Source organism: Anastrepha obliqua, chromosome 3, assembly GCF_027943255.1.
Source record: "Anastrepha obliqua isolate idAnaObli1 chromosome 3, idAnaObli1_1.0, whole genome shotgun sequence".
Taxonomy (NCBI): domain Eukaryota; kingdom Metazoa; phylum Arthropoda; class Insecta; order Diptera; family Tephritidae; genus Anastrepha; species Anastrepha obliqua.
This window is the reverse complement of record NC_072894.1, coordinates 139362114-139434202: the sequence shown is the minus strand read 5'-3', so window position 1 is coordinate 139434202 and position 72089 is coordinate 139362114. Positions and strand designations below refer to the sequence as shown.

The 72089-nt window shown below is 36.6% G+C and overlaps 3 pseudogenes; all 3 read left to right on the top strand.

Moving 5' to 3' along the window:
* Positions 1–35358: 35358 nt before the first annotated feature.
* LOC129243183 (U2 spliceosomal RNA) lies at positions 35359–35545 on the top strand (annotated as a pseudogene).
* A 243-nt stretch (positions 35546–35788) lies between these two features.
* LOC129243261 (U2 spliceosomal RNA) lies at positions 35789–35974 on the top strand (annotated as a pseudogene).
* Positions 35975–36678: 704 nt separating this feature from the next.
* On the top strand, positions 36679–36817 carry LOC129243255 (U2 spliceosomal RNA; annotated as a pseudogene).
* The last annotated feature ends 35272 nt before the right edge of the window (positions 36818–72089 follow it).

Genomic DNA, 72089 nt, shown 5'->3' with positions numbered 1-72089 from the left:
CCCTCTATATTAAATCAAAATGGACGAATTTTGATTCTTTTTCATCTACCCCATTTGTATAATTTCTATTTTGAGCACTTTAGCCCCAGTTTTAGGCCTTCAATTTATTTTCGAAAGAAAAGCTCTAACAATTTGTTCTAATTTGTTTGCTCTCCATCTGGATTCTCCAGTTACCTTACAAAGTGTGGCCTATATTAGAATTCTACTATGCACATTTGCTCTTATTATTGTTTAACTACCAAAAAAATCGTTGCTTCTACTCCCGAAAGTATGTTACAAGGCGTGTGAGTGGTGCATTGTTCAGGTTGCGCCCGGCTTACTTGCTTTCTTACTAATGGCTTAGCGTGCTTTGTTTATTTCCAAGCCTTTATCGCTTAGTTCGAGTTCCATTTGCTTTTGTTTGTTTTTGTTACTTTATCGCCCATTTTCTTATGCTTCCATTCACCGACACATCAGGTGAGTTGAGAGAAATTTGCATTTACTTGCACGCCACCGACAAAAGGCGAATACAAAGAGTTGCACTTAGGCGGTGGCCATTATGGCAAACAACAGATAAAAACTAAAAGAAAAACCTTAATAAAAGCAAAGAAAAAATGGTTGTCCATTCAACGATAGTTTTCATGCTCATTTGGCATTTGAAACCACAAAGGCGGGGGATGGGTGGGCATAGGAATTCTTAAGCTCAGAGTTGGCAGTTGCATTAGACGGTTTCCGGTTTGCTTGAATGCAAGAAAAAAGCAAAAAAAAAAAATCAAATGTCGATGGCAGAATATTTTTAGGCACTACAATTGTGATTGCCCACATGGCCAAATATCTGTATATATAATTATAACGGGTGATTTTTTAGCTATTATCTTTTTAAACAGTTGGTTTAAACAGCTGACGCACGTTTCGTGTTTTTTTCAACTTCAGTTTGGTTTATAATTTAACCATGAATCGTCTTACAAATGAACAACGCTTGCAAATCATTGAATTTTATTATGAAAATGCGTGTTGTGTTAAAAAAGTTTAAAGTCGAAAAATTGTGGTCAGTGACGACGCTCATTTTTGGATCAATGGATACGTAAATAAGCAGAATTGTCGATTTTGGAGTGAAGATCAGCCAGAAGAATTGCAAGAGTTACCAATGTATCCAGAAAAGGTCACAGTTTGGTGCGGTTTATGGGCTGGAGGTATCATTGGACCGTACTTCTTCAAAGATGCTGCGAATCGTTACGTAACTGTGAATGGTGAGCCTCTACCGTGAAATGATATCCAACTTGTTTTTGCCCAAAATGCAAGAGCTTGACTTGCATGACATGTGGTTTCAGCAAGACGGTGCCACATGCCACATAGCACGCGTAACAATGGTTTTGTTGAGAAGCGAATTCGGTGAACATTTTATTTCACGTTCGGGACCTGTCAGTTGGCCACCCAGATCGTGCGATATAACGCCTTCAGATTATTTTTTGTGGGGCTATGTTAAAGCTCATGTCTACTCAGACAAGCCTGCTTCAATTAACGCATTGGAAGACAACATTAAAGAATTTATATGTGAGATACCGGCCGAAACATTGCCAAGAAAGGAAAGAGTATGCCAAAATTGGACTAAGCGGATGGACTATTTGAAGCGCAGTCGCGGTCAACATTTGCCTGAAATAATCTTCAAACATTAAATTACATGGACTGTACTATCGATTTAAATAAACATTTCTGAATTTTACGTGTGCTTTTTTGAAAAAATTTCCTAAAGCTCTTAAAAAAGAGCATTTCAGATATTCGTAGTTTCGATATTCCTAAAATAAGCTCCGTAAAGTCGAGGTATCACTGAAACATGTAGCACTGCAACTCAAATAAAATAAGTAAAACTTGAAAATGTTAAATGCACATACACATACGCACATATATTTTCGTACCTATACACCCATACATGTGCATGCATGGCACTGTCGCAAGTATGGTAGCATTACTAATTATTTGATTGCATGAAGTGATTTTGGTAAATCCTTTTATTTATTGCAATACTTTTTTGATATGCACGCAATTTGCACCACTTCCGTGTTAATTTAGGTCAAGCAGGATTTGCATATATTATATTTAGAAAACCAAGCATTAATGTTGTGTATAGTAGAATTCATGCAACAAAATATTCTAAATATCACACGCAACCAGAGTGGGCCTAAGTGCTGAACTGGTTAGAAGTTATTAATATAATAAAATATATACATTTTGTAAGTACGAAATTTCGTACGGTAGTAGCACAAGCAAGAAAAAATGTGATTATTTTTAATTTTAAAATTTTTTTAAATTCAGTGCTCCTACAAAAAATAGTTGAATTTTTCTCTTCAATAAAGCGTAGGATATGATTTTCTGGACATTTGTGAGTAAAAGAGCAGAGTGTCGATATGTAAACATTTTATATTAAAGTTATGGGAAGCTGCATTTGCATGGAAATTTAAGTGTAATTTTTAAAGCATTAACGGCACGGGTAAATATTAAAAAAGAAAACAAAAACAAAGCAACAAAAAAAGATAAAATAAAAATTAAATAAAAAAACAGGTGTCTACTTTTGGCCCTAGACATTTAGGGGTTAACAAAAAAAAAAATGCTTTGAGCCAACCTAAGGTACGGCGGTCGCCGTTGCCGAATGAGTTGGTGCGTGACTACCATTTGGAGTTCAGAGAAAACGTAAGTTCGAATCTCGCTAAAATACCAAAATGAAGAAAAAGTTTTTTCTAATAGCGGTCGCCTCTCGGCAGGCAATGGCAAACCTCAGAGTGTATTTCTGCCATGAGAAATCTCCTCATGAAAAATATCTGACTCTCGGAGTCGGCTGTAGATCTTTCCATTTTTGGAGCAACATAAAGACGCACACCACAAATAGGAGGAGGAGCTCGTCCAAAAAGGGTGTACGCGCCAATTATATATATGTATAATGTATAAAGAGTGATCTCATTGCAGGCACTTCGGCTAATACGTTTTTTTTACTGTCAAAAGAATTACATAACTTTTTTCAGTATTCAATGACATTTCATCATGGAAAGACTTACGTCTCCCTAACGCTTACAAATCGTACAATTCTATTACGAAAATCGATGCTCTGTGAAATGAAAGTCGCGCGCTCAGGCCAACTTATAGTTTTCAGAGATGAGGCACATTTTAGGCTTAATGGCTGCTTCAATAAGCAAAATTGCCGTATTTGAGCTGGGAACCCGAAGCATTTCAAGAACAGCCATTACATCCATTGCAAACAACCGTTTGGTGCGGCCTATGGGTTGGAGGAATCATCGGCTCATATTTCTTTAAAGACGAGGCTGGCGTCAATTTAACAGTGAATGGTGAACGCCATCGTGCCTTGATAAACGCAACTTTGATGCCGGAAATTCAAGCCCGTGATCTCCACAACATTTGGTTCCAACAAGATTTGCCATATAGCCCGTAAAACAGTAGATTTACTGCTTCTTCATTTCGGTGAGCCATTTGTCTCTCGTCTCGGACCAGTGGAATGGCCACCAAGATCGCGTGATATCACACCATTGCACTTTTATTTGTGGGGCTATGCAAGAGATACCGACCGAAGTCATCCAGCGAGTCACGAGTCAATGAAAATTGGTGTTTGCGGATGGCCGGTGGATTACGGCGCAGTTGCGGGTTTATCTTCAAAAAATAAGTACCAGGAATGGGTCAACACAAAAATAATAGAGATTGCCCAATCAATTGAATTTTTGGTGTTTTATTTCAATCTAAAATACGATAACTCAAAACTTATCACCATTTATATATTCATGCATGAAATATAATGATGCAACCTCCATATAACTCTTTTCTTGATTGGCGCTATAGCCGCTTACGCTTTCACCGAGTTTAACTAAGCGCGCCAGTCGTTTCTTTCTCGTGCTAACCGGCGCCAGTTGGACACATCAAGTGAAGTCAAGTCCTTCTCCACCTGATTTTTCCAACGCAGAGAAGACCTTCCTGTCCCTCTGCTACCACCAGCTGGCGCCGTATCGAATACTTTCAGAGCCGGAGCCTTTGTATCTATTCGAACGACATGACCTAGCCAACGTAGTCGCTGGGTAATGGGTCGTAAATCGCCGCACTAATATAAAAGAATTTTTCTATCAACTGTCACCTCCACTTTTTTCCACCTACCATTTTATAGTCAATGCGTTATGGAACTTTGCGAAGCCCACTCGGACTCAAACCATTTTGTCGTCATAAGAAGCTTTAGCAAAGCTTTTATTTTTATATGGAATATACTTCCAAAGGCTCAGCTCAGTAAGTGCCGGGCAGTGAGGTAGAGTTTTCGAAAACTTGCTTCTTTTTCTGAGTTTCTACAGCTTTGATAGTAGTTTGGAGCATTCACTCTCAATACGAAGGCATCCATGCCAGATAATTACCTATAAGAGTTCTTGCTTGGAAGGAGGCTTCATTTAGCGGTCGTTTTTGACAAAGGAGAGCCTTGTAAGCATAGTGGGTTCAAAAAGAACATACTACGTATACCAGCGCTTCATTAGTTTATCGAAATATGATTTATGATTCCTAGCACTTAGTGTTAGAGCGATCTATGGTATATTACAATGATGAGCTGATCCTATCTATACATACTTCCCATTTCATGTGCTTTTCAGCAATGTTTTATATCTCTTTCGATTCCCAAGTCTATGGAAAATAGTCTGCCTCTGATTTTCTTGCCTCTTGCCACCTGTGCATGTGTTTACAGCTTTGTGTATAAAAATGGTGTTTTTTCTTCGGCTAGTCGGTCCAGGTGGCATTAGTATTTTTAAGTAAAAATCACGGCTGGCATGCAGTAATCGGTTCTAATAGGTAAGTGTTCCACTAACGTAAGAACCAGCTGCTCTAAGCTTTAAGACTGAAATTCGAGCAACTTCCCGCGCAACTAAAATCAGCATCATCAACATAGCAATTACAGCTCTGGGTGAGCCAGTGCTTTCTTTACAAATGGGTCCAAAGGAACTTCGGGGAAATGAACTATGATACTTCTTAACTCAGTTCCTCTTGGGCCACGGATACTTCCGGAGATATCTATACCGCATGGGCAAGGTAACCGATTCTAAGTGCATATACTGCGAAGCGCCGAGCGATGACGCTGAACAGACTTTCTTAGTTGTAATAGATGGCTCGCGGAAAGAAATGAGCAGAGGGAGAGAGCAGATTGGCGACATCGCGCCGAGCAATATAATCAGCAAAATGCTCGAACGCGAGGAAAGCTGGAATGCGGTAAAGAAATATATCTAGAACGTAGTTAAAAAAAATGATTAACACAGTGCAACAAAGCGAAGCCGCACAGCCGACACAGAAGACAAGCCTATAGTATGAAAGCTGGCTACAAATATGGTGGACTCAGACATGGGTGAATAGAATTGGTCCTTTATGCATGCCGTCCCGAAGTAATATAGAAAGCAATTCCGGCAAGGGTGTCTCCCCAGAAGGAGAGGAGGGATCGTTTTAGCGGCCACACCACACGACGGAGTAGACGACAGTCGCTGTAAGTGCGAAGTCATTTTGAACCCTACCTAACCCACCAAAACAAAACAAAAAATCGTCTGCCCGTCTTCTTGGCGGCCTTCAACGCTTTTTACTGCTCATAACAAGAGAGTTTTCGTCCAAACGCACAATGTTTTGACCTCACATCAGCTGTTCGATCTCATCAGTGTATCTGATTCTGTAAGATACATTAGCTTTTCCCTGAGTGGTCCAAATATCCTTCTTAGGAAATAGCTGAAATATATTTCATAATTTTTTATAAAATCCAAATAAAATACTTTGCAACCCGAGTCTCGCTATTCAACAGCCGCACCTCTTTTTTTCTACCACCAACTGTTTGTGGTTATATTTTAAAAATAGGTTTTTTTTTATTCGTTTCACTTCCGGTAGCATTTCTTTGGTATCGTTCTTTCATTTTCAGCGTAGTGCAATTTGTGTTATTTGTTATTCTCGTTTATGCGGAGTGTTGAAAACAAATGCATTTTTACGCCACAAATCGTCTGATTTCGTGCAATTTGCAAAACCTCTCCTATATCTGCTCGCGACTTCATGCCGCTTTCCGTTTTCTACCTTCGCCAAATGCATGCAAATTACGCGTTTATTGGACCGGCAACTGTCAAAACGCCAACTCTCGCAAGTCTCGTCGAAATTGTGATTAATTTGCTTTTCTGGGTGTGGATTCCGGCAGAGGGCGGGACAAGCGTTAGCGGTAAGTGACAGTTCGCGTGCCGTTCAACTGTTGATTTTGGTGTGAAATAGGCGTGTCGGTAGTTAGGAGGGTCCGGGTTGAATATGGTAGTGTAAAAATAAGCCAGTCAAAATAAAAAAATTTAAATCGTGAAATAGATTATGGCGAATAATTGACGAATGGGTTGGTTTGCACGGCTCATTAAGGCATTCATATGGATGAAACTTAGCAGATGAAGGAAACGCAACTGCGATAACTATGACAAAAATGAACTGGTTTTAGCGATTATTTTTCAAAAATAGTTTTATGAGAGGAAAATGATTGTAAAATGAATGTGTGAAGAATTTTAATTTCAGGTGTAATTTTTGCGCAAATATTTTAAACCATTATTCCCTCTTGTCTCTTCCAGTTGGCCTTTCTGACTCGTTGTTTTACAAATACCTGAAATCTCTTGCTAAAAAGGGTAGACAAGTGCAAGGGTAAACAAGTTTTACAAATATATTTCTGGGAAATATTCACTTTGGATCTTCCTTCACAAAAAATTCAATAAAAATTCTCCAAAAATTTAATTCCTGATTGAGATTTTGATATACATACATACATATGTACTTCCTGTCATCATCGTTTTGCAAACTAATTTTCTACCACAGCTTGACCTTAAATTTTTTGCACAATGTTTTCAGTAAAATTTTGTCTTAATATCATTATCCGGTATCTTAAACCGTTACTAGAAAGACATGGAATACTGGTTTGGTGGGAAGCTCTGCGGAAGGGCTATAATATCACTAAACTGGGGAGGGTACAAAGGACTGCTTGTATTGACATCAGTGGAGCATGAAAAACTTGTCCCAGTGCTGCCCTTAATGCCGCTTTGCACTTTTCTCTTTGTCGGGACAGACTAGCAAGTGCAGCACTCAGACACAATTAAATCCATTGTACTGCATTCGGATTCCCTTTTTAATTTTCTTTAAATCTACTCGACCTCCGAAAGTGCACTGTCTGAGATGCCCCCCTTTTCCATGTGCTTTGCCTATAAAAAGTGGCGCGTCATCAGTCCAACCAGCCTCCTACAGTCCCCTCTACTTAGGGACGGGAGGAACTGCGACAGTCGGTCGGACATGACAGGTAACATCAGTTTTGTCCACCTTACTTTTTGTACTTACTTCTCATTGACTTTTACGTTTCTTTCCATAGCAAGTAAGTAGGATTGGAGCGATACCTCTGTCTTCACTGACGGCTCGAGGGGTTTTCTCTAAATCAGTAAATTTATCTATTGCATTTCCTTAAAACTGCCAAATACTGCTGGAGTTCTTCAGGGTGAAACCTTTGCGGTCCTGCAGGGACCAAAAAGCTAAGGAAACGTGGGAGCGAGGGAAATATGAACATATTTTCCGATGGTCAAGCGGCGATTAAGGCTCTGACGACGCCGTGGTGCAGATCCAAATTGGTCAACTACTGTAAGGAGGAGATCAAATCTTTTGGGTGTGCAGGTACATTTCATTGATCTGGCAGGACGTAGGAACATAGAGGCAAATGAAATTGCTGATGAGTTTGCCCAGGAAGAGGTTGTTGTTGTTGTGGCTGTATAAACATTCCCCATACATGTACGGGGAATGTTACTGAAATCCAGTCCTTGGCCACATATAAATCCGGGTCGTTCCGGTTACGTAGAACCAACTGTGGTGGGAACGGCCGGGAAGGGGTCGACTGAATTGGTTTCAGAGCTCTCCCATCCGGTTATCGGCCTCTTCCTGACTGTTATTATGAGGGAATTCCACAACTTTTTTCTCAGGAAAGCGCAGATCAGATGGAGCTCCATTTCTTCGTATGGTATTTCTTTCACTACGCCCAGGACGCAGATAATCCTGGAGGGTATCAATTTCCAAACTTGTAGCTGTGCTTCCCCGTCATTGTACGATCGGGACTCACTTTAAAAAGCTGCGTTTACCATTTAATCAACATTACAGAAGCTGTGTGGACCTTTCAGAGAAGGAGACTCTTGAGCACTTTCTCTGTAAATGTCCGGGTTTGGCATTTATACGATTAAGGTTACTGGGTGCTCCTTTCTTCGACAGCCTGGGGCAATGAGCCAATCTAAATCCCATCAATTTTTTTCGTCACATCAACAGTTCTGGTTGGAAGTAGATATCTGCCTGTTGGAGGTCTCAAAATGGTATCAGAATGACGTTTTAGTGCTACTTGGGTAGAGCCAGAGTGGTACATCAACCATTTCATCTACCTACCTATCTAGAAAATACGACAAATCGAATTTTCACTTAATTTAAGAATGTTAAATTCCGGGACGAGTTCGACAATTCACTAATTTTAGCCACCCTAATCCACTTATAGTCGCAGTTTTTAGGGATTACATTAAAAATATCACGAAATTTCTTGATCAACAATTTCCACTAATATTAGCCTCCCTAATGCACATAAAGTCCCGTGTAGTTGTAACATGAAACCACGCACTGCAACATCTCACATTTTGCCGATGACTATTTGATGAGCAACATAAACTAACTTGGGACTGTTCCCACCCCTTTTAAATTTAAATTGAGTGATGTGTCAATAATTTTCTATTTTTAAATCCGCGCTGCATTCAAAATCTTTTGCTGTCCAAGTGTTAATGTGCGTTGAGGTGGAAAAGTTTCCCACAACTCATTCACAATATGAAGCAATCAAAAAGAAAGGAAATGCGAGAAGTGCATCCCAGTTGTCAGGCTATGAAAATAAACATAAGATTTCTGCAAGATAAAAATATTTCCCGACACCCACTGACATTTAAATAGTGCTTAGTTGTGTATTGATGCTCCCCTGAAGCTAAAAGTGCGCAGAGGAAAAGAAAGGCAAAATGTGTAAGCAAGAAAATTTACTTCTACTTTGGTGCGGTAATTCATAACGAATTGTGAGCCTCTCGGGAGACATACTTACATACAGACATAAATGCAGACCGGGATATTTGAGCCGAAGAATGTAGGGGAGCGTAGGAGAGCGCGCGAAGTGGCGTAAGTAATTTGAATTATTGTTAGAATTACTCGCACTTTGAGCAGTTTGCTTGCTATGCCTGCATGAATCCGGAGGTGGCAGGATGCTAAAGGGGAGCTTAATTTAGTTGATGCGAGGCGGCGAAAATTCCCACAGTTGATTTGTGTTCATATTTAAAAAGTTTATTCAGTAACAGTTTATGTTAAAATTTTATGATAGAGTCCTTCAGAGAGTTTGTCATTCAAAAGGCCTCTGATTGCTGACGCTTATGTAATTGAAAATTGAAAAGGAAGTGGATAAAAGAAATTACTGTTTTGAAACTAGAATTTTTCAAACTATCATAGAAAAAATGATATTGAAGTTGCCATTGGAGAGATAAGTGCCGAAACTGTATAAAATGCGCTTTCTACGAATTGTCTGGCAAATGAGGCTCAACTTGAGTTGTTTGCTAATTGGCTATTGATATAAAGCAAACAACAAAGGTGAGAATTTCATCAACTGAAGACTTGCTGATGGGTGGTTACAAACTCGTGAACGAGAGCCGCAAAAAGCATTTGGAAGATGCGCGTGAGATGGGTACTAGAAAATAGAAATAAGAGTTTTTAACCTGTGAAAAAAATTACTTGCAGAATTAAGATTTAGTTCAAAAATTTATTGTTCACTTGCTTTATTTAACCCGGGTTCAAAAAACTTAGTTTATTGCTAACTGCAAGCAAAACATATAATGGTTGACGGGTGTCCGTTGGAATTTGTCGAAAGCTTCTGCTATCTCGGCTGCACTACAATGACATACACCGGAGCAGATGAAGATGTCAACTGCAGGCTAAAAAAAGCAAGGGCGGTGTTCGGGCGAATGCATACAGTACGGGCGAGTTGGCAAATCTCCAGGCGCTCTAAACTGCAAATATTCCGCTCAGGTGTGAAGTCTGTATTGTTGTACGAAAGCGAAATATGACTGGTCTCTAACACCAAAACAGAGATTACAATCTTACGTTAACAAACAAACAACCCTGCAAGGGAGCAGAGGTCGCAGTCGCCCAAAGAATACGTGGAGAAGGTCGATGATGCGCGAGCTAGTAGATGCCGACAACACATTGGACTATGCAAAAACAAAGCCCAGAACTGTGTACGATGGAAGAATATTGTCGAGGTCTTATGATCCCGAGCGGAGTGAACAAGGAAAAAAAAACTGAAAGACAGAATGGACTACTGTTAAGCTAGTCGTGGAAGCCTTTGATTGAATTTTTTTCGATGTTTAATGCCAAAGAAGATAGTAAATTCATTGAAAATATTAATGTGTATTTTTTTATGAGTGAACCATCAAATTTATAGGTAGGTAGGTGAAATGGTTGAAGTGCCAGTGTAGCACTACCCAAGTAGCACTAAAGCGTCTTTTTGATACCATTATGAGACCTCCGACAGGAAGATATCTACAGTCAGCCAGAGCTGTTGATATAATGGAGAAGATTGACGGGATTTAGGTTGGTGCACTGCTGCAGGCTGTCAAAGAAATGAGCACTTAGTGACCACAATCGCCTAGCTGCCACACCCGGACATTTACAGAGAAAGTGCTCAGCAGTCTTCTTCTCTGAAAGGTCCACACAGCTTCTGCAATGGGGATTAAATTATAAGGTTTTCTGCGTGAGTGCCGATCGTCCAGTGACCGGTAAACTCAGCCACGAGTTAGGAAATTGAATTGCGAGGAGTCCAAAGGACTTTCTGAGTCCTTCGTATATTGCGCTGGGGCCAAAGGGTTTTCGAAATAGCACATGAAGAAATGAAGCTACATCTTTTCTGCGCTTTCCTGAGAAATACAACTTTAACAACTGTCAGGGAGAGGCCGATGACCGGGTGGGAGGTCTCTGAAGTGAATTCAGGCCCCTTCCTGGCAGATGCATTTGAAATTTCATTTCCCTCTATGTTCCTATGTCCTGGAACCCAGATCAGAGAAATGTTACCTGCACACCCAAGAGATTTGATCTCAAGCTTACAGGAGTTTACTAGTCTCGTTCTGCACTAAATTATTGCGTTAAATTACCTTCGAAAAAAGCTAATCATAAACACTGATTTTTTCATGCCTCTGAGTGTCACTAAACTTGTGAAAGAAGCTTCAATCGACACGACACACCTCAATGACCCTCAATAACTCCCAGTTGGGTTTGTAATAGGCTTGTTGCTTTTACACATTCTTATGTAGATGTATCATATACATACAGGGTGGCTGATGAAAGCCGCTACCAAAAAAAAATTGAATAACTTTTTTTCTTCTTAAGTTATCTGTTCCATTTTTGTTTTAATTTGCAGATTGATCTTTAAAATTTATTAAAATGGATAACTGGGACACGCAAACAAGAATTTGGATAGTCCGCCGCTATCACGCACTGGAGTCCGTAGTTTTGGTACAGAGAGAGTACAGGCGGATGTTTGGCGGCGATCCCCCGAGCAGATGGACCATAATGAGACTGGTGAATAATTTTGCTGAGCAAGGAACAGTCACAAGAAGGCCTTATCATCGAAACCCACCAGTTCGGACGGAGGAAACGATCGCTGCTGTAGCTGCAGCTATACAAAGCAATCCAAGGGTTTCAACAAGAAGCTTATCTGCTCAACTTGGTGTTAGCCGACAGTCTTTGCAAACAATAATGCACAAAGATTTAGACTTATTTCCCTACAAAATTCAAATGGTTAACAAACTGAATGCAGCAGACTTGCCGATTCGCTTGGAATTTTGCCAGAAGATCCTGCAAATGGTGGAAGAAGACCAAAACATGTTAAACTGCCTTTTCATGTCTGATGAGGCCCATTTCGATTTAAACGGCAATGTGAACAAACAAAATTGTCGAATATGGAGTACTTCTAACCCACAGATACTCCACGAGACGGAATTGCATCCTCTTCGCGTGACAGTGTGGTGTGCGGTTTCTTCACGCTGTATTGTCGGGCCTTATTTTTTTGAAGAAAATGGTCACACCGTTACGGTTACTGGAGACCGTTATTTGAAAATGCTGAAAGAATTTTTCTATCCAGAACTACGCCGAAAGAGAATTCCTTTCAACTCTGTGTGGTTTCAACAAGATGGGGCAACGTCTCACATAGCCCAGACTGCTATGACAGAGTTGCGACGAAAATTTCCCAATAAACTGATTTCAAGAAACTCCGAATTTCGTTGGCCCCCCAGGTCGCCTGACCTTACTGCACCTGACTTTTTCTTGTGGGGTTTATGTAAACAAGAAGTTTATAAAACAAAGCCAACAAATTTGGATGAACTAAAACAATCCATTCGGGCAACAATTGCGGCTATTCCTGTCGCAACTCTCAAAGCAGCAATGAACAACTTTTTACTAAGATGCCGCACTTGTGTCAACGAGCATGGGGGCATTTAAATTCAATTATTTTTAAAACTAGTTAAGCTACATTTAATAAAATTTAATGACCTTCAACTTGAAAAAAAATAAATGAATTCCATACACTAAAAAAAAAAGTTATTTGAGTTTCTTAATGTAGCAAAATTCATCAGCCACCCTGTATTTACAATTCACGTAACTTTGAGGGTTGCATATTCTTGTCACCGAATCCTTTAATTAGTAGTAGCAGAATGTTACATACGGCGAATGATACGGAATGTGTGTCTACTCATTTTACGTTTCCGCATTTTCACGTTTTTACCATCACCGGATTTTTAATGGAATGTTATCACTTTTAATAAACAGTAGCTGCAATTGAAATATAAATGCACGCACATTTTGGAAACCCATTTTGAGCATCCGTCGATAAGGATAATCGAACCAACCACTTATGCGTGCAACCTTTGTTTGTATGTATGCAGATAGTGGAATTGGAAACGGGTGAAATGTAGAAAGGGATGTTTGAAAATACTTAGCCAAAATTATTAATAGGCGTGGGAATTATAAACAAAACAATGACAAATTTTTCTGCCTGGTTGGCCATCTCAATTATGACGGGTAGGATGAGGCGTGACTGGGGTCGCAGTTGTTCGGAATTCAAAGGGTGAGATTGGAATAAAAAATGTTTGCTCATTTAATTCAAATATGTACCTACATATAAATGTATTTTTAAATAAGTGGCGTAGGTTTGTTCTAGTGGCATAAGGTTTGACATAATTGCATCATAAGGAGATCAAAAATATTGATTCTTGCACGCCTCTGACTACTCCTAATACTTTAATAGAATTTCGTTTTTGAAAAAACTGTTATGTCTTTCTATAATACCAGATGTAATTTTAGCTGCATGAGAACTATCGATATCGATAAATGTGGTGTGACAGTTGAGAATGAGAAACTGTGTTGACATTTCCGTTCAGTAAGATTTGGCAAGGCTTCACGAATTGTTTAACGCCAGAACAACGCTTCCGAATTGTGGAAATTGACTTTGAAAAAAATCTGTTGCTGAAGAAGACCCCGAAATGTCGATTCGTCGTTATTCTCAAGCAGTTGACCCTTATCCTTCGACTATGTGGAAAATTTTACTCAAAGATCTTAGTTTACGTGCCTATGAAATACCGCTCGTGCAGAAATTTTAAGCAAATGTCAATCGTTTGCATCGCATTTTTACTGATTGAGCTAATTTAGATTTATTATTCAGATTTAAGGGGACAGATACCTGTAAACGGCCATATTTTCGATGATTTTCATTAAAATTATTTAAAATGAAGAAATCAATATATTTTTTTCAAAATTGGCATACAGTTTATTTACACAAAAAATTAAAAATTTTTTTTTTTTATTTTAATCATTTAAAATGGCGGATGCACACTCAATTCTTCCAGAAAGGTCGCAGCGGGGCTTCTCAATCGGCGGGCATTGTAGCGTCGGCGTCAGTGACGTGAATACAAAAAACCAAAAATTTTTTGTTTATTAATGTCATAATATCTATATGAATTAAAAAAAATGGAAAAGAAATTCGCGGAATAAAATGGTTAAAAAAAAAAATGAATTTTGGGGCGAATTTTCCTACTAATTTTGCTTAGAAAAAGTTTTCGAAAACTTTTAAATTCACATAGAATGTAATATCTTAAAAAATATGTGTGTAAAATTTCAGGGAGATCGGTCAATAGCTTTTCGAGTTATCATGTACACCAATTCGAAAAATATAGTTTTGAGAAAAACGCGTCTAAAGTTTGAATACAACGTAACCATACCTCTCCCAGCGCTCGAACGCAAAGAATAAAGTCGTCACGGTTGACGATCTATAATAAAGGATGGTTAAATTTCAAGGGCCGATATTGAATGTAAGCCATACCTAAACGTCAAGTTTTTTTCTGCATTTTATTTGATATTTTTCAATTTCAGACTAACTCAATTGGAACCATGGAAAGATATGTAATCGAGCAACGTGTTAAAGTTATTCAGGCTTATTATGAAAACGGGCGTTCCAATTTCGAAGGAAATCATCTTCAGTGATGAGGCACATTTTCACTTTCATTTTTCGAATGATAATCCAACAGTGATTGCCGAAAAACCAATGCACCTACAAAGAGTGACTGGCGGCCCGGCGGCATCATTGGGCCGTATTTTTCCAAAATGAGGCTGATCAACCAGTTACTGTGAATAGTGTTCGGTATCGTGAGATGATAACGAACTTTTTATGGCCCGAATTGGAAGATATGGATGTGGACGATATGTGGTTTCAACCGGACGGTGCCACTTGTCACATAGCTAACGAAACAATGGATCTTTTGCGCCAAAAATTTGATGGCCGAATAATCTCACGTCGCGGCGATGTCAATTGGCCGCCAAGATCATATGATTTGACACCGTTGGACTTCTTTCTTTGGGGTTATTTGAAAGAAAAGGTATACGTCGATAAGCCAGCAACAATTCAAGAGCTAAAGAATGAGATAATTCGGCACATTAACGGCATAGTACCTCAATTATGCCATAGCGTCATCGAAAATTTGGACCATCGGATGGAGGTGTGCCGCCGAGGTCGCGGCGGCCATTTGGCCAATATTTTGTTTCATAAGTAATTGAGCTATACCAATATTATCATAATAAAGAGAAATGACAATAATTTCTTAAAAAAATTGTATTTTATTCAAAATCAATACCGGCCCTTATAACTTAACCACCCTTTATAAGAAATACTTAAATTTGCGTTCTAAAAATTTTTTTGACATATTCTTAAAGGATTATATTAACATTTTAAGAATTTTTTTTTTCGAAATTTTACAGGTATCTGTCCCCTTAATGTGACACAAATTGAATGCTCAAATTCTTAGTGAATTTTTAACATTCCAATTCCAAGGCCATACTGAGACGAAAATAAAATAGTTTAAGTTAAATTCCAATCTATTGCAAAAAGTAAATAAATAATAAATTCATTTAATTTTTTAACTTAATTTTTTTAAGAAAAGTTTGTTATTATTATTAATTTCTATGGTTCCAGGGAGTAACAAAGAGCCACAACAAATTCCCTCCATACAGATTTCTTCTGCGCCAGTCTCTTAGCTTTATTCCAGTTGAAATTCACGGCACGCGTTTCCAAATCCAACAATCGTTTTCAAGTGTTCAGTGGACTTCCTCATCTACGGCTGCCTTCGGGATTCTACTCAATAGCAGCTCATGTTAAGTCGTCGTGGCCAAGCCAACCCCATTTTCTTCTGCAAATCTGAAGCCATTTACTATTTTTTGTTGAATAATCACAATCAGAAAAACTTTTGCCGAAAATCGAAGTAATTTTAATTCAACAGTAATAATTAACGAAAACATAAAAACTAAAATAATTAAAGATAACATTCAGAGTAAATATTCTTCATGATTTTCTTAGGTTCCTTTAGATTTTCTTTTAATTTCGGCACCAAATTTATTCTCCCAGGCATGAGCGAAATTTAAAGGCTAAGAATGGATAATCTGCTGCTTTCGATGCCCAGCACTAGAATTTATGCATTAAAATAGGAAACCAGGAAAAAAGTTTCTCGTCGACCTGTGAAATCAATCTTTAGAAAATTGTATAATTAAGTCCTGATATTCCACATAGTTTATGGTTTAATTAAATTTTCAACAGCAAAAAAGTCACAAGTTTGATTTCATCTGGCTTTTGTGGATAGATATCTTTTTCTCGGATTACCAACTACTTAAAAAGTCATGCATCATCGCCCCATAAGCATCCAAACTATTCAAATCCGATAATACATTTGTAAATTTTTCAGAATATCTCAACCATAGCGCTTCCATTTTTTCGAAGAACGTTTCGTTTTAGATAGTTAAGATGTTTTCCGAGTATGAACACAATCGATCTCGGGGAATATCTCGAACCTAGTGCCAGTTATCAGATCCTATTTTAGCTAAAACCATACAAAGACCGTCTGGTACAAAAAAAAAAAAAAGATTTATCAAAATTGGTCAAGTCGTTTAAGAGGAGAAAAATTATGAACACTGAAATTTATATATCAGAAGAAGTAAAAAAATAGTACAACTTTTTAACTTTTTTTCCAAAATTAATTAATTATTATAATTAAATGGCTCCAAAGGGTTTTTGCAGGTAATCAATTCAAGGCTCCAACTCAATGATTGGCCCACTGGAATGGAATCGTTGACATATCGACTTTTCTGTTGCATTCGATACTAAATTAGGCTCATAAGAAACTACAATTTCAGTGGTCATCTACTAAAAAGTCTTTCAAAAGTGGCGCCTAGATAACAGTAGTGAATACTTACTAGAAGGAACCATTTTTTTATGTCATCTTTGACATTTGCCAAGTAGACCATGGATACAACGCGATAATATAATTGAAATTTACTATGGAAATCGTCGATCTTTAAGAACAAACGAATTTTTAAGAACAAAATAATCTTCAAGAACAATTTTTTGGTGCAAATAATCGTCCGAATGAGTCGACAATTCAAAGGATGATGAAAAATTTCAAGAAACTGGTTCTGTTGAGGATAGAAAAAGGACTGACAGTCCAGGCTGGGGTTTTCTGGAAAGTAAAGTCTAAGTGAATACGCCAACATTGATCCCAGAGTTGAAATACAACATTCGGATAGAGGTTGCTGAACTTAATGCGATAATGTATGAGCGAGTCCTTGAAAATTTTAAATCTCGTATGACGTCCTGTAGAGTTAGGTTAGGTTAGGCTTGGCAGCCGCATCGCGCATAGACACAACGATGCCACGTAGACCACGAAATGGGTCCGTTGTGAGCCGCAGGGGCTGGGGATTCCATATTGAACCATCCTGAGCTTTTGACAAAGCGTAAAAGGTTGTTGTTTCCTAAAGTGTATAGATTATCTATATTCACTAAGAAGTAGGATCTTAAATATCGGTTCCTGCTTCTGGCTAGAGTTGGGCATGTGCAAAAAAGGTGTTAAATTGTTTCCAACTCCTCCTCCTTTCTGCAGCTACGACAGAAATCATGCGTGTAAACGCCCAATCTCCTTGCATGATTTCCTATGAGACAATGTCCTGTGAGGCCCCTACTAAGGTCTTAAGTTGAAGTCTATACTCTTGGACAGACGTACAGTTAGTAACAGAAGTAAGTATATAGTACACCGGGTACGTTTTCAATTTTCCCCCAATCGATTCCTTCAAACAACCTAAGTTATAAAAAAATTGTGTTTTATTTACATGAATGAAATACAAAAATCATATTTAATCCAAATAATGACCAAATTTTAAAAAGCAACCAAATTATAGCTTTTTATATTAAACTTTATAAAAATTCATGTCTCTAAAGGAAGTATACAGTTCAACATATTATTAATTTGTGAAATCAAAAACATAATTAAAATCAAATCCTAGCATTTGGTAAGATAACCATTGTTGTTCCTTATTTCTAATGGGATGTTAACGTATTTGCCGCTTTAAATGTTCCCATAAATGTTCGATTGGGTTGGTATCCGGGGACTGTGGGGTGTTTTCAGCTGTTTTCGGACATTGTATAACAGCCACTCTCGTACAATGTTGGATGTGTGCTTGGGGTCATTATCCTGCTGGAAGATAAACGTTGCTCCAAGGCCCAATTTCGTAGCCCTTTCTTTTAAAATATTTTTCAAAATATTTAAGTAACCATATCGGTCCATAATGTTTTCGATAAATACAAAGTTTCTAACTCCGTTCGCAGCCATACATCCCCAAACCATCACAGAGCCCCTTCATGCTTCACAGTGCCGGTCATATTGTTTGGATCCAATTCCGCGTTAACTTTTCTCCAAACTTTTTCACGGCCATCAGATCCACAGGTACTGAACTTACACTCACCAGAAAATATGACTTGGTTCCAAAAGGTTTGGTTATATTTTTCATGATCTTTTGCGAATAAAATCCGTTTACTCCGATTTGCACTACTCACGAAGGGGGTTTTCCTAACATTGCTCCCATGATAGCTAGCACTATAAAAAGCCCGGCAAATAGTTTGGGTGCTTAATTGTTTTCCAGTCTCATTTTCAACTTCAGATTTCAATTTGGGGGCACTTATTTTGGGGTTTGTCCTGATTTTCCGTACGACTAAGCTTTTTTCTCTGGGACTTAAGAGCGGCGGACGCCCACAACGCTCTTTATTAGTGGTGCTTCCCGCACTTTTATATATATTCACAAACTTTCAAACTGTAGCAAAACTCCTATCTATCAAACAACCGACTTCTCGCAATGATTTATGTTCCTTGTGATACAATATTTTATAATCAGTTTTTTTTAATCACCAGAAAGCTCTTTTCCCCTTGGTGACATTACTAAAAAGGTCGCAAAAATTAATACAAATCCTACTTCCCTAAATTTTTATACTCACTTTAATTATTTCCTTTTAATAGCTTCAACTTTTGACGTGATAACATCTTATAATTCGATTTAACAGGCTGCACGCACGAAAAAATGTGTCGTTACCTTGCTCATATTAGTGTTACCTTGCTCATATTAGTGTTACCTTGCTCTTTAGTGTTAGCTTGCTCATATTAGTGTTACCTTGCTCATATGTAGTTACCTTGCTCATATTAGTGTTACCTTGCTCATATGTAGTTACCTTGCTCATTAGTGTTACCTTGCTCATATTAGTGTCACCTTGCTCATATGTAGTTACCTTGCTCATTGCATTGCATGAACTGCAAGCGAAAGCGCGGAACGAACGACAAAGCAAACAAAGCAAACGAACGGCAACGTTCGACATCTTGCTCTCTCCTACTTAAGTGAGCGTATGTATGTATGTATATGCGCATATGTACATATATAACTTCACGTATTTGTATTTGCATATGCCTTCTTATTGATTATTATTAATTTGATTCACTTGAAGAATTTAAAATAAAACCAAGTTTGTTAATAATACCTGTTGTTTTAATGTTATTATTGTATTATTAATTTTTTTATTATATATGAAGGAAAAAATGTATTTTAATATTTACCATATACCTTATAAGATATGTTGTCTATACTAATATTATAAAGAGGAAAACTTTGTTTGTTTGTAATGAAGAGGCTCAAAAACTACTGGACCGATTTTAAAAATTCTTTCACCATTCGAAAGCTACATCCTCCACGAGTAACATGGATTATACTTTATTTTAGAAATAGGGCTCGAGATATAGGTCAAAACGTGGACCCGGGTAACCTTCGGATGTGTATGTACAATATGGGTATCAAATGGAAGCTGTTGGTGAATGCTTTAGTCCAGAGTATTTTTCATGCCGCTCCGTGACTAGGGTCTCGAGATAGAGACCAAAACGTGGACCCTAGAATGTGTTTGTACAGTATGGATATCAAATTGAAGCTGTTGGTGAATGCTTTAGTACAGAGTATTTTTCATGCCGCTCCGTGACTGGGGTCTCGAGATATAGAACAAAACGTGGACCCGGATAACCTTTGGTTGTGTATATACAATATGGGTATCAAATGAAAGCTGTTGATAAGTGCTTTAATACGGGGTAATTTTCATACCTATTGATGACTAGGGTCTGGAAATATATGCCAAAACGTGGACCCGCCGTGTCTTTGCACCGAATTAAACCAAACTTACACACATTGTTAAGGAGGTATTGAAGATGGTTTCCGTATAGTTTGGATACCTATTGGTAGATAGGGTCTCGAGATATAGGTCAAAACGTGGACCCGGGTAACCTTCGGATGTGTATGTACAATATGGGTATCCAATGGAAGCTGTTGGTGAATGCTTTATGATATGTTATGTTATGTTATGTTATGTTATGTTATGTTATGTTATGTTATGTTATGTTATGTTATGTTATGTTATGTTATGTTATGTTATGTTATGTTATGTTATGTTATGTTATGTTATGTTATGTTATGTTATGTTATGTTATGTTATGTTATGTTATGTTATGTTATGTTATGTTATGTTATGTTATGTTATGTTATGTTATGTTATGTTATGTTATGTTATGTTATGTTATGTTATGTTATGTTATGTTATGTTATGTTATGTTATGTTATGTTATGTTATGTTATGTTATGTTATGTTATGTTATGTTATGTTATGTTATGTTGTGTTGTGTTGTGTTGTGTTGTGTTGTGTTGTGTTGTGTTGTGTTGTGTTGTGTTGTGTTGTGTTGTGTTGTGTTGTGTTGTGTTGTGTTGTGTTGTGTTGTGTTGTGTTGTGTTGTGTTGTGTTGTGTTGTGTTGTGTTGTGTTGTATTGTGTTGTGTTGTGTTGTGTTGTGTTGTGTTGTGTTGTGTTGTGTTGTGTTGTGTTGTGTTGTGTTGTGTTGTGTTGTGTTGTGTTGTGTTGTGTTGTGTTGTGTTGTGTTGTGTTGTGTTGTGTTGTGTTGTGTTGTGTTGTGTTGTGTTGTGTTGTGTTGTGTTGTGTTGTGTTGTGTTGTGTTGTGTTGTGTTGTGTTGTGTTGTGTTGTGTTGTGTTGTGTTGTGTTGTGTTGTGTTGTGTTGTGTTGTGTTGTGTTGTGTTGTGTTGTGTTGTGTTGTGTTGTGTTGTGTTGTGTTGTGTTGTGTTGTGTTGTGTTGTGCTATGTTATGTTATATTATGTTATGTTATGTTAATGTTAACTCATTCTCTATATCCATACAAAATATCTATCAAACAAATAAAATTAAAATTTTTTTTTGAAAAATGAAACCATTCAATCAGTAAAAATAAATGTTATGCTAACGTGGACCCTGAAAGCTGTTGATAAGTGCTTTAATACGGGGTAATTTTCATACCTATTGATGACTAGGGTCTCGAAATATATGCCAAAACGTGGACCCGCCGTGTCTTTGAACCGAATTAAACCAAACTTACACACATTGTTATGTAGGTATGGAAGATGATTTCCGTATAGTTTGAATACCTATTGGTAGATAGGGTCTCGAGATATAGGTCAAAACGTGGACCCGGGTAACCTTCGGACGTGTATGTACAATATGAGTATCAAATAAAAGCTGTTGGTGAATGCTTTATGATATGTTATGTTATGTTATGTTATGTTGTGTTGTGTTGTGTTGTGTTGTGTTGTGTTGTGTTGTGTTGTGTTGTGTTGTGTTGTGTTGTGTTGTGTTGTGTTGTGTTGTGTTGTGTTGTGTTGTGTTGTGTTGTGTTGTGTTGTGTTGTGTTGTGTTGTGTTGTGTTGTGTTGTGTTGTGTTGTGTTGTGTTGTGTTGTGTTGTGTTGTGTTGTGTTGTGTTGTGTTGTGTTGTGTTGTGTTGTGTTGTGTTGTGTTGTGTTGTGTTGTGTTGTGTTGTGTTGTGTTGTGTTGTGTTGTGTTGTGTTGTGTTGTGTTGTGTTGTGTTGTGTTGTGTTGTGTTGTGTTGTGTTGTGTTGTGTTGTGTTGTGTTGTGTTGTGTTGTGTTGTGTTGTGTTGTGTTGTGTTGTGTTGTGTTATGTTATGTTATATTATGTTATGTTATGTTAACGTTAACTCATTCTCTATATCCATACAAAATATCTATCAAACAAATAAAATTAAAATTTTTTTTTGAAAAATGCAACCATTCAATCAGTAAAAATAAATGTTATGCTAACTGAACAATCGTTTGCTGTATACTAACTTTTGTGACATAAATTTCGCTGGCATCAAAGACAAAGCAAAGCGTGGATAACGGTACCTAAAATTTACAGCTAAATTAAGGCGCATATGAAAGCTTATCCCAGTACTCAATTACCATGTGTAAAATATTTTGATTACATATTAAGGAAAGCGTTAGCGTCAAACAATTCCATAAATCAGGCTCCTGAATACTTATTTATGTTACTAACTGTAGATTTAGCCTTGGCCATGTTTGCCTAGCAATTTCACAGGTATCAGCGCTAATACTTCTTTGATTTGCAGAACTGATTAGTACGTAGAGTTGGTCATGGTGGACTTTTAAATAATGTAATTTTTTTTCATAAAATTTTTAAGAGCCGTATTTTAAATAGAAATAGTGAATTCTGAAAGGGTCTATATTTTAATGTGTTTTATTTTAAATTGACATCGGCCTCCATTTTGGAACGGTGTAACAAAATTACCTTCACCAAATACAAAATTGTCTAATCCTTTTTTGCAGCGTAATGCCACTTTTAAATTGGCCAATACTATGAGTTGATGAAATGTTTTTATACATACATACATACATACATACATACATACTATTTAAAACTTTTTACTTCGCCTACTACGAGCGTAAAAATATGCCGCCGATTAGTTTGCGTGTCAACTTTCATATAAAAATTTCAACAAAAGCTGACATGACATTTTCACAGCAGGATAATTGCCCGCAGAGTAATCAAATCAATTAACGTAAACAAGGAATTGCTCGTGTATTTACCCTAGCACGCACTTAAGCATTTAATTACCACAAAAAACAAAAAGAACTTGCATGAAAATAGTTTTTACAATGGTAAAACATAAACAAAGTAGAATAATTATGTTAATAATCACAACATGAAAAAATCACAAATTCTTTCAGAGAGTTCAGATTCACACTAAAGTTGAACTGAATTGACTTCATAATAGCTTGGAAAAATTTAAATGCAACCAAAATCGTTTTTACTTATTAACTAACGGCAAAAGCCACCTGATACTCAGGCTAATAAGTACACCAGCCAAACAACAACAAATGATGACAAATTGCAAAAATTAAGCAAACGAATCTCACACTCAGATTGCTGCTGGCTTTTCTCTCTTGTGGCTGGGTACTTAAATTGCCTTAAATTTCAATTTGTTGCCATAGCTAAGAGCCAAAGAAACCAAGATTTCGGCATAAACAAAATTACACAACCAAGATACAAAATCTCGACTGTGTCACAAAACACCACAACAGGTGGCGGAGGGCGTAAACCCTCCCAAAATGCGTATAAATTCGGCAATTTAAGTACAGTTAAAAATGTAAATTCTCATTGCCGAGCTGAGTTGTTGCAGCAAAAAGGCGGCTGAGGGTGGAGAACATACATATGAGTATGTGGAGGAGAAAAATTGGAGTCAATGCATGTGCAGAGTATGAGAGTGAGACGTAGGGCAGCCAATGCACAACCTAATTTTCTCATTTCGCCTATGGTCGGGAAGTTGGGTGTGTTTTATATGTTTGTGAGTTTGTTTTTGTGTGCTGCTTAGGTTATGTTTTTTAAATACCGTGAAAAATTCGATGTTACTTCAAGCATAAGTGGAAGCATTTTTCTTAAGAAGCGACTGCAGCAGAACAGAAATGAAGTGGAAAATGAGTAGGGAGGAACAGGGAGCTTAGATAAATAAGTAAAATGGGGGGGAACACTTGAAAAAAGCAGTGTAGGCATTACGAAAAGCTTGAAAAATTACGGTAGGTAGTTATTAATAAAGCGTTTTTGTTTTTGTTTTGTTTGCTTGTAGATGGTAGTGGGTTGTGGAGGGTTTGCGGGTTTTCTTGCGCTCAGTAAGGCACGGAAACAAATTGAATTTTCAGCAGACATACGCACGCACATACAACACATTTGTGTAGCTGTTCACGTGCATGGGATGATTTTAGTAACCCAAATTGTAGAAATATTTGTAATTTATTACAAAAATACATAACAGGCTTTAAATTATTTAAGTAAGCACTTTTTTAATGTTTTAAAAAGCCAAACTGAGTCAGGAAATTTTTTTTAACTGAAATTCCTTGTGCAGATGCGTTTAAATTATTAAGAAATTTGTATTATTTTGAATATTTTGGTTTTAAATTTTATTTTTTGTTACGAAAATTTGTCATGAAATTTCTACTATTATGTAAAAATTTCGCCTATCCTAAAGATTGTTTCGTAAATAATAAAATAACATATAAGGAGCAATATTACGCCAAAAATAAATTTTTCAAGAAATTTGACACTATTTTTTTTGTATTAAAATTCAACCGCTAATACAAATTGATAATTTTCTATTAAACAAATTGTGCCAGAAATTGATTGAATAGTAAGATATTAACAAAATATACCTGTTTTCAATTGAGCAAATGCATTTGAGGACACTTGTTTGCAGATTAGTATGTAGTTTTAGCGAGGCATCATCTTTTCCAGTGAAGCTCGATTTGATCTCGGCAGCTATGTTAGCAAATAGAATTGTCCCATTTGAAGGTTGGCATATCCATTTGTTGTCATGAAGAAGCCGATGCATCCATAACGAGCCACTGTTTAGCACAGATTCAGGCGGCATCATTAAAGAATGCCTTCGCACTTACAGCGACCGTCGTTAACTGCGCCGAATGGTGTAGCCACTAAAACAATTCCTCCTCTCCTTCTGGGGAGACACCCTTGCCAGAAATACCTTGCATTACTTCGGGAAGGCCCAGAACGGTATCCATTAAATGGACCAATACTATTCACTCACGTCTGGGTGCACCATATTTGTAGCCAGTTTCATGCGATAGGCTCGTCATACCAGTGATTTGTGCTCTCAGGTACCTCTCACATGTGATTTGTTGTCAGTTCGTAGACAGTCCACTTCCTATCGAGGGCTGATTTGTTTTTCTCTGCGTTTAGCGCTGCCACTCCGCGCTTTGCATGTGCAGCATTATCCTCTTTGCAAAACTTTTAACTGCCTTCCAACAGTCATTTGAAGCACACATGTTATTGATTAAGCTGTCGGGACCAGCTGTTCTCTCAAGGGCTCGGCGTTCGGCGTTCTTCGTTGAAACGATGACAGAAGAAGAACGCGTGCTCTGCGTTTTTTAATGCATTGTTGCAGCTTGGACCGAACGCAGTGTTCTCCATGTGAAAACGATGGAGGTATTCCAAGAAACATCAGTGACCGCTCAATATTTGGGTTAAATAGTTGTCTACGTCTCCGTGTCTTTTGGCCACCCATTGGCTGATTTTGGGGATAAGTCTATAGGTCCAACGTCCGTTAACAGATGAGTCACATCTGCTTTGCCACTTTTCTAACGAATGCAGACGTTCTGCAACTTTCGCTTCAGTTGTCGGCTTTACACCTTGTCTGTCAGATAGTTGTCCCATTTTCTGTACAGGTATATCTATTGGGAGCTTTCCAGCGATGACGCAACCGCCGTCGTCTGTATGCGCAAGCGACTCTTAGTGCATTTCATCGTCGTGCACTTTAACTACGGGTCTAACAGTAGCATATAAGATGACTGAATCCACCACCCTTGCCAAAAGGTGCCTTCTGGCGCCTTGCGGTCTGCCTATGTTTGGAAGAATTCCTGTAAGGGCACCGTTGACTGCCGCTGCTTTGGAACCCACAAGTGTTGCTTAAAGCAGAGCCGTGCATCAATCATTACGCTTAGATACTTTATTGCCTCTTGCGACAGTATTTCATGGCGATCTATCCGTAATTTCATGAACTCTTTTTTCCTTCACGCAGTTACGAGGACCGCTTCTGTTTTTTGTACTGCCAACTTCAGCCCCACTGCAGAGAGCCATAGTTGGACTCTAGCTGTTGCATTATTACACTTCTCCTGTAAGTGGTTTAGCTTCTTGTCCGTGATCACGTGCGCGATGCAATCGGCATAGCCTACCAGTGTTGCTTTATCCGGCAATTTAAACCTGAGTACTCCCTCGTACGTGGCACTTCACAGTGAGGGTCCAAGGACAGATTCCTGAGGGACGCCACCAGTGACTGTATATGTTTTTAGAACGTCATATATGTCATACTGCAAGATTCTATCCCTAAGTAGCTTCGTATTCGGTAGTCACTCAACCTAATCTAACTCTAACCTAAGTTCACACTGTAGCGAACAAAGAACCTCTAGTGGTGTAGCCTCTTAAACATTTGAAGCGTCGAAATTGCGCCGAGAGGTTTCTGCAAAAGTAGTTCTTGGCGCCTATTTGAAAACCCTATGTATGCATATCTATGTGTGCCTTATTATAAAAACTTAGTTTATAGCCTATTGATTTTTGAGTACTTCTAATCTACTCCGAGAGTCGCAAAGTCAGCGTTTGGTGTCGTCATATTTTCTATTTCTGAATCCAAGTTAAATGCAGCGAAAACCTTTCCATTTGCCTATTTCTTCAAAAATTTAATCAGTTTAATACTGCCAGTAGATTCAATCACACAGCGCACAAAATCTGAAATAATAAACGATTTGAAGACAATTCGCTTTGGTCGGCTTTGTTCTGCTGGTTGCTCCTGAGCCCTTCACTCCGCAGCTATACAAGCAGATTATTTTTCTTTCTTTTCACCCCTCGTGTAATTTAAGGCTTGGCGGTAGTTTATTTGTTAATGTATTGCATACAAACTTATTAATATTATGCCTAGTATTGTATGTATGTATGCACGCACGTATGCCCTCCGACCGCAAAACGCTGCTTTATTCATCGCTTACCTTTGTGGCATTTGTTATGGCTTCCTTAGAATGTGTCATGGCTCAGCGGTGGCCATTGCACAGTTGCTGCCCGGTCAGCTGGCATCTGAGTGATGGACAGTCAGGCAGACAGTTTAGGCGTTTCGGCGTGTTGGCGGCTTTAAGAAGTCAAGTCAAGTTAGATGGATGATTTTCAATCAAAAATATTTTGGCCTGAGGTCGGAAGCAGAAGTCGAAGCTGCGTAGACAATTTTAATTAATGTTTTGTTTAAATGTTTAAATTTATGGTACAAAAGAAAACATGAATATTTTTCTAAGGATTCTAATGTTCAAACCTACATGTTGTGGTTATGGATTAATGCGAGTGTCATAACCTGTTTTGTAAGGAAATACAAGAGAAAATTTCAACATTGAATCAATAAAATAAATGCCTCAACGGTACAAAGTGAACAACTTGAAGTGTTTTATGAAGTGAAGAATTTTGAAAATTTTTGGACTTAGAATTTAGGAAGAATACAGACCAAATAGTACTATGCGGTGATTATCGTACCGACAACCTGACAGGTGGTATAAAATGCATTTACTTTCTATAATGTAGAGGCTAACCAAGGATATTTCTGCAAGAGGTAACCTACTTTTGGGAAATCCTCCCGTTGAACAATCGACGGTTCGGGCGTTGGATGTGCAGGCCCGAACCCCACATCCCATTATGACCGGGAATGACACCCAAGGTTCCAGAGTAAGCGCACTACTAGTGGTGAAAAATGGCACATTGGCTATGTCAATGGAGAGTCGAGTGGGTGCGAGCGAACAAGTTGTGGAGGATGTGGAGATGGCTGATAATCTCTCAGTAGACTCAGATGGATCTCTGGTACCGAGTAAGTCTTTGACAACGGTCAAACCAGGTGGGAATAAGGTAAGTACCGGTAAAAAGATTGAAGTTATTGGAGATTCGAACGCAGGTGTTGCTCTATCCGCAGGGCAGATCAAACGAAGAAAACAGAAGGCGAAGAAAGCCGAAGCATTAAGTTACAATGCTCTTTTTAGCCTGAGTGTTTTAGGAGCCACCAAATCTCTTGGTGCTCCTTGGCTCGATCTATTCAAATTTCAATTTCACACCCTTTTTGGGTGATAGGCCGAGCTCCTCTTCCTATTTGTGATGTGCGCCTTGATGTTGTTCTACAAATAGAGGTACCCACAGTTTTAAGCCGACTCCGAACTGCAAATGATTTGTATGAGGAGCTTTTTCATGGCAGAAATACACTCGGAGGTTTGCCATTGCCTGCCGAGGGCCGCTATTGGAACAAACTTTTTCTATCATTTTGCTGTTTTATGCACGGAGATTCGAACCCACGCTCTCCCGAATGGTAATCACGCACAAACCCATTATGCTGTGACGGCCGCCGTATAGAAGCTTCCAAAGCGAAGCGAATTACTGTAAAAATAACAAGGAGGTGTTAAATTTGGTCCGGTCCGAATATACCCGAGCTCATTTTAATAAAATTTAGTTCATTTTATTTTTCATTTTTTATTTATTTCATCATTATTGTTGGCGTGACGGTCCGAGTGGAACCTTGGCCTTACTCACTAACTTCAATCAAGTATCTCGATCCTTTGCAGACCTCCTCCAGTCTTTCAGTCCAAAGATCTTGCTTTGAAGCTTTTCTTCATCCCGCTTATGCATTTCCCAGGTTTCAGTATCTCACTTGCACTACGGTCTAATTATTGTTTCATAGAGTTTCAGCTTCATTCGCTTGGAAAAAAACTGGAAGCCAGAGCCTTGTATAGCGCAAAGAAGCCCATGTTCTCTGCCTGGAGCCTCGCACTTACTTCTTGCTTGGACGATGCATCCGCAGAGCTGGTAGATCCAAGGTATTTGAACAACGCCACCCGCTTAAAAGTGTAACTACCGTTTAATATGGCAGATTTATATTCATTTGGAGCTTTCCCAGTGCACAAAAATTTAGTTTTTGATTTGTTTATGCGATTGCTCAAGCTTCTGGTAGTGTTCGCAAGTTTTAGAAAATCCACTTTCAAAGCTGCTATAGTTCTGCATATTACATCGATGTCATCCGCGAAAGCTAGAGTTTGCGATGATTTTACCATTAAAGAGCCATTGAGGTTTATACCAGACGTCCGCGCCATCTTCTCCAGAGCAAACACGAATTAAGTTGAGGCAAGTGCATCAACTCGCCTTACCCTCGTGTTAGTGGCAAAGGCGGCGGATAGATGTCCAAAGAGTTTCACGCGGTTTTCGCTATTTGAAAGTGTCTTTTCAACCAGTCTTACGAGCTTAGGAGGAATATTAAAGTCATACAGTACGTTTCACAGTTTTCGTCTGCCAACAGAGTCAAATGCTTGCTTGAAATCTATAAATAGATGGTACAGAGGATCGTCGCGTTCGTTGAGTTTTTCCATACTTTGTCTCAAATTAAATATCTGGTGAACTGCTGATCTTCTTTCAAGAAACCTGTTTGATTATTATTATACTGCGCAGACATGATTTAAGCCGTTCATTTAGCAGGAAGGCGAATATTTTGTAGGCAACACATAAGGTAGTAATGCCACCGCAGTTTATGCAGGACTGGTTGTCTGTCACCTTTCTCATGCAATGACCCCTATAATGACACCTACGTGCCAGTCTGCAGGCATTTCTGCACTGTACCAGATGGTTATTATTAGGGTATGAACCGCATTGAGTAATTCTGCGCTAATGCTATAGATTCCAAATGCTTTGTAATTTATTTGCTTCATAAGTAAAGCTTCATCCAAAGTAAGTAAGTAAAGTTTTTTAACGGTAAGTTTCATCCAAAGTGGGTTCTGATGTTAAATTATATTTCTGCTATTTTAACTATCTAGGAATTTATTTTTGAGCTACATCTACCCAGTTGTAATACAGGGATGTTGGATATGATGGAACGAATGGCGCCTATTGTGGTAGCGTTACTTTGCTCTCAGCGAATTTGACAATGCGTGACGTTGTAGTAGCAGCAATATGAACAGATTACCATTTTCGTAACTTGATTTGGAATTTGTTTTGTTATTTAGTATCGGAGTTTTAGTTCTTTCTTCATGACATTTTTCTAGCCTGTTCTAATTAAAAGTAATGTTTATAATTTTGTAAAACATACATTTTCTGAAAATTAGTTCTATAATTCACTCAGTTTAGTTTAGCTTTAATTGTTTTTTAGCATCTGGTTGCACTGCCCGCGATTGCTGTTATTGTTGGTGTTGTTCTCCATTCAGCAGTCAAATCTCTCTCTCGCTACTGCAGTGTTGCCTAGCTTTGGATATACAAACGCACTAAAATGCCCATTTAAAGAAAATAAAATACCAAATATTTATTGAATTACTTAAAGAACTTTGTATGTGTGACAAATTGTCTTTAAAATGTGCGTTTCTTTCTAAATAAATGTGTTATGGGTATGCACAATTTAATTTATGAGTTTTCTGTTAAGAGGAGCACTTTTGTTAAGGGAACGACTTATTTGCTATATTTGAGGTTATGTAATAAGATAAGGTACGCTTTTTGTAAAAATGTCGTTATGGTGTTTTCAGTATTTTCTGGTATTTTTTTTGCTTAGTTTTACTATAATACACCTCTTGATGCCCTAAGTCCCACTAGGGATTGAGGACCGGAAAAACGATTACACCTCTATTGTTTTAATTCGCATTCAGTAAATTCGAACGCTTTTTAAAATGTGTAAAAGGTTTTCAATGCAAAGAAGAGTTGAGAGAACAAGATCTAATATTATAAAATAACCTTAAAAGGAGCAAAAAACTAAATTTTTACTACAAAAATTTCAAATTTTATAAAAGAACTAATAAATTTTCCTTAACACTAAAATCTTCTCAGAAGGAGCTTTTTTAACATTATTTTGTTTAATAATACAGTTTTTTTTAACTTACAGTTTCGTTAGCTTTAAATTAAAGAAAAGAAAGAAACACCAAATGTAAAAATTCTAGCATTTTGATATATAAAAAAGCACTAAATTTATTACGAAGAGCAAATGGCTGGCAACACTGCACAACTCAGCCAATGTGACGTCACGCACTCTCTGATGGTCGCAATCTTGTTTCTATCATTATTGGGTATCGGTGTGCTTTGAGTAAGCTTTATCGCCTCGATTCTCTGAGTAAAAAGGTTGTTTAAAAAGAATAAAAATTGCTTGACTCGCTATGCAACTTGGCTGTATGAGTTCAAAGTATGTAGGCCTTTGAGATCAAGTTCTCATTCAACACATCTTATACTTAAAAATTTAATACAGCTAAAGCTGATTTTTTTTTTTGCGTTTAAAACCCATTGTCTTAATCCATTTAACAGATGCCGTTTATTGGATGTGATATTTCTTAAGATTGTTTCGCATTTGCTTTTCCACCGCCGTTGCCCTCTGTGAGAACTCCTCAAGTGAAGAATGACGAAACTCGTTGTGTACGCTTCATACCTATTTTCCGTATGCAACTATGTACAAGAGAAACCGCATTAATCTCTTTGATTGTTTATTTACTGGATTTGATTGACACATTGACAGAAAAATATTAAGTAGGCACCAGAACTCAGCTTGGGCATCAATAACTGGGAATCAGAAGAAGGTAATAAGAAATTCTGAATGCATGCGGAAAGCCCAAAAGTAGTAATTGAAAGTAAACAAGAAAGTAAGCTCTTTTATTGTGCATTTATCGTAAAAATGTCAAGTGCTCCTTTCTTAAAATTAGAATAAAATTATATCACAAATCGGAAATTAAGCATAAATATATATATTATATATGTATGTATATATGCTGGCATGCTTACATAATAAATATATAAGTGAAAATTCTTGAAGTGGCCCACCCAAAAATGTTGTGGCTTTCATTTCGCTATTTCGGTAGATTTTCAGCCGCCTCATTCATATAGCAAAGGCTTTATATTACAAAATTTATTGTTGCTAATAATAACACACGAATATTTTGGCCATATTTGCTTCAGAACACTGTATCTCACGCTAAAATTTATCAATTAGGAAAACTCGGCCGGCTGTCGATTCAGGCAAGATTCTACTTGAAACGTTAGAGACGTAGTTATTAAGATTAGATTTCAAATATAGAACACATAAAAATCATATCATTCAGTAAATTGAGGAATTATTATAATGCAAAGTAAAATACTACAAATTATTGTTAATCTGGGGCGAGTATTTCGTGCCACCTGCCAAAGTAGATTATCGGACAAGAAGTAAAAAAAAGCTTGGAGAAAAATTGAGACTTGATGGCCAGCATACTGGACATTAGTAACAAATTGTACCTATATATGTTTGCAGCTGAATGTGTACGGGTGCATACCTGTAGGAAAATCTGAACCAAGAAAAGAATGGTTCAAAATTAGGATGTATTTCATGAAATGTGGACTACATTTTTATTAAACGTACTCGTAAATATTTCATTAAGAGATCTACAGTGTCAACAACTTACTTGAAAAATTTGCGAAAATAACTTAGAATAGGGAATTTTTTTTTCTCAGATTGACTAAAAAAAAATTAAAAATTTAAAATAAGTAAGACTTTGAAAAAAAATCGAGTGTGGATGGAAATGTTTTCTACAAAGCAGCAAAGCTCATGCTAAATTTAAAAATGAAATTATGGGGTGATCAATAAAATCGTATGGTAAACTAGCCAATACCTCTACTGCCGACGGCAGGAATATTAAAAAGTATGTATACTATAGGTAGGTTTTTTTCTTCTTTTTTGTTGTATTCATTTTTATTGTAACTAGTTAACAGTGTATAATACAATTAATATGATGGTGCTTTGCACAAAACTTGCAAAGGAGTTGTTTACTGCACGAGGTGGTGCAGCTTTTTGCGTTTCAGCTTTTCAAACCATTTATGTTGGTCGGTGAGGGCTGAGGCTTCGCTGTTGACATGATGAGATAGCCTATTTATATGAGATAGAGCATTTTTTTTTTTAATTACGATGGCAACTGATTCTATGCCGAGATCGCGTTCGAGATCACTGATGCGTACATACCAGGGCGCGTTAGTAGCGCATCGCAAAATTTTATTCTGGAACCTTTGGATTTGAAGTATGTTGCTGGAGCTTGAGCAACCCCATAGTATGTACGTCCAAATTGGTTTTCGCATTTGTTTGTAGAGAAGTACTTTATTGTACATGGATAAAGCGGATCTTTTACCCATAAGCCAATACATGTTTCTGAATTTAATATCGAGTTCTTCTCTTTTCTTCTTTACAAGAGAATTCCATCGGAGTTTGGTGTCAATCGTCATACCCAGGTATTTAGCCATGTTACAATACGGGACTTGCATTCCATTTATATATAGTGGAAGATATCTTATTTTATTGTACGTGAAATCAATATGAACGGATTTGGTTTCATTTAGTTTTGTGCGCAAAGTAACTGTCCACTCATAGATTCTGCTTAAATGTTTTTGAAGATTTGCAATTGACTCAATTTGTGTATTTCCAACTGACAAGATAGCGGTGTCGCATGCAAACGTTGCTGTGACGCAGTTCTGATTGGTAGGCAAATCGGATGTGAAAATTAGATAAAGGATGGGCCCCAGAACGCTACCCTGTGGGACACCAGCTTTAATTTCTTTCAGGTCAGAATACGTGTCATCGTATTCAATTCGAAAGAAGCGATCGGATATATAGGATTTTAAATGTTATAATATTGAATTGGTAATAGCTCTCTTATTTTGTTGAGAAGGCCATCTTGACAAACCTTATCGAAAGTCTTGGATGCATCTAGGAAGACAGCCGAGCACCCTTTTTTCTTTTCGAAGGCATTTTCTATAACTTGAGTTAGCCTGTGAACTTGATCGATTGTCGAATGTTTTGGGCGAAAGCCAAATTGATGCGCTGGTATCAGATTCCTCTGCTCTATAATATTATTAAAGCGTTTGGCAAGTAGTTTTTCCAATAGTTTTGACAAGATGGGTAGGAGGGATATAGGCCAATATGATGAGACGTCGTGTGCTGCCTTTCCTGGCTTGTTGACCATGATCACCTCGGCAGTTTTCCAGTATATAGGAATGTGTTACAATCTGAAGATACCATTCATAATTTTGGTTAATTTAATTAAAGTAATTGGTGGGAGTTGTTTTAGGATTTCTCCGGTGATGAGGTCAAAGCTAGGTGCCTTTTTGGATATATATATACTATAGGTAGGTGAAATATTAAATGGGCCTCGAAAATGGTGCCATACATTTTTAAAAAGCAGTCAACACTTGACTGACTTGACAAACATAAGACTTTTCCCAGGATTGTTTTACTTCAAGATGCTCTTTCATTTGTTCAATGGACGATACGAGTTATCATACGGTTGAAGGCCACGAATAGACGTCAAAGAGGAATAGACATCAAAATAGCGATTTAAGCTTCCAAACATCGAGTCGGTATTAACAAGACTAAGTTACCGAGGAAAATTTTAGATGATCAGCGTAGCACAAGCGAGCCCATGAATATGCTGATGTTTACTCGTACATCGAAAAATGCCTTATTTCTCTTAAGGGGCTAGGACTAGCCAGACTCTTAAAAAAATTAATTTTTTTTATATTTACTTAAAGTACAATATCTTAAAAGTATTATGAGAAAATGTGAAGTGAATCCGACAAATACTTTACAAGTTGTTCAACAATTAACAAAGGGCGCTCGGGCCTAATTCTCATCGGTACATTGAAGAAATTAATGCTGCACGTATGAAAGGGGCAGATAAGCGCACCAACGATAACACTCGAGAAGGTAGAGTGCTACGTAGGCAACAGCAAATCGATATTTTGGAAGCTGCTATGACGGCCGAAGAACTATTATATGGAACCAGGAAAAGATGACACAGTGTAAGTAATTAAATAATTCGTATAACTCTACATAAGCCGATGACAAAATTTTAAATGCGTTTTTCTCGAAACTATGTTTTTTGAACTGGTGATCGCTGTAACTTAAAAACCGCTTGGTAGATTTCAATACAATTTATACTGCTTCTGAAAAACATAAAAAACTCGTGTCTGATCGAAGGAGATTTTTTCCTCGAAAATCTATAAAATATATCCTGAGGCCGCCATATTGTTAATTTTGAAAAAAAAGCTTCGATCAGGCGCCAGATTATCTATTCATAAAAATAATTTCTCTTGTCCGATTGATTTTATGGTAGATGAATCTCCAAAGACATGTGATGATCACCGCAAGGGACTACTGGAGAAACCGGGTACACACAAACAGCGATAACTTTGAGAATGATTAATTTTTGAAGTGAAAACTTCTTTAGAATCGTTGGGAGTGATTTGAGGAAAAGTGAAACGAAAAAGCGACCCTCTTGGCTACGAAGCGTTATATTATATGTTGATATAAACGTAGCGACGAACTAAATAAAAATAACTTTTATTTTTTCTTGTGATTCGAACCAAGGATTTTGGATCGGAAGCTCACATTGCTAGTTGCTCGGCTACCGCGCCATGCTGTCATCGCTGGCCTAAAAGTTATTTAGTTACGAAGCGTTATATTATATGTTGATATAAATAATTTTTGTGAGCGTGTAATTCTCAAAAGGTTTATTAGAAAATCGATTGAAGTAGGTAGTGTGGTATCTGTTCGTATCAGCTTAACATCTGATAGATCCTCCGTCGGAGGACAACAAATGTTAAACTGATTTTTGGAAATGGGCGGAGTGTTTTAGGGGCGGCTTGCTCCACCTCTGCCACGGGTTGACCCGATATTGCAGTACCGCCGGGATTTCGGCCTTGAATAAATACAAGAAGAAACATACTAATACATTTAGGTTTGGCGGGAAGAGCCATAAATTTTTATATGAATACATGTAGATGAAAATGGAATTTGTTTTTTTTTTTGAAATTTGCATTGTAGGACATTTCTGATTATTTATTGAAAACAGTTTTTTGGTTTAGATACTGAAAGTCAGTTTAAGTGAATCGGTATAAATATTTCGTACATTAATTTTTGTGAGCGTGTAATTCTCAAAAGGTTTATTAGAAAATCTATTGAAGTAGGTAGTGTGGTATCTGTTCGTATCAGCTTAACATCTGATAGATCCTCCATCGGAGGACAACAAATGTTAAACTGATTTTTGGAAATGGGCGGAGTGTTTTAGGGGCGGCTTGCTCCACCTCTGCCACGGGTTGACCCGGTATTGCAGAAATATACTAATACCTTTAGCTTTGGTGGGAAGAGCCATAAATTTTTATATGAATACATGTAGACGAAAATGGAATTTTTTTTTGAAGTGAAATTTGCATTGTAGGACATTTCTGATTATTTATTGAAAACAGTTTTTTTTTATTAAAATTGATTATAGAAGAAAATTGAATTTTTTCCAAGGTGAATTCATACACTAAGCTAAGTAAAACGTTTCGTAATTCAATTTTGTGTTGACAACCAAATGTACACGGCGGAAGAAAAAAATAACAAATCAGCTGTGTTATTGCTACCACCTTCAAAAGATTCGCCTTGATTTTTCATATAAAAATTATACATGTCATCACTTGTGACAACTGTACCCAGTCGGTCGACAGTGTGTGAATCATCTTTAAATTCTGCAAGAATACCCCAACCTGCGCAGCGCACAGTAAAATCGACACAAAGCTGAGCGCAGAGCACAATCGTACAAACACACTAACGTACATACATACATATATACGCTCGAATGCATTTTCTTACTGTGCTCAGCCAAGGCTGGTAGTCATGCACTGTGGCGATATGAACGCACAAATGCACATACACAGGCACGAACATGAAATCAAACAGCTCGCCGTGTTTAAGTGAATCGGTATAAATATTTCGTACATTAATTTTTGTGAGCGTGTAATTCTCAAAAGGTTTATTAGAAAATGTAATGACAAGGTAGTTTGTTGGTTGTGTATAGTTATCGCTTCTCGGCCTTATGGCTAAGATCAAAGTGTTAAACTAATTTTTGGAAATGGGCGGAGTGTTTTAGGGGCTTTATCCACCTCTGCCACGGGTTGGCCCGGTATTGCAGTACCGCCGGGATTTCGGCCTTGAATAAATACAAGAAGAAATATACAAATACATTTAGCTTTGGTGGGAAGAGACATAAATTTTTATATGAATACAAGTAGACGAAAATGGAAGAAATTTGTAAATCTGTTTCTTTGGTCCGTTTGGGTATTTTTTTTTGACAACATCGAAACCAAAGCATTTGTATCATATTTTATCTATCATAAGCCACTCGTATCATTTGTTGAAATTGAAAACATTGAGGATGAATAATAATAAAATGAAGAAAATAAAATATGAACTTTATAGCAATATTATAATGAACCTATAATTATCCCCCTCCTAATGCTGCTTTCGTCTCATTCTCTCTCAGTTTGTTTTACGGAAGGTTTCACTTCTATCGCGTCTAACCGTTAGACACGTATTTTTTTATATTTAAATTTTTACTGAATTCAAGTCGAAACATGATGTATTAATGCTATGTTTTTATTTTTGTAAAATATCGCAACTGACTAGCAAAAAAAGCATTCAAAATCATTATTTTTTCGGGCCTCTGACTACCCCTAACCACTTAAGAATTTCATTAATAATGGCCATAAGAACGACAAAATTATAGTTTTGCTAGAATAAGCGTCTGCTCATTTGGGCAAAGCAGTAAATAAAATAATATTTCATATGGTATTAAAAAAATATGACGATGACAATATTCGATGAGTCGTCATTTGGAGTGTTTGAGAAAAAGATTCTGCGGAAGATTTTTTGGCCTTTGCACGTTGGCGATACCGTTCCTATTGCATAATTTAAAAAAATTTAATCAAACTACTAATTCTTGTTTTCTCGTTTAATTTAACTACAACAAAATTGTGGACGTTTAGTTTGCGATAATCGACATGTTAACCATCTTATCGATTTTCTTTATGAAATGGGTTACCGAAAAGCAAAATCCTTAAAATTTTGGTTAAAGAAAGATGACAATGCGAATATCGTTAAAATAATAATGTTAGTGAATCTCAATACTGGTGCTCTTTTCTGCATACTTATCCGATTTTTTTTGTGAATTATGACACTATTGAAGTAGATGACTGATATGTTCATTATGTCGGGTCTATTCTGGATTAGTTTACCCTGCTACAGTACCCATAACGCAATGCTACAGTACTCTTACGCTATATAGAAAAAGGACGTGCGCGATTAGAGACATCGGGTATGTCGTTTGTTCTTCGGGAGAGGAAAGCCACGCTAAAGAAATTAAAAATACAAGAATACACTTTAAAAAATGTTTAATTGCTGCAGCATGGGATCTTCCGCAGTGTTTTGTGTATTGAACAACTCAGTTTTTTATTTCCTTCTACATGGATAAATTAATAATGACGACATAAGGTGCAATTACAAAACATAGTATCTTATCATCTATTGAATACAGTGAAACAAGCGGCACTGAGTTTTCGAAGTTTTTCGTCCACACTTCTGGAAGGCCTTTAAATCGGAACGCAGAAACTTGTTATGGTTCGAAATTCATTGAAAGCGCAACATTTCGCAGTAGTGGATATCTCTACAGGGCATGCGTTTATGCCCACATGCATACTTTTAGTCTTATCAATGGAGTCAACTGAGAACAGGAAATAGGAATTAGGCTAATAGGAATAGGCATGCAAGTAGGCTATAGACTCATTCGCATTCTCGTTGCCAGTATATATGTAGGTATGTAAATAGAGCAACATGCACGTCAATATGCTCTGCGTGAATCTGCCAAGAGTTCGACTGTCCAAAATAGTCTCGAGCAATTGCCTAGCAATGATTAACGCAATCAATTAAAGGGGATAGGGAAATCATGCGCATACATAAGCACTAACATACATACATACATATAGTATATACATTCATACATATTTGGAGCACTGCATGTTTTGGTTCATTACTAGCGGAGCAGACGCGTGCCACAATCGTAAAAAGATTGTTCTGTAGCCTGGATAAATTGATCTGGACTGCCTTCACTTCTGCCCACTTGTGTACCGAATTTTCATATTCGCATACAAATTGAAGTATTTGGTTAAATCACTTATGCGTATGTAGGCAAATGTTTTCTGCTGAATTGGTTAGTGGATACTCAAATAGTAGTACGAGGAATTCGTGAGTGACTGAAGGCTCTTCATCAATTGGGTCAATCGCGTTTATTTGTGAGCTGACGCTTATAGGGACGCGCTTACATGGAGAGCTAACCATTTGCGCTGGCGCTGGCAGAACTCATTTGCTTGATTAACACTTGTTTGATGGATATTTTGTTCAATGCCATTTATATGCAACCTGTATACAAATTGACTATGAAGTGATTATGGGTATCTTCACGGTATAGAGGCTTCAAACTCGACTTTGCTAAGAGACAAAATTAAGATACTGCATTCCAATGAAGCAGGTATTTTTTAGCTGCATGAGAGCTACCGTTATATAGTTATCGATATCGGTTTGACAGCTGAGAGTGGCAAACTGTGTAGACATATCTATTCAGTAAGGTTTGGCAAGTCATCACGAATTGTTTAACAACAAAACCACACAAAAAAATTGTGGAAATTTACTTTGAAAAAAAAAAAAAAATTGCGAAATTCATAAAGCGCTGTCATTGGCGGCATAATCGGCCCTTATTTCTTTCGAAATGAGCAAGGAGCTACCGTCACGGCGAAAAGGGAGCCTTATCGAGCTGTGTTTTTTAAGAGCTTGAGAAAATGATAATACAAAATAGAAAATTTGTTATAATTTTTTGTTAGATAAACACTTTATACCCTTATTGTCTTGAGCAGCAATCAATCAAATTCCTAGTTAATAGATTTTATATTAGCGAATTGCTTTATCGAACATCTAAACGAGATAGAAAATCGATAACTGTGAAAATTAATTGCCTTAGCCCTTCCTCGAAAAGATTTCAAAAAGGTTTATTACAGATACGAAAAATTTTAAGTATTCTTTGTTATTCTCCACTGCGTAGTAAGTGAGTATGGCTACACAATAACACATAATTGCTTGTTCAATCCTTCCAAACTCCATGCAATCGCCCCTAAATAATGCTCGCCAATACAATGGACTTCTTGATTGTAATTTGAATATTAATCAATGTAATTGATTTATTGCCAAATCATGTAAATTTTATCTGGTTGTAAATACAATTCTGAAGACTTTTATAAATGATTTGATTTTTTTCTTATTATTCGCATTTCATCGCTATTGGCCTTAATCAATTGAGATTGACAACCATTTGTTGCGGTAATTAGCAAAGAGCACCAATATCTGCGCAACCACATGCACAACTGTAGTTTCATTCTCATTCTCCGTTTCTCCATACAACACCACTCACACAAACATGCAACTACGTACTTACTCATCGCCGATGGACTGGTCACCCTAAATGCATATGCATGTATATACTTGCATGTGTATACACAATGTCAGCATGCGAGTTTGTTGGCATGTTGAGCATATTTTTTACGACTTTATGGTTCTGCTGTCGTCACAATTAATTAAAATCTAATTTTTCGAGTTTTGATTCGTGAGAAAACTTCAGAGTGATTCGTATGAGTTTACGAGTAAGATTTTTGATTTATCATTGCTATTGAAGGAGCATTTTATTAATTTTGTAAATATGTATGCATTCATGATGATATTGAAAATGTGTATGAGTGCTTCAGATGAGTATTTGACACAATATAATAATTTGTCAGCTGATATTGCTTATAATGGCGCCGCTGCTGACATTGATGAGAATTTATTATGACATTTCTATGAATAAATAGACGAAAAAGTGGAGCGCAATAATTGTTAATCGGTTAATGAGGCTACAAATAAAAATGTCATCATTATTGCCATCGTAAAATTTTTGAGTGACGATAATAAGAGAAATAAAAGTCAATTGTCATTTACGAGCCTAATTTTTTAGGCTTTTGGTGTTAGAGAAACTTCTAATCCAGCTAATGGAAGACTTTTAATTATTTGATTTTATTGGATTTTTTGTAAACACAAGACGAAATTTCTGCAGCCATAAATCAAGATTCAAAGTTTTTAGTGTGTGCACTGCTATAAGGGAAACATGTCCAATATGACGCATAATTCTTCAAGTTTTGCAAACTCCCTGCGGCTCAGCGCTATTCTTTAAAAATTTTACGAGGAAACTGGTGCTCGTAATGGGCGTTTAGCATGGCTGAGTGGATCGTGCTTGTCTACTATCCGATTGGTTCCGGGCTCAATGCCAACTATGGATATGAAGCATCAGAAGTAAACCTCTGAGTGACATGAAAAGTGCAATGAACGGTGTTATGAAAAAGGATTCTTTGAAAATCATTACAATCGGCGTACAACTCAGTGGCCCTCCATTTTCAGGACATCATCAATAAGAACATCACAAATTGGAGTTGAATATATTCTGAAAATTCAAAATAAAAGTTTATTCCTCAAAAGTTTATTCCTCGCCTTCAAAGTACTCCCAATTAACTGTAACGCACTTATGCCAGCGTTTGATCCAGCTCTCGAAACATTTCTGGAACTCTATTTTCGGTATAGCCATCAGAGCCATCTTCAATTTTTCCCTAACTTCTTTTCAGCTGTTAAAATGCGTTCATGCACGACGTAAAAGACAATCTTGGTATTCTACGAAGCCACATGAATTTCGAAGGAGCACCAAATTTAGAGTTCAACGTTTTTGTGCTATCAAAATTGGCTGTGTGGTCGTCGAAAGTTGATGGGTATCGATTTTTTTGCTTAGGTGGATTTCACGTGCTGCGGATGTGCCAGCTAATGCTTCCATAGGACTTTTCTAGCGATATAGTGAAGATTTATGTGAAATTGTTAGAGTATAATTGGATTCTAGCCATTGGGCGTGGATGCATACAACCAAATTGCCACACATCAGCTACTAAAAGCGCCTTATCAACAGCCCGCCACCAACTCAGGATTGCGAAGCTGCTTATCTTTGACTGCTTTGGTGCGGGGCTACCATTCGGAATACGTAGGTTCGAATCTCCGTAAGCAAAACAGTTTTTTCTAACAGCGGTCGCCCCTCGACAGGCAATGGCAAACCTCCGAGTCTATTGCTGCCATGAAAAATCTCCTCATAAAAACCATTTGCCGTTCGAAGTCGACGGCCCATTTGTGGAACAACATCAAGACGCACACCATAACACTTAACAGAAGTGTACGCGCCACCTATTTATTTTTATTTATACCATTTCACCCGTTTATTTATGAATGTCTTCGACTTCTTTAAATATTTTTCTACAGATGCATGTGACATTTTTGGACCTTTAAGGCGTATACGAAGGAGCAGGGCTCCAAATCGCCTTTCATACGTGGAGCTCATTTTGTAAAAGTGGCGTTTGCTTACTAAATTTCTCACAAATTCTATTGCTAAAGAGGTACGCTTATTTAGCAGCATTTAAATTATTTTTATAACGGTACTCTAGGTTTGAATTTTGCAGGTCACGTTTCCGTATTTGTTCGCGCATGTTTTCATGCCAATACTAAATTGAGTAATAGGTCGAATTATTTCTCTATTCCACAATTTAAATCAAATCTCTTATCTATTTTTACATTCCAGTGGCTTCTAATTCTTCCCACCCACTATCACACACTTCAAGTATAAGTGCGTACTTATACACCTACGAGTATTACTCACGGATGTGCCCAGTTTATTGTCTCTCATACTTCCGCCAACACATTCGCATGCCTAGCGCCCATTAATTTCAGCAATAAAGTTTAGTTTTTCCACTGGATCTGCCAACGTTTTATTTACACATGTAGCCATATATTTGACAGGCGACCCAGGCGTCCATCACACGCACTTGCGCCAGGCTCAACGTATAATACGAATTTCTTGCTGCACTGCAAACAAAGTGGCTAACGTCAATTTTTATTGACCACACCACCACCAACAGACAAATGCATCGATGTAAGGATGGACACACAAGCACACGAACGAAGCAGAGTTGCGGTAAGCGGCCACAAAACCACAAAGTCAGTTTGGATGGATAAATGAACCTGTGGGAAGTGCGACGTGATGCCTTGGGCTGCCGTGTGACTTTTGGGCGCCTGTCCACTCCCCGAGCAATTGGCAGCGCAAACGACATTTTAGTGAAGCACTTGAGTATGGCGGAGTAACGACGTAGTAGCGCTCCTTCAGGACACCGGAACTGTAGCAAAACTATTTTGATACACGACTTTCACGCTTAATGGAAAGTCTGCGCTTGTATGTGGGTGTGTGACGGTACAAGTAGAGGGAGGAGGGAATTTTCCAGAGGTTGGTCTGCCTTTTTCTACGACATGTCCCGTTTGTTTGTTTGTTTAGGAGTTTTTTTCAAAATTTCTCTTGGCTATCAATCGGTCGAAATTGCAATGCGTTGAAGTGGCATAGAGTGGAAAAGTTGCTTGCGTGCGTGTAACGTGAAATTAAGGCGCGGACAGTCCATTGTCTAACTGCCATCTTCACATGTGTGCGTATAGTTGCATGTTTGTGCTTGTGTTAGTCTCTTCCTTTGTAATTGCGCGTTTGCGTGCTCAAGCACACATTTCCGTTTTTCCTTTACAATTTTGTGTTTACTTTAGTTTTATGCTTAGTTTTTGTGATTTTTTTGTATTTTTGTTTTGCGGTCATTTGGTGCGTGAGTCTCGAAGTTAAGTCATTATGTGTATGTATGTATGTAGGTATGAAGAAGCACTTGAGGAATGTGCGTGCATGGCGCTTATCAGGCGAGATAAAGGAAAATTGGCATCGAGGGCAGGCCTGGAATAGAAACAAAATTAGGATAATTCATGGGAACATTTTTCAAAACATTTTTGGAATTTTTCACTTATTTACTTTTATTTTTCCTATCAAAGGAGATATATGCTGCGAAAAACACACCCACGTACCACTTGTGGTTGTACTTAAAATTTTGGCATTTACTTGTAACTAATTTTTAATAAAAATATGTTTCATTTAGCCAGTATGTTAATTATTGTATATATCCCTTATAAATAATAATAATAATATGTTTTATTCTTTAACAAAAGTCATGTGAATCGAACTTCTAAGCTCTGTAGGAAATTCCGAAAACTTAATAAAATTTTCAACAAAATTTCCTATTTCTTAATAAAAACCAAATAAAAAGAACAAAAAGATTTCCAATTTTAAAATAAAAACTAAAAAAGCAACAACAAAATTTCTAATTTTAAAATAAAAACCAAAATAACAAACTTTCTAATTTCAAAAGAAAACCTAAAAACAACAACAAAATTTACACATTTACTAGCCTACGAACAGACTTTTAATAGTCTCTGTAGGACTTACAGTTTATTGTAAATTATAATGTATTATTATACTAGTAATAAAATAAATTCAAATTCAAATTCAAATTCAAAATATAAGATAAAAAGAACAACAATAATATTTACAATTTTAAAATCAAAGATAAAAAACAACAACAACAAAAGTACAAATTTTAAATAAAAACTAAAACAACTACAACAAATTTCCGATTGATTGCGATGATTCGAAATCAAAGAGCTCTTAAAAAAGTAAAATAAATGAAAATAGGCGCTAAAATAGGTACACTTCTGTTAGGTGTTTGGATGAGTTTCTTCTCCTATTTGTGGCTAGCATCTTGATGTTGTTCCACAAATGGAGGCATCTACAATTTTAAGCCGAAAAAACTGGCGTGACAAGTCAAATTCCGGAGCATATCGAAAAACTCGCACTTGCATGGGTTAAGGCAAATTCAGAACGGAATTGGGCAAATTTAATATTCACGCATAAATCTTCCTTTTGGGCGAATAGTTGCTTTGGTCGGTTCAGGTGCACTGCTGATAATCGCCAGCTCCAACAAACTGTTGAGCGTTCAGTTAAGGTTCATATTTGGGGCTGCTACTCCGAAGAAAGATTTGGCTGTTTATTTGGCCGTTTATCGAAACTTTGTATGCAGTTTTGATGAATAAAATTTACCAAAGAGCATTATTATCCTCACCTGCGAAGATATACAGAAGAACTACCAAACTTTTGAATCACCATTACAACCAACCAACCAACCCAGCCTTGGATTGTACAAGAAAACAATGACCATAAACACCGCAGCCGAAGTTGTTTAGAGTCGAAAACGCAAAATGTGATTGAAATGTTGGATTGGCCTTCACAGTCGCCCGATGCCAACCCTATTAAAAATGTTTGGGCAACAGTTAAGCAAAACTCATAGGAAAACTAATATAGACGGTCAAATATGTAGTTACACAGGCAAATTCGGCTGATATGGCGCCGATTATCTCCACCACTTGCACAGAAATTAACACAAAGTATGACTCGAAGATTACTTACTTCGCTTAAAGTCGACTTAGCTTTCAGGAAAGGTTAAGCCTTCGAACAAAGTAGAAAACCAAAATTCCATGTTTTAAAAATAAATTCATAAAAATCGTTTAAAGTTTCCTTAGTTCCAAGTTTCCGTAACTAGATTAATTCACTTCAAGTCACATATCTCCGCAAGTTTTGATGCTTTTGATGCGTAAGACCAGATGCTCAATAGCATGAGGATGCTTCTAACCTGAAGAAAATACGCCTTTTGCAGCTGCTCGCTCCGAGATAGACGCTGCGAACTGTGGGAAGCCCTTAATTTGTATATGTCAAAAAAGCCTCCCCGAAGCTTCCCCTCTAGTTAGCCCTATCCATGCCTACCAAACGGATTGGATACTTCGGCTATGGTTACCTAGGTTACCAGAGTGTTCCACGGGGAGGTGAGAACAGGAATTGAGGTTTTAGAATGCTAATAGCGGCTTACTCTGATTTCTATGTGAAACCCCTTACAACCCAATCATAAACTTTATTACTTTATTCTCCCTATTCTATTCATTTATTACATTTAGAAACAAAGTTGAATGATTAATTTTGCGCCACCTTGCATGTATATTTGAAGTCAACCAACCAATATTAAGTTCCAAAGGCTTTTACCTCAAATACATTTATATTTATGACTTATTCCCGTAAATTACCAAAAATATGTATGCAAGTAGGCTAATTTATTTTTATCAGCAGGTAATCACTATAAACATGCCAAACCATTCATAACTACATATAAAGAGGAAACACACCCGACTCTACAGCCTTAACCAGCTGCGCCGTTTAACTTAATAAATTAACCAAATAAAGCAATAAATTCAACGAAAACAAGTCATTAATAACACTTTGGCTATCACCGATGGGAGCAGATCCTAATCAGATATGCGTTTCGGCGGTCAGTTAACGAATTTGTTAAAAAAACAAAAACAAATACATTCTTGAACCGCCCGAAGCATACAGAGCCACTCTGAGCGCGCCGTTACTTGCCGAAGTTAGGGGGAGCAAAATGCACCCTCACCAGCTGATAAGTATTTGCCACCAACAAATGTGACAACAATTGCGGCAAATGACGAAATTCCTAGAAATTTTACAATAAGCAAAATGTTGATTAATTATTTATTTCCTTTAAAGCGATGAATAGGTAACTAACTATAAGAAAGAGCGCAGTTTAGTGTATGGGTGTGTGTGTGCATGTGCGGCTAACGAAATTTGTTGCGCTTCGTCAACTTTTTACTGTGCATGAGGATGTTGTAAGTTTTGTAATATTTAAATGCGCCCACTGGCCATTTGTTAATGGAAAATTTAAATTAGAGCTTTTATATTAGATATTTAAATTGTATTTACCCATAATTTCTGCAATCAAAGAGAAGTGATTGGAATTATAAAATTCAACAATTGATGGCATCACGATTATGAATTTAACTAAGTAACCGCGTCAAATTTCATTTTTCCTCTTGCATTAATTGGGCCAAAATAAACATAATTCACTTACTAATCATTTATTATTCCACCGACAATTCGTTTGTAATTGGAAGCCACTTTTAAATCATAGACAACGATGATGGTTGCCTACGCTGAAGTGTGGCAGCCACACGCGCCACTGGTAATTCTTGTAATTGAAAAATCGTAAAATTTAAATTGTATTCAATTGCTGGTATGTATCGAAAATGTTTATGTTCTTTTTATGGTTTCTAAAAATGCGCATCAAAACATTTTCAATGGTTGGCACAATACGGGGCATACGTACACATACATTAGGGTAGGTCAATTTTTTCCGACTTTAGGGGTTACATACTATGTACGTCCGGAATTTTCAAAAACTCGATTTTTTGTATTTCGATATTTCGGAAGTATAGTACCTTAGAATATACCGTGAAATTTTCATGTGGAAATTCCCAATATTACAGCCCATTAAGTAGGTGAGTGGAGTGCGCGGTCTCCTGTACCTCAAACTTTAAACTCGTCTTTCTCGGAACTACTTTTTCCGGCATGGTCTGCATGATAACTCATACAGTTTTCAATAATTTTTGATGCGTTTTTTTATAAAGTTTAAGTACTAATAAACAATGTATAAATTTTTTTTATATTTATTTCTATTGTTATCCTTTATAAAAATAGATTTTCTTTTAGCGCATTTTTGGCGCTGCCGGACGTATTTAATCCCTTAAGTTCTAGCAGATTCGGATTCTACATAAAGTTGCAAGAAAAAAGTTCACTAGAGCATAATTCAGAGACCAATTTCGAGTGGCCTAAATTTTAATGGAAGCTATCTTTAATTATTACGAAGCTAATATGAAGATTAATTTATTAGGAATATTATTTTTTTTAATACAAGGAAAATTGCGGATAGCCGGAAGACCTGTAGTAGGTGGTTAGTTGTGAATCATTTCGACAAATAAGCAACCCCAACTTTCAGCAACTTTCAAAGGATGAGAAAGTGATATGAATTCCAGCATTTCTGTTGATACCTCTGCGACATTGCGACTAAGCAGCGTCTTTAAATACGCCCCTTTCGCGTGGGCGTCATGATCATAAAAATCCAGAAGCGTGGCACTCAAAATGAGTGGTTATCCTGGTCAGCATCTGTTCTTCATGTTATTATATATTTAAAAATTTTTAAAATTTTTCTCTAATCATTAATTCTTTTCTTTTATATTTAACTTATTGCCATTAACTTTTGCTTTCTAGCCTTTTTACTCTCAACATAAGATGTCATTTTCAACTTACTGTCTTCAGTGCTCCCTCTTAATTTTCGTATTACTTAAAGATTACTTCTTTTAAAATGTGTGGCCTGGAAATCGACTTTAGCGCTATGCTCCACAGCATGCATCTTTTTTCTTACACTGCTATGTAGAATCCAAATCTGCTCTGAACAATGTCGAGAACAATCGTTCCATACAAACTGCCTCATCCTAATATACATACATATACACATTTCCATACATACATAAAATATTCGAATACTCGGGTGTTGATCATATTAAAATTTTAATGGATTACGAAACTTTTTATTGGCACATCGTAACTACCGCCGCTGCGGCACATTGTAGTACACAGTGAGTTCCCATTTTTCGGCCTCACTTAGTATTTGATGAAATGCTCTGCGTAAGTACGAATAACTGCCGTTTTATTACCCATCCATAGCAGAGAGTTCGTTTATTGAATAAAATGACATACAATTTATGATAAAGATTTGGCAGAAAAAAATCAAAGTTCAGTTTATTCAATTAGGTGCATTTTTATAAAAACTGTTTAGTGGGGTCAGATTTCAAAAAAAGTAAAACAAAGTCTAGCACAGGTTCAGGTTTAAATCAATAATTCAGCCTTTAATGCTAGTATGCAAAATATATTTAGTTGATTTTTTTAAGAAAATAATTATTTTCCATTCAATTTATCTCCTCCAATTTTTACTTGTTGATCTATACTATGAGGGTTGCTATTTATATTTCTGGCCTAATAATGCAAAAATGAATAATGGTGATTTCTTGTTTTTAAAATCCTCTCTAGAAATATTACAAATGGTCATGAATTGTGAGAGAATGATTCATCGATGGTTTTGAGTATTTTCCGTTCACGATCAGCGGGTTTGGGAACATTCAGTGAGTGCATTGCCTTTATCAGAGTCCCGATTAACATCGCTCAAATAACCCAATAGGATAAATTATCCCAAGACATCTCTTCATTCTAGGATAGTTAATTGGTTGCTTCGTTGAAGTGTTGATTTACCAAGATTCCAATTAGTGATTCCACACCAATTTGTTGCCGAAGGATAGTAGATTTAAAAGCAAAATTTGTGTGCTATCGGGAATTATAGCTATCCCAGATAATGACCAGAATTTTCGGAAATTAGCTTTTTATAATAGGGTAGTGAAAGGATAAAGCTCCAATTCAAAACCCACATTTTAATTATTTATTTGTTTAGTTGAAAAAAAATGTCTTGCCGATGTGTTGAGTTTTAAAAATTTCGAACTGTTGGATGCCTGGCTGTATAATAAAAAAGATTATAAATATATGCGCCCTTGATTTTGAAAGGGGTATAAGTCAAACATTTTAAAAATCTAGTTTATCAGCTGCCATGAAAAAGCTCCTCATAAAGATATCTGCCCCTCGGAGTCGGCTTGAAACTGTAGGCCCCTCCATTTGTGGAACAATATCGAAACGCAGACCACAAATATGAGGAGGAGCTCGGCCAAACACCCAAAAAGGGTGTATGCGCCAATTATATATTATATATATATATATAAATAGTTTATCAGCTATTTCATAACAAATCCTAATTAAATAACATAATCTGAAGAGATTAGCGGTATGCCATGAAAATTAACTAGATAAAATGTGTTTATTTTTGGTTGGTAAACAAAATACGGTTCCTTTTTTTTGATAGTGGTATAAGTCGAAATAATTAATAATCTTGTCATGTCTTCAGATAACGGCTTAGGTATGATCAAGTAATCCTTTTAATGTAAAAATGTACTATGTATAGTTGATTGTAGACATTATACGGTGAAGAAATATAAGTAATGTTCCCAAGAAACGGAAACGAATAAGACTAATATCGCCTTCAGATGAATCAGTTCATACTTTAAAAGTGAACTCGGAACCCTTACAAATGGAAGAAAGCAACATAAAATCAAAAAAGAGGATACGAAATCAACGTAATTATGCACAAAATATAAGAAAAACGAAGAGAAATAGTGGAGAGGAATATGAAACAAAAGAGTCTAAGCATGTGAGTGGTAAAATTTTCGAAAATAAAGATTGCCTTTGTTACAAAAAATGTATAAATGGAATCAGATATGGAGACAGGAAAGCTAATTTTGATTCTTTTTGGAAATTAGCAAGTTTCGAAAAATAGAATTTGTTTCTATATGGTTTGATATGAAAACAATTAATAAAACAAATTCGACCAAGAAATTACCAAGGATATATGAGAAAATGTAGTTTTAAGTTTCATCTAAATGTACGGAATTCGAAAGTTTCTGTTTGCAAAACATTTTTTGGGATACTTTCAAAATATCTAATGGGAGATTAAGCTGTGTCTTAAATGCTAAAACTCCTGGAACGGATGGTCGTGGTAAAATGGCTGATTCATGGTACGAGAACATATTCTGAGCTTTCCAGCATGTGAGAGCCATTACACGAGATCACATCACACTTCAGGTCGAAAGTATCTAAGTGCTGACTTACATATTCGAAAAATATATGAGCTGAATGTGAAAAAATGTGATGAAAATAATACATCACGTGTGAAGGAGTGCACTTACAGGAAAATATTCAATACGGAGTTCAACTTAAATTTTCCTACTCCTCGTAAAGACACGTGCCAAAATTGTAATTCGCTAAAACTAAAAATTGAAGCATCCAGTAATAAGGACGAGAAGTTGCATCTTATGGAAATACATGATTCACATCTTAATAGTGCCGAACAGGCTAAACAAGTTTGACAGATGTTATACAAAAAGCAAAAGATAACCCGAGTGAATATTACGGATTGACGTTTGATCTACATAAAGCACTTTCTTATCCAAAACTTTCTGTTTCGGTAGCTTATTATAAACCCAACATGTATGTATATAATTTAGGGTTTCATAATTTCCACAATGAAAATGCTAAAATATATGCATGGGATGAAACAATCGCCTCAAGAGGATCACAGGAAGTTACGTCCTGCATCTTAAAGCACATTCGGGACATTACCACTCAAAAGCATGTCATAGCTTACAGTGATGCCTGCTCAGGACAAAATCGTTACATTAATATAGCTTCATAAATTTATTATATCCGGCCATTTTTTTTTGCCAATCGATCGCGATTTTGGTTTGATAGAAACTAAAATTAAAAAATCTAACTATTTACACATACCCGACCATTATTATAATTTAATAGATGTAGGTAAAAAGAAAAACCCATTTTTGGTAGTACAAATGACCCAGAAAGATTTCATTTCAACAAAACAACTAAAAGAATCAACGAATAATAAAGGGTGATTTTTTAGCTATTATGTTTTTAAACAGTTGGTTTAAACAGCTGACGCACGTTTCGTGTTTTGTTTCACTGTCAAACATCTTCAGTTTGGTCTATAATTTAACCATGAATCGTCTTACAAACGAACAACGCTTGCAAATCATTGAATTATATTATAAAAATGCGTGTTCTGTTAAGAAAGTTTAAGATCCACTTTTTTATCGAAAAATTGTGTTCAGCGACGAAGCTCATTTTTGGATCAATGGGTACGTAAATAAGCAGAATTGTCGATTTTGGAGTGAAGATCAGTCAGAAGAATTGCAAGAGCTACCAATGTATTCAGAAAAGGTCACAGTTTGGTGCGGTTTATGGGCTGGAGGTATCATTGGACCGTACTTCTTCAAAGATGTTGCGAATCGTTACGTAACTGTGAATGGTGAGCGCTACCGTGAAATGATATCCAACGTTTTTTTGCCCAATATGCAAGAGCTTGACTTGCATGACATGTGGTTTCAGCAAGACGGTGCCACATGCCACATAGCACGCGTAACAATGGACTTGTTGAGAGGCGAGTTCGGTGAACATTTTATTTCACGTTCGGGACCTGTCAATTGGCCACCCAGATCGTGCGATATAACGCCTTCAGATTATTTTTTGTGGGGCTATGTTAAAGCTCATGTCTACTCAGACAAGCCTGCTTCAATTAACGCATTGGAAGACAACATTAAAGAATTTATATGTGAGATACCGACCGAAACATTCCCAAGAAAGGAAAGAGTATGCCAAAATTGGACTAAGCGGATGGACCGTTTGAAGCGTAGTCGCGGTCAACATTTGCATGAAATAATCTTCAAACATTAAATTATATGGACTGTACTATCGATTTAAATAAAAAATTAATAACAAATAATGAAATATATAAAATAAAATAAAAAAACGAATAAAAAAGAATTATAACATATAATAAAATATAAAAAAATTGTAAACAATAAAATATAAAAAAGTTATAAAATATAAAAAATATTAATATAAAGAAATGATAATAAATAATAAAATATAAAAAAATAATAAATAATAAAAAATAAATACCCGATTTTTTGGATTTTTGAATCTATTAATCTTTTTACCCCAAAAAGATATTAAGAGAACATTTTTCCCTCTGAACGATGCTCCTAACATAGGTTACGAAAATTGGTTGTTTGCGTTGCCTTACAGCAAATAAATAATATTCTTTAATTTTTGGACAATTATTTATAATACCTATCAAAAATATATCTTTAGAAATGTAACTACTTTTTATAAAACAAAAAAAAATATATATATGGGGCATTCTTTCTCAACGGGAGACCCCTATCTATCCAAAAATGTTTTTGACCTAGAGAGTTCTAATAGGGCTTAAAATTTAGCTCTTTTTATCTACTTTTCAATACAGAGTGGCCAAAAACGAAATTCAAGATGGCTCATTTAATATGGCTAAAAATGTAATCAAAATTCATTAAATTCATTCTAATAACCTATACCAAAAAAATTCATTTCAACGGAAAGAGTTGTACGAGGTCTCAAAATTTAGCTAATAAAGTTTACTTTAAAATACAAAATGTATAATATTACCCGGGGGTTTTTTGGGTCGCTGATTACAAATCTGGTGTTAGATTTCCAAATTTCAAAATGGCGGATCCAATATGGCGGACGAATTTTTGAAAAAACTCATGAATTCGCATGAAACTCGTTACTCAGGGGTTTAAGTGGATTTGAGTAGTTTTAAAAAATTAGCCGCCATGTTGTGGCCGCCATCTTGGATTTTAAAATTTTTCATCTTGTATTTTAAAGTAAACTTTATTAGCTAAATTTTGAGACCTTGTACAACTCTTTCCGTTGAAATGAATTTTTTTGGTATAGGTTATTAGAATGAATTTAATGAATTTTGATTACATTTTTAGGCATATTAAATGAGCCATCTTGAATTTCGTTTTTGGCCACTCTGTATTGAAAAGTAGATAAAAAGAGCTAAATTTTAAGCCCTATTAGAACTCTCTAGGTCAAAAACATTTTTGGATAGATAGGGGTCTCCCGTTGAGAAAGAATGCCCCATATATATATATGTTTTGCATTTATACTGAATTTACGGAAGTTATGCTCTGAAAAAAATTTCAACGAGCAGCAACAACGTTTTATTAAAGCGCAGAGGATTAGATGGATTAGCCACATCATAAGAATGTCCAAAGAAAAAATCCAAGAAAGGGTGTTTACTTTGCGTCCAATTGGAGGAAGAAAGAGAGGCTGACCAAGAAAAAGATGGCTTGGTGACGTAGAAGCAGACTTGAAAGCGATGAACGTTCGTAATCGGGGAAATGAGGTTTCTCTCTTGAAACTGAATTAGAGGAGGATTGTTGATGAAGCTATGGTCCACCACAGACTGTGAAGCTAAAAGAGAGAGAGAAAGAGTGCAAAAACAAGAAAAGTGTTGAATTTTTACTGTATTTAAGAAAGTTGTATGCTGCGAAGAGTTTTGAGAGGCCGGGATACATCATAAATATCCCAAAATTTCGGGATCAATAAGACGGGCAGACGAAAACGAGCGAAAATATTTTACCAGAAACTAAAGTAAATAGTTTTCTTTTTAAAAATGTCTAACTATTAGTATATTTTATAGATTCTTAGTAAATTTTTAAATATTGAGAAATTTTTAATTTTTAGAATATTTAAATGCGCTATCCGGTGAAAAAAGGAAAATACTAGAACAAACTCAAAGCCATTCGAAAGCAGAAGACTTATACTTTAAGAAGCTGTACATAATTTTTTTGGTAAAAAAAGAAAGATGTTCTTAAGCCTTTATATACATAACCTCAAGTATGAATAACGCGTTTTTGCGCTTAAAAGACATTGGAAAACTTGAGTCAACAAAGCAATTTAAACCCCGGATTTGGATTTAGCACGTAGCAGACTTTTAGGTCGCTGTAACCGATTGGTGCGGGACTACCACTCGAATCTCCGTACTTGAAATAGAAAAATTATGAAACAGTTTTTTCTAATAGCAGGCGCCCCTCGGCTGGGAATGTCAAATCTCCGGGTGTATTTCTGCCGTGAAAAAGTTTCTCATAAAAAACCATTTGCCGCTCAGAGTCGGTTTAAAACTGTAGGTCCCTCTATTTGTAAAACAACATCAAGGCGGTCACCATAAATAGGAGGAGCAGCTCGGCCGAACAGCTAACAGAACGAAGTGTACGCGCCAATTATTTATTTATATTTTTTTTTTTTTTTTTTTGTTTTTACCGTAGGCCTAAGTAGCTATATTTATATTAATATTTTCTACTTGCACTTTTTACCAATCATCATTGCCAAATGCCGCATAACTATATTTATAACTGTATGACTTCATGATTCGGTTTAGAGCTTTGTTTACAAAAGGATAAGAACATTTGCTTTTCATCTTTAAATCTAAACAGCGCGAGAAAATACATGCACCTTTTTACTTCCAAACAAACTGACTATGAAAAGTGACGTATAGAAAACTGATAACAGTGTTTACGTAAAAGATTCTATAGACAAACTTTATGCCGGTGGGGCAAACAAAAAATATCAGGTGCGTGCGTTGTTGTTGTTGGTAAACTCGAGTTTGCGGATGCGGCAGATAAAGCCGTGAAGTGGTGAAGTTGTTGCTGTTGTCGATGAGCAGCTCACGTGCTTCGTGGTCTGCTGCTGCTGTCAATGCCACTTGCTATTGTTTACAACGTCAAGCAGTCCCACAGCGTTGTCAAAACAACAAAGAAGAAAAGCAGAAGAAAGAAACAAACAACAACAACAAAAAAATGCGATAAAAACTTTTATTTAACTTTGCTTTCAGCAATAATAAGAAACTAGAAGAGCACCGCCATTTAGAAACGAAGTAAGTCAAAGCCAAGAGCATTTCACCGGCGTGACACTCAACTTGAAAAATGCTGCCACTTTCAATTATTTATTTGTGCGCTTGTTCCGTGTGGCAATAAATTGAGTACCAACACACCGTAACGCCGGTTTATTTTTATTTATTTTTTCGTATTTACTCTTACAGTTTCTATTTTTGTGAAGTTCCCTGTTTTTGGTTTTATTTACCTAGTCTTATTGCTTATACCGCTTGTGGGTGCAACTTGACATTAAGCGGTGCAGCGTTAGCGCGCATTATTTGAGGTGTCGTATAGTTCGTGAACTTGTACGTTGAACTTTTGATTTCATCTTGACAAAGGCCATGTTTACTTGTGCAGTAAAACACCTTACACATACATGCATACACAGGTCTGTAGCTGAGGATGATACGTACCATATGGATTAACCCTTAAAAAGCGACCATAACTTTAATTGTGTAACCATTAAAATGCCTTTATTTCACTATTAACTGGTCAGATTAGGTTAGGCTATTATGTCGGTAGCCTTATTCAGAGTGGCTAACAAGGCTCACTAAAGCTGTTTTGCCCATACAATTGCCACTGCCGGTAGAGATCTCAGTTCTCTTAGTTTCCCTAACAATTACACCCCTAAGTGCGTTTGAAGTGATTTGTAAGTAATTGCCGAGTATATTCTGCTAAGCATTTGAAAAGGTACTCATGAAAACATTGGGGTCGCGCCTTGGCTAGAGCGGGACAAAGGTAGTGTTCAATGTTCTTTACCTCCTCCTAATATGCGAAAAAAGGGATTGAATGATATATCAAATTTGCTTCATTCCTACGACAGTCGGTTCTACGTAACGCGAATAACCCGGATTTATAACCGGCCAAGGACTGCAACTTCAGCAGCATTCCCCGTACATATATGAGGAATGTTTATGTAGTTATAACAACAACAATATTTGGTTTGTTATTTGACCAGTAGAATTAACAACTCATGACACGAAAATCGATTCTAGGTGACACCTAGAAAAAGATAGTGGAACGCCTCCCCTATCCATGGAGCTGTTATCAAATAGTTATGTTATCTTCCTCGCAAGTTCGTTCACGGCGCTTTTCCGAGAAATATCTCTGTAGCTATCTACTTGTTATATGGTAGGTGGGCAGGTGGAAGTGGCAGTCGGACTCTCACTCACAATTGCACTTTATCTGCTAATCCTCGTTAAACCATTTGTTTTTAAGTGCAAGCCCATTGATCTGATAGACACTTATATCCTTAAGGTCATCAGTATCATTCAAGTACGTTGAGTCAAATTATCTAAACCTAGTGGCACGCATTTTTCTAGCTGCTGCAATATTCGTTCCATCTTTGAGTTTGCCGTCTTAGGAGACAGTTGCCTGTGATCAAATCAGCGTCTTTACGCGCCTGTCGCCCTATTTAGGCCAAATTCTTTTTGACGCATGACATGTCTGACTATCAACCCGTCTCGTGTTGTTGATGGTTGAGAGGACGCAGTTCGTAGGTTGAGAGGACCCGTAATACGCGTGTAAAACATCTCGAAGTAAGATCGTTCGGAATTCCACAAAACTCTATAGCTACGATTTTATTATAAAGGTTTAATAACAGCTTGCCAGTCAGATGTAGGTCACTCAGTAGCACTAGAAGTTATGACCTGAAGTTTGGCCGCATTTATTGTTTATTCAACTAAATAAAATCCCTGCGGTGAGCGAAATTTTTGATTTAGTGAGAGGACGTTGGAGTGAATTCTACTACCTATCCTGCCGTTTGGCCTATACACCTTTGTAAAAATAGTCAAATACTCTGAGTCAAGAACGGCAATGCCTTCCTTTTTGTTTCTCTATTGAATTCTAGTGGAAAGAATCCAAGGCAGGCTAGTTCCCCATGCGGCATCACAATGGGTCATAAACCTGAGTGTGTCCTACAGTGGACAACCACTTTAACCTAACCTTAGGATCAAAGGCTGTTTTCTTTCGATGCTATTCATCATCGCTATTTCGTTGCTCAGCTAAGATGGAGCCTTTCGGTGACCTTAGCTAAGAGAAACGGAAAAAAACGGACGACCGGCTAGGGTCGAGCCGTATACCGCAGGGCGTCCACTTCTGAAGGTGGTCCCATATCCGGGAAACTCCATTCAATTACAGTTAGACGCTGCTAGCAGCAAGTCATCCAATGGACAGGGAAGCTCATGACACAGTAAATATTTTTTCTTCTTCTTCTAAATTGAGGTGGTAATCGCTTAAAATATAATACTTTGTTCAGGTTCCGAGTCGTTCACTGGCGTCAGTTAGGCACACCAAGTGAATACAAATCCTTCCTCTGCTACCACCAGCAGGTACCGTATAAAATACACTCAGAGCTGGAATGTTTGCGTCCATTCGACTGGCAGCGGAGCCGTTGGATCTTTTCGCACATTAAAGCACTTTGATATGGTACAAACCTAGATCCACAGGTTTAGGTGAAAACAAAGTCACTTCGTGTGGGTTGCAATATCTCTTCGCCTATTACGCGATCTTGTTGTGAAAAAGACTAGATAACTGAGAAGCTCAGTGAACGAGCACAAATCTTCATTGTTACCTTTAAATTCACTGATAATATTTGTTTGTATGCAATAATACCGTCCCATTCAATAATGGAAGAGCTCTTTTCATTTTTTTAAGTTTTATTTGACATGGAAGTGAATCTTCAAAAAGGGCCGAAACCAGCACACGCTTTTCTATACACAACAAATACAAATATGTACACAATTTACCAGCCTTACAAACGGTAAAAGATTGTCACATACAATTAATTGCAACAAAATATCGTCGCTTTGCGTCACTTATCTTTTTATACCTAGGGAGCTTGAGCGGACGTCTCTTTATCACATTTCATGATCTGCTGAGGGAAATCAACGAAACGGAAGTGATTGACTGCACGGCTACTCAGGGACTTTGAAGAGTACAAGCGCGGCAAGTTTCTTTCTTCGCCTAGGAGTAAACAATTGGTACGTACATACAAACACACACACATACATACATATTTCGCTGAGGTGGCGGAGTGTTGCTTCCATTTGAATGAGTTTTGTTCTCGCTGCGGGGAAATGTCACGGCGATAACTTGATCATGTGTCAATTTGATGTTTGATTATGTGTCATATTGACATGTGGATGTGAAGCGGTGAGTGCCTGCTTCTCACTCACATGGTTGAATTGTTGATTGCGGTTTGACGGTGTCAGCTTTTGATGTCATCGCACCGTTCTGTTTGGCGGGGTAGAGTTGAAAGGCAACGACATTTCAGGGAATATTAATAAAGAGAGAGAGAGAACTTCTATTTTGCTTTAAAATAGGCTTGCGAAATTAAAATGCGCTTGCGAAGGTTAAAATTTAGTGCACTTATACTAAGAGAGAGAGAGAGAGAGAGTTTAAAAAGATAGAGGTGCTAAAAATTTATTTGAAAAGTAATGAGAAAATGGAATAGTAAACCGAAATATTTTTTTTGGTTTTAGTGCAAAGCCTGTGTGTACCATAATGAAATAAAGATGCCGTTTTTTGACAGGTAAATGCTTATGATACCTCGACACGATCGTTAATTTAAAATTTTGTTTATTTTTTTACAACTACGAGTACATTTTTCCACAGCGGGGAAAATATATAGGCATGAATGGTAATAAATATCGCGTTGACAGTAATAATTTCCAGAAGCGATCAGGCTTGCGCTAATTAGGTATGTAGTATATGTGTGTATGTAGTTATGCCGCAGGAAGATCATAATGACAGGGAACAGAGATATGGCGAGTACACAGAGGCGCAGAAACGAACACATGTATGGGTAGTATACATAAGTGTACGTGTATTTTAGAACATAAAAATATAAAAAACTACACATGTTCGTGCTAATGAGAAAAATATGACAAAGATATTGAGGGCAATAATTGCATCGAGACTACTTTACGAATGCATTCATAATTGAAGCTCCGATAAACATGTGCACTACCTACATGCATCCATACATACACACATGCATAAGAAATAATAGAACCTGCTTACATACATACGTGCGCTTGCAATGCGTCATAGTGGCGATATTGTAGAGGCGGTCATAAAACAAGATGAATGAGCAGAAACTAAAATTTGTTGGTATGAGAGATAATGCTTGAGTTTACTGTGAGCGTCAAAAGAAAGTGTACACCATAAGTGAAGAAGTGTTCTGCTGTACGATGCATCTATTTTTTCTGCTGCGCTGCATAAAACCTCATACGTACGGGAAATGAAATCCTCGTACCGACTTTGTGGTACACGAGTATGTAGAGCTTTCCGAAATACATCAGAAGAAGCAGCTGTGGGAACTTTACCTAATAGACATTTTGGCAAGGGAGATGGCCGAATCCTCAAAGAGTAAGATAGTCGTCAAGCAGTGAAGGAGAGTTGTTGGCAGAAAAGGCAGAGTCGATGTAGCAACTCATCGAACAAGCGTTGGACCTATCGCTTCAATCCTTCTGTAGGAGGTTGGACAGACGACATGGGGATGAGGATTTCCACCTTTCCATCACAAAGTTGCGTTGCACGGGTCAAATTTTCTTAGAAAGGAAATGGGCCGCTCCCCTTCCGCGAGGTTATAACTAACGGTAGTCTCTACGGATAAAGGGAAACGGAGCAGGGGTGGTTTTTAGTGTTTGAAGTTTTGTTTAAGATGTGCCAAATGTTTATAAAGTTTGTTCAAAGTTTGAAGCGGTGCCTAATTTTTTTTTTGTTAAGTATGAACTACAATTCGGCACAAATTTAATCACCCTACAGGAAGATTTATAATTTTTGCAAATTACATTGTACGCCAATCATATTTGGCACTTGTGAATTAGACAGCTGAATTAGAGTAATGGAGTGCAAAAGGTCAAAATGAGGATTTACATCACTCAAAATATTATAAAATAATTTTTTTGTTTTAGGATAAAAGTTAAATATGACTCTAAATTTTGCTCAACGTTTATTTTTTACAAAACAAAAAAAATATTTAAAAAAAAATTTTATTTAAAAAAAAATTTTTTAAGTAAAAGAACTATAATTTTTAATTAAGATTAAAAAAAGTTCTAATTTTTATTATAAATAATATTTAATTAAAAACATTTTTAAGTTTTTAAAATATTATAATTTTTTTGTTTTAGGATAAAAGTTAAATATGACTCTAAATTTTGCTCAACGTTTATTTTTTACAAAAAAAAAAAAATATTTAAAAAAAAATTTTGTAAGTAAAAGAATTATAATTTTTAATTAAGATTAAAAAAAGTTCTAATTTTTATTATAATATTTAATTAAAAACATTCATGTTTTTCAATCTCCTCAAACAATGACTGAAGTAAATTAAAAAAAAAAATATCTTCAAAGCACGCAGCGATTAATTGGAAGCGGTGTGCTCTTTAATAGACCATTATTGGGCTCTGAGCGAATTTGATGGGATCAATTGATGGCCTAACTTTACTTGGGATATGCTTACAAAAAACCTGAGATTGTATTGGTGAAAAAATCAACGAACGACAATTTGTTGTCATCTGCACAACGACTGATTGGACGAGTGTGAGAATGCATGTGAAATGATCGTGCTAAATTTGGCTGCCGAACCTCCCAAGTGCGTGACAGCTAAATCTCCCCTCACAATTTTGTTTCTCACTATAGTTAAAGAGCAAACTTTGTAAATCTAACATCCTTGAATAGACGATTTTTGAGCACCAAATCTCTAACTTCCTTGACCCATGTTCATAACTTGATATTCATGGCCGCCCAGATTGTCCGAGCTTTGTCTTTAACGCTTTCTCTACTTCCTTTGAATTTTTTGTACCTTTCATAAGTATTTTTTGTTACGTAACCAGGTCAAATAATTGTGATGACTTGATACGAATTATCACCAAACTAAATTTCATTTTGAAGGTGAGTCGCAGATTCCTGCTCGACAAATTTTTCCCAGCATCGATCTTATTTTCAGTCTGATATTTAAAATGCAACGATTTAAGTATAACAACAACAATGAAACTTGAATTTCTCATGCAATCTAAATTTCCGTTAGTTTGATAAACAATATGAATTAGAAGTTGTCGTGAGCAATGCATTGAAAGAAGAGAAAGAGAGAGAGAGAAAGTAGTAAAACTAAAATCAAGAGTGCGCTTATAGGAATATGTGTCATTTTATATAAAGGGTGGTTAAGCTTCAAGGGCCGGTGTTGATTTTGAATAAAATACAATTTTTTTAGGAAATTATCGTCATTTCTCTTTATTATGATAATATTGGTATAGCTCAATTACGTATGGAACAAAATATTGGCCAAATGGCCGCCGTGGCCTCGGCGGCACACCCCCATCCGATGGTCCAAATTCTCGATGACGCTGAGTCATAATTGAGGTTCTATGCCGTTAATGTGCCGAATTATTTCATCCTTTAGCTCTTGAATTGTTGCTGGCTTATTGACGTACACCCAATAATGCCGCCGGCCCATAAACCGCACTAAACAGTCATTCTTTGTGGTTGCATTGGTTTTTCGGCAATCACTCTGGGATTATCATTCGCCCAAATGCGGCAATTCTGTTTATTGACGAATCCACTGAAATGAAAATGTGCCTCATCACTGAATATGATTTTCTTCGACATGCATTTTGATTTGAACGCCCGTTTTCATAATAAGCCTGAATAACTTTAACGCGTTGCTCGATTGTGTATCTTTCAAAGGTTCAAATTGAGTTGATTGAAATTAAAAAATGTCAAATGAAATGCAGAAAAAAACTTGTCGCTTAGGTGTAGCTCACATTCAACATCGGCTCTTGAAATTTAACCACCTAGCTCTTCCTACTATTGATACTATTAATTTTGCCACAAAATGAAGGGATCTACCATTCTATGCTACCTCCGAATGACAGATGGTTTTTCTTGAGGATCTTTTTCGAATTATTTAGTTGAACGAAACAAGTTAAATGTGAGAGCTAATTTATTTGAAAACCTTTCTCAAATATTTGCACGCAGGAAATAAAATGTTAACTTAGCTGTGATAAAATTTGGCATTATTCAATGATAAAAGGTTTGCTCAGTAAGCAGCTTTCCCGTTCTCTCTTGACAAATCGGCTCCCTTAACAAGACACTGGGTTGCTAGCTCTAGAAATTTTGAGTAAAAGTGGAGGAAAAGTAAAATTTGTAGAAAAAATATTTCATTTTCAAAATGGGCTGCTTACGAGCAACAACTCGCTAAAGAGTTTTCATCGGTATGTTCAGATGTATGGTAACATAACATGAAATACATACCGCTTAAGTCAGGACATGATAGAGTAATTGAGGCAATCCGAGATCGATGAGTGGAGAATTTACAAAGCTTTATTTCTTATGATGTGGTGATTTACCATAGATAGAATTCAAGTTTTGCAAAGAGCTAGCATTTCCCAAACATTTACTGCAGGGAGAATAATTGGATAGTCTCAACGCTATCAATACTATTTCAGACCTCATTATAAAAAAGTTGGGATTGACGGAACTCGTTTGAGCCTACCTATATGAGCCTTCCCATGGATGGATGAAGTGTCCAGAGGAGGCTTAGCAATATACCAGCATGAAAAAGATCCACATAAAACTGTAGGTCTTTCCATTTATGGAATATCAGCAAGACGCGCGCTACAAATAGGAGGAAGAGCTCGGCCAAACATCTAACAGAATTGTACGTGCCAAATATTCATTTATTTTTAGCAAAAAAAGTTTCATATTAGCAAAATTTTGTGTTTCGCGATTGGTTTTAAATTTAAAAATTAATAGACAAAATAAAATCTTGGATTAAGTGAAATAATTTCTAGTTTTAATATTTGACTTTGCAATTTCCCCTAATAACTTCTATTTGTACCACTCTTTACTTTCAAATATTATTTAAAATTTATTTTTTAAGCCGTTCGCAGTTTCTTTCCATTTAAGTAAGAAAATACTTTTTTGCTACCATTTTTACCAAAAAGGATGTAATATTTCCCATTTTATTCACTTAAATACAATCTTTTGTAAGGGAGTGTCAAAAATCGAATGTCACTAGTAAGCAAACCTTTAATAATTGAATCATGAAAATTTAGCGACAAATTTAAAATGCAACCGTGACAATCAGCTGCTTTTGGAGCTTGCACTCAAAATTCTCACAAATATCGTTGCTGTATAAAATTTACTGGACTTTTACGCGAGAAACCTTCCGAATATATATTTTCCGATGTTTTAAATCTGATCCTATTGAAAGCCAGGTAAACTCACAATTCAGACTCAGCTTTGAAGCTCGCACAAGGTACTACTTATTAGAAAAATTTACTTTAATTTAGTAAAAAGTAATTCATTGATTACAAAAATCGACATTTTTGACTAAACTAATTTTCCAATAATAATATCAGATTTGATATTTTCCCAATTTTCTTCAAATTAAAATGCTGCATTACTGAATTGAATGCTGTATCGAAGATTGAGTGCTGTACGATTTGAAAGAGAGCTCACCAGAGTAATGTATGATAAGTACAAATATGAAAATATATACATACATACATACATACAAAAAGTATACTGCAAATGCAAGTATTCTAAATGGTGCCAAGAACACCTGCTCTTACATTTGATCCCTCGCAACAATTTCTACTCAGCGCATGAATTTTGAATTTTGAAATATGAATTATGAATAAATTATTAGTACGCAGTTGCAGTTCGGTGCTTTGCAGTATTTACACGCACACATTGATACATACGTACGAGAACAAAGGCGAAGTTTAAACGGTCAACGCTGGTACCTTTTCTAGTAGATTACACAGAGCAAGCTGCCCTGGTTTCTATAGAGTGCACACACATACATGCGCACATATGTATATAAATGGAAATATTCTCCTCTTGATTCCACCCTTCCATGATTTTAGTGTTTTGCTATTCACTCGAGTAGAAAGTGACAATGCAATGGTAAAATATTACAAGGTGTTGCGATTTATAAGTAGGACAAGTATTTATAAGTATTTGTTACACACACATTAGGGTGGGGTGAATGTTTTTTTTAACCGCTTTAGGTAGACCTGCAAAGAGTTGGCTTTGCATTTCGGAAATAAGGATGCAAAATATTAATATCGTGTAATAAAAGCCAATAATAATTTTGGAAAAAAGGTTAATTTGAAAATTTTTATTTTCACTTCCCGAAATTATGTGCGTGCACATACATATTTACATGCGTGAATACATTTATACACACAATTTTGATTATTGTTAGTACTTAGAGTGAATTCAAAGCATTTTTATGGCCTTTTAACTGAACGTATATATGACGACATTTGGTGGGCGATAAGTTGTTTCGGAATAGATGCGAAAATTTTTTTCTCGAGAGAAATATAGTAACCTAAGGCTTTTTATTCAACTGCTGCTAAATTTTGCATTTGACTATTGTTTTTTATTCTCAATAAGAAATTTTTATAAAAAATGTTCGTGCCATCGATTCAAAATTACCTTTAGTTGAGATTTTTTTATCACAAGGCAGAAAGTGAGCATTCATATCGGGCATTTATATGGAAAAAAATTCTAAAAAATCAACACGTGTTTTGAGCCACTTGATGAGCTGTATGAGCTTTACGACGACATAGAAATAGCGCAGCGAATAAAGATCCAGCGGCTACGTTGGCTGGGCCATGTCGTCCGAATGGATACAAACGCTCCGGCTCTGAAAGTATTTGATGCGGTACCAGCTGGTGGTAGCAGAGGAAGAGGAAGGCCTCCTCTGCGTTGTAAAGATCAGGTGGAGAAGGACTTGACTTCACTTGGTGTGTCCAACTGGCGAGGGTTAGCACGGAAAAGAAACGACTGGCACGCTTTGTTAAACTCGGCCAAAATCGCGTAAGCGGTTATAGCGCCAATTAAGAAGAAGAATAAGAAGATTGTAAGAAAAAATTTTGAAAATTTGTTAATTTTATTTTTCTAGTATCTAGTAATAAACTATATTTTTATAAAAAAAAAATATTAATAAAAGTAGTAATAATATTTAATAATAATGAAAATATTAATAAAAATAATACTAATATTTTTTATAATAAGCGAATTCATTAAAAAAAAGGAATTGTTAAAACTTTGCAATATCACTCTGCTCTTATTTTCACCGCAATTGTACGTGAAATAAAATATTTTGACTCATATCTGGCAGCGGTTGCTGCAGTGGAGACATTTTTAAAAATATTCTACCCTACAACATTGACCTGTCTGAAGCTGTAAAGCTGTTAAACTTCTCGTAAAAAAATCATTAAAAAACCTTATAAACGAAAACTTTTGCTGAAAAAGATGAAGCAGACTCATCAGATAAGCACAAGCCGACACAAATTTTGAACCAAGCACCAGAATAAATTTTTCTAAGGTTTTTGAACTGCTGAATCCGAATAGGAACTCAAAATAGCCCTTTCGCAGGGTAACCCCTTAGAAGAGTAGCCCCATTCAGTTGAACGTGTCGTCAAAAACTACCTACAAAATTGTAGTCCAGTTCTTGATTCTGCAAGTCAATCAAATTTAAAAGACCTGTGTAATCTGCCATTCAATTGTTTCTCAAAGATAATAAAAAATAAATGCAACTTTTGAGCAAAAAAAAACAAATAATTTTTTGCGTAATTTTTTGTTAAATATGTTTTATCTTAAAAATGAATAAAAAGACAATTTACTTTGAAAATCTTTATACCAAAATTTCAACATTAAATACAATTATAATTTTTTTTATTTCTTCAGTTTAGTTATTATTATACTCACGTCTATATCATTTCAAACCACTTTGTACCAACATTTTCAACATTAAAAAAAAAAAAAAAACAAAAAAAAATTATAAAAAAATAACCTAATAATGATAATTGGCAATGTCCAAAACTTTTTTTTTTAATTTTAGTTTACTTATACTCAATTATATACTCAATTAATTCCAATAGGTTTTTACCCAACAATTCTTCAGGCAGAAATACCAACCAACGAGAACTGTGAGTGAGAGAATGTCTCCGTAGGAAAGTGAGAGGAACTCACATTCACATATACGAGGTGTGCTCAAAACGTATCGTGAAGTTTGTGTTCTTTCAAAAATTATTTATTTATTCATTAATATCTATTTTGTCCCCTTCAAAGTAATCCCCATGAGATATTATGCAATTGAGCCAACGTTTTTTCCAATCTTCGAAGCACTTCAAAAAATCATTTTTGTTTTCTTGTTCAGTTCCTTCTTCGATGCCTCAATCGTAGCGTAGCGTCGTCCTTTTATGGGCCTCTTCAGTTTCGGGAACAAGAAAAAGTCACACACATCATTAGTGTGTTGGTATTGTTTTTGGCCAAAAAGTCGCGCACAAGCAACGATGTGTGAGCAGGGCGTTATCGTGATGCAAGAGCCAATTTTTGTTCTTCCACAAATCCTGGCGTTTCTGGCGGATTGCTTCGCGCAAATTGCGCATAACTTGCAGGTAATAATGCAGTAGCTTCCATTGAGATGATTGAGCTTTGGTTTCCACGTCATAACCATAAACTCACGATTCGTCACCAGTTATGACCATCTGGAGCAAATTTGGGTCGTCGCGGACAGAGTCCAACATCTCATTAGCAATGTTCATGCGATGCTGCTTTTGATCCAAAGTAGCTTCTCCGTATGACATAGTCAACATTTGGAATACATCCGCGCACTTAATTTCGTTTTTCACACAGAATTTGATACAGGTTCTTTCATCCACATTTTTGAATAGGTAAAAAGCGAAGACGAGCAGAAACACGTGGAAGCAAAGCAGCTGTCAACAATTAACTGAACATTGAAAATGGTCGAACTCGTCGGCATGAGTGAGGGATATGAGTACCAACATATCGCCGTAAAAAATCGAAATTTGAATATACGTAACCTGCGAAAATTCAGAATTCGCGATACTTTTTGAACACACGCCGTATATATAGTATGTGCATATATACTTTCCGATAGTCAGGCGGCTTTGAAAGCTCTTCTATCAACTTAATCAGGTCAAAAATTTTATATGACAGCTGGAACGGTCTCAAAACTTTAACACAGTATTATTAGGTTGAGTTCCTGGGCACAAGGGACATGAGGGAAATGAAATAGCGGACCATTTATCTAAAAAAGGGGTAAATATACCTCTAATTGGCTTTGAAGCCTTTCTGTGTACTGAAAAAAAGCCCACATTAACGAATTTCTTAGAAAGTGGAAGGAAAAGAAGTTTGTTGAATATTGGCGAAATTCTATCGGTCAGCGATAAATGAAAAAATTCTTAACCGACCAGACCGAGGAACTTCTGATCACCTATTTTCGCTGAGCAGAGTAGACTTAAGAGATTCCGGTAGTCTAGAATTAAAAAAAAGCATTTTTTTTTATATTCCGAATATACATATATAGCTTCCACATCAATGGATATCGCCCGTACTGGAATCATATCATTTCAATTATTTCGTATTTTTTAATGGAAAAACTGAAAAAAACCTGATTTTTAGAATGTCAAATTCAAAACCGCGCCATTTTGTCAAATTTGTTTTTTTTATTCTACTACGGGACATAGCTACAGTCATACTGATTAATATTCTTTTTAGTTTTTGTGTTTCAAATAAATAGAAGAACCAAAATGGACAACACCGTTAAGGTGCAATTTTTCGGGGGGTCAACTTCAGTGCCATTTTTAAAATAATAAAACTAAAAAAAAAATTTTTAAATGTAAAAGAAGTTAAATAAAAAGCCAAAAGAATGTAAATATCGTTTTTCATGTTTTGTATTTAAAAAAAAAATCCTGAAATACCTTAAATTTTCGAGCTTTAGACCCCTTAAGGCTTTTAAATGGCTATTATGTAGGTCACTGTAGCCTGAGATATCACTTAAACGAAATCGGTCTCTCTGAAACCATCCTCTGCCGATTCTGTGAAATGAACACTGAAAATTCAGAAAACATTCTTTGCAAATGTCCGGCACTAGGCCGAAAAATGTTAAACTACCTTGGCAAGTCTAACAAAAAATTTCCTATATTTAGCGAAAAAATTCATAGAATTTTAATATGTATATTTTATAAAAAAGACCATATACCAAAAGGTAGGGGTAGCAAAGCGTACTTAGTTAAGATCGAGAAAATATGAAGACAATATTTATTTTCTCAACTGACTGACTTCTGTTCACAATATACATACAAGATTTTCAGCTAGCTAGGTGTGCATTTCATTCAAGTTTTAATATATTGTAATGTAATATTATATGTATGTATGTAGCTGCATACATACATATGTATGTATATCTCTGGTCATACTTCCATGCTCGCATTCCAAAGCCATGTCGTGCTGGTATTTGTAGGGAAGAGTTGACAAAGCATTCAACAACAAAAAAGGTCAAGGAAATGCCAATTTGTAACTGTCAAAAAGCCACTCTCCCACGCATGCCATACTCTCGCTCATTATTCTTCCGCGCTTGTCTCGACTTACTTACACATACTTGCGTGTGTTATTCCCCTCTTCTGATAGGTTTCTATTCATACATATATGTTCATGGGGTAATTAGAAGTGTAGCCATGCGTACAGGCATATTATCCTAAAGGTCGCGCTTGCATTGTACGGCGTGCGATTGAAGAATTGCCACGAATTCAACAATGAAAATTTCACACACTGGAATGGATTTCTAAAATAATACATTTTTCATTCACAGAAACTTTTCTCTCACCCAGAGAGATATACGTATGTGTACGTGTTTTTCTGCGTAGGTACATATGTATGCTTGTATGTATGTATGTATATTACCCCTATTTATTGTAGAGCTCTTCTAATAATGAGCCTAAATATGAAATCGATCGCATATTTATTGGCGAAACCTTTCAAAACCATGAAGCTAAATTCATGAAATATTCTATGCACATCAATATTTCACAAATTTTTGCCCAATTAAATTTGTCATGGTTAAGTAAGCAAATTGTCGGCTGCCTCCACCGACTGCACATTGACCCACCCTAGTTACTTACGCCTAATACGAACGCGCTATTATTTCAATCTTCAGAAGTGGTGCGACTTATAGCTGCAATGCGTAATACTCGTAAAATATTTTCACACGTTAAATGCGTTTGGAACGAAAGTTTTTCTTTTCATTGGAAATTCAGGTATGCAATTTTTGGAGTTTACCAATTTTTAACCGCAATTAAGTCAAAGGTACACATGCACATACATACATCTGTTTACTTATACATGCACATGTTTAAGACTTACATTCTTATGTAAAAGTACAAGGTGGGGCAAAATTACTCACCTTATCGGAAGGTTTATAATTTTTGCAAATGGTCAATCATAATTGAAACTTGTGAACTAGATAGATGCTGGATGGGGCGCATAATAACAATAAAATAAAGACTGCTATCACTGAAAATAATTTTTTTATTTAGTACAAAAGTTATTCAAAATCAAAATTTGATGATTAAATTTGCGCCACCTTGTATATATGCGTACCTTTCGATCTTTTGTTGTAACCTAATTGGGGTAGGAGTAATCGGCTACGATAAAATTGATAAGCTGCGAAACGCAAACTGCCCGGCACGCAAGCTAAGATTAATAATTTACAAATTCAATGTTAGGAAACAGTTTCTACTACAAAATATGGAAGTTCACATGGAACTCTTGGTTTTGACATTCAGTACTGTTAACATCGAGTGTGAGCTAATGAAAATTGGTGCGAATGAAACGATGCTAAATGTTGACGTCAAAACAAATTTTTTACAAGCTTGTTTGCATTGCCTTACCCCATAATTGATCATTACAACAATGAGACCCAATAAAAACCTACACGAGGTTTTAAGTCATATTTAACTCGGAATCAAACGACCCTACTCAGGAGGAGACAGCACATAAGATTGCTAGGTCGCGTTACTTGTATGCCTGCTGACTGTACATTGAAGAAAGCCATGACAGGGAAGCTACTGGGCGTGAAGGCCAAATGCAGACCGAGGAACCGATGGAAAGAAAACCATCTCAAAGATTTGGGAATTCGTAACTACGCAGCAAAGGCTCAAGATTGACCGCTTTGGAAAAGCATTGTGAAGGAAGCTCTAACGCACTCTGCGTTGTAACGCTAGGAATGATAATGATGAATAGTTTTTTACGCACCTGCTGGGATTTGAGTTTCTTATTCAAAAATTTCATACGCCAATAAAGAGCAGTACGTCAAATATTACCGAACCTTATTAGTTTGAGTTTAGAGAAATATATAAGCTTAGAAACTACTCCGATCGAAAATGTTCACTTGCTGAAATTGCTAATATTAGCTAAATATTATATACTGTCGGCTAGAGCGTTTTACCTCTGTTGAACGTTTTCTTAATTGAATGGATACAAACCAGAAACAACCACTATGAATGGTGCAAATTTGATACATGCAAGGTAAAGTCCAAAACAAACTCGACTGAGCTAAATAAAAACGACAAGAGTTTGGAGTTTATTTATTAAAAATAGTCCCCTCTGGCCTCGATACACTGCTTTGCGCGATCTAAGGCTTTTCGAAAGAGTGTTTCAGGTCATTGACCGGAATGTCCTTCAGGATGTCGGTACATGCCTTTTGGATGGCCTCTACGGACGCAAAACGTTTTCCTCTCATAGCCAAATGCAATTTTTCGAATAGGTAAAAGTTATAGGTAGCCATATCAGGCGAATACGGTGAGTGATTGATGATTAAAATGCGACTTCTAGTCCGAAAATCAGTCACAAGAGTGGATCGATGAGATGCAATAAGCGCTAGCTTCCTCTTTCGCGGTATTTTGGACGAATTCGACGAATTCATTCACGGTTTGGGCCATTGGCACGAACTGCTTGTGGACAATTCCCTTGGAATCGTAAAAACAATTGAGCATCGACTTGATCTTTGACTTCTCCAAACGCGATTTTTTGGGTGGTGGCTCCTTTGGGGCCTTCCATTCGTCACTTTGACACTTAGTTTCAGGTTCATGTTTCGTCACCAGTTACAATATTGTGAAGGAAGTTCTCGCCTTTTCTCGCCTCTTTATTGAGGCCTTTCGAATGTTGAATTTTGAGCAATTTTTGGTTACATTGTGTGGAATGTAACGTGCACAGACCTTTCGTAAGCCCAAATAATCAGTTAAAATGCGATAAATCGATGTTTTGGAGATATTCAACTCCGATTCCATGAATGTCAACGAAGATTTGGGTTCATTTTTGATGAATTTACGAACGATTTCCATGGAGTTTTTGGTGACTACTAATTTTGGATGGCCCGTATGTTCATTGCCATTTATGTCCTCACAACCGTCTCTGAAACGTGTAAACCACTCATGAACTCTGGCACGAGATAGACAATCATCGCTATAAACTTCTTTCAATGATTGAAATGTGTCGGCAAAAGTTTTACCGATTTGAAACTCAAATTCGATATTATTTCTTTGTTCTAATCTCATTTTTGAACCGAGGACATAAACATACTGACACTTTCGACGCAATAACTTCGCTTCCACTGAACCGAATGTCACCAAGCATCCACTGGAAGTCGGCTAAGGACGTAACTTCCAACGCTCTAACTCATTAAAAAGATGGCGTCATAAAAAATGACATACACACCTTTCTTGTACATACACACCTTTCTATGATCGGAGCTGTATATTTTATTATTTATTATCATATTTATCTCGCAAGTTTGTGATTAATAGTTCGGTCACATCGGCAATACACCAAGGCATAGGCACCACAGCAAAAGGAGCCTCAAGCCATTCCACCCAATTTTAGACCCAAGATTAGGCGCAAATCGAGATACGATAGCAAAAAATGTGGGACGAAAACGTAATGCGTCGCCACTACTACCCGAACGCATTTTAAACAGTAGAAACGACGCAGATCAAGCACACTTCTATACGGACATTTGTATGTATGTATTGAATTTACTGAGGACATGGAAGCTCAGTGCGGATTAAAGTAATAAATAAACTCAAACTCTGAGTAGCCTCAACCCGCGCTAGTCAATAAAGCAAATATTTGTTGTTTGGTACCAATCAGTCTCGCTATTCGTGTATTTAAAGTAATATATTTTAATAAATTTAATTATCAATACTTATTTCTTTTATAATTCCTACCCTTCCGACATAGGCAGCAGCGGGCCATTTATTATATTTATAGCAGCTTGTCAACACTGCATAATGATGTAGTAAATAAAGAGCCGGTGC